This window comes from Eptesicus fuscus, chromosome 8 (genome assembly GCF_027574615.1).
Source record: "Eptesicus fuscus isolate TK198812 chromosome 8, DD_ASM_mEF_20220401, whole genome shotgun sequence".
Classification (NCBI taxonomy): Eukaryota; Metazoa; Chordata; class Mammalia; order Chiroptera; family Vespertilionidae; genus Eptesicus; species Eptesicus fuscus.
In genome coordinates this window covers 43,540,787-43,612,875 of record NC_072480.1, presented here as the reverse complement: position 1 = coordinate 43,612,875, position 72,089 = coordinate 43,540,787, and the positions used below count along the sequence as shown (strand labels likewise).

General features: G+C 39.9%; 1 pseudogene; it reads left to right on the top strand.

Annotated features, from left to right (window-relative positions):
* Positions 1-48,907: 48,907 nt before the first annotated feature.
* Positions 48,908-49,268, top strand: LOC114232439 (60S ribosomal protein L31-like; annotated as a pseudogene).
* The last annotated feature ends 22,821 nt before the right edge of the window (positions 49,269-72,089 follow it).

The following is a 72,089-nucleotide window of genomic DNA, read 5'->3' as shown; positions in this document are numbered from 1 at the left end:
AATGATTCTCTCTCATCAATGATGTTTCTATCTCTCCCTCTCCCTTCCACTCTGAAATCAATAAAAAATATTTAAAAAAAAATACAGCCCTAACTGGTTTGGCTCAGTGGATAGAGCGTCGGCCTGCGGACTCAAGGGTCCCAAGTTCGATTCTGGTCAAGGGCATGTACCTTGGTTGCGGGCACATACCCGGTGAGGTGTGTGCAGGAGGCAGCTGATCGATGTTTCTCTCTCATCAATGATGTTTCTAACTCTCTGTCCCTCTCCCTTCCTCTCTGTAAAAAAATCAATAAAAATATATTTTAAAAAAATACAAAAGGGTACAAAACTGTAAGATGACAAAAAAAAAAAAAAACAGTCAGAAGCAGGAAATTGAAACTCTTGTTCAGAATAGAGTATTAAACACTTAAATACAACATAAAAATTAAAGAAGGTAAAACTTTTTAAAGAAGGACAATAGCTACTGCAATGTGGAAATAAATGCACAGCACAAAAAGGAATAATTTGGGACAGCAAAAACATAAAAGGGGAGTGGGTAAAGGTCTGAATTTGCAAGGTAAATCAAAAGATAAAATGACTATAGGAAGTCCTTAGACATCAATATCACCCTAAATGTAAGTGGTCTGAATTCACCAATATAAAGTCACAGAATAATGGATTGGATCAAAAAACAAATTCAACTGTATGCTACCTTCTGGAGACACATCTCAGCTGCAAGGACAAACAGACTCAAAGAGAAGGAATGGAAGATGATATTCCAAGCAAAGAGCATCCAGAGAAAATCCAGTGTAGCCATATTATTATCAGAAAAAAATAGACTTCAAGATAAAAAAAATGTAACAAAAGACAAAAAGGGACAATACATCAACAAGACATATCACTTACCAATATCTATGCACTCAACCTGGGACCACCAAAATATATAAAGCTACTAACAGAATTAAAGAGAGAAACAGACAAAGATACAGTTTTATATTAGGGATCTTAAATATCCCATTGACACCAATGGAGAGATCATCTAAATAGAAAATCAATTTAAAAAGTAGCAGCTTTAAATGACACATTAGTCCAAATGGACATAATCTATATATACAGAGCTTTTTACCCAGAACACCAGAATATACATTTTTTTAGTGCACATGAAACATTCCTTTTATTTGTTTATTGATTTCAGAGAGGAAGGGAGAGGAGAGAGAGAGAGAAATATCAATGATGAGAGAGAATCATTGATCAGCTACCTCCTGCACACCCCCTACTGGAGATTGAACCCTTAACCTGGGCATGTGCCCTTGACCAGAATCAAACCCTGGACTATTCAGTCCACAGGTCAACTATCTACTGAGCCAAAGCAGCTAGGGCAGTGCACATGGAACATTCTTAAAAATAGACCATATATTGGGACACAAAACTAGTTTCAACAAATTTAAGAAGATTGAAATCATACCAAGCACATTCTCTGACCAGAACAATTTGAAACTTGAAATTAATTACAAAAAGAAAGCTGGAAAACACACAAATATGTGGGAGATTAAAGAACATGCTACTGAACAACTACTGGGGCAAAGAAGAAATGAAAGAAGAGATAAAAGATACATAGAGACAAAAATAATACAACAACATTTCAAAATGATGATTATGCAACGAAAGTACCACTAAGAGGAAAGTATATAGCCTTACGGGTATATCTCAAGAAACAAGAAAAATCTCTAATAGTCTAACATTTCACCTTAAGAAACTAGAAGAAGGAAAACAAATGAAGCCCAAAGTCATTAGAAGGAAATAAATAGTAAAAATTAGAGAATAATTAAATAAAATAGAGTACAAAACAAATTAGAAAAAATTTAATGCAACAAAGAGATGGTTCTTTGAAAAGATAAATAAAATTGACAAACCTCTGGCTAGATTCACTAAGGAAGAAAGAGAAAAAACTCAAAATTAGAAGTGAAAGAGGAGAAGTTACAATGGACACCACAGAAATACAAAGGTTTATATAAGAATACCATCAAAGGCTCTATGCCAACAAATATGACAACTTAGAAGACATGAACACATTTTTAGAAATATACAACCTTCCTAGAATGAATCATGAAGAGTTGGTGAAACTAAATAGACCCATTAACAGTAAAGAAATTGAAACAGTCATTAATAAACTCCTCAAAAATAGAAGTCTGGGACCAGGTGGCTTTACTGGTGAATTCTACATTACAAGAACATTTAATACCTAGCCTCCTCAAACTCTACGAAAAATTGAAGAAGAAGGAATACTTTGTAACTCATTTTATGAAACCAACATTACCCTGATAATTAAATATAGAAAATGTGATGCATGTATATAATGGAATACTCCTTAGTCATAAGAAAGGATGAAATACTGCATTTGCAACAATATGGATGAATCTTGAGAGTATCATGCTAGCCAAAATAAGTCAGACAGAAAAGGACAGGAACGATATGATTTTACTCATGTATGGGATATGAAACAGAAAACAAATGAACAAGCAAAACAAACAAACTGGTAGCACAGACAACAGTATGGTGGTTACCGGAGAGGAAGGAGGGTGGGGGAAGTTTGAAGAGAGTCAAATATATGGAGATGGAGAAGATTAGACTTTAGGTAGTGAGCACATAATGCAATATGCAGATGATGTATTATACAATTGTACACTTGAAACTTATATAATGTATCAACAAATGTCACCCCAATAAATTTTGAAAAATTCCCATTATAGCCACTATTTCTTACTTCATGTTCACAATCCCTTATCTTCAATTCTGAAATCAATCCCAAAGCTTTGAAAACCAGAAGAGTGTGTGTGTGTGTGTGTGTTTGTGTCTGTGTGTGTGTTTGTATAAAATTGAGCAAAAGTGCCCTGAACTATACAGTCTTTACTCACCTCTAGAACATTCATTTTGTTTTTTAAAAGAAATGTTCACATGTTTAGTTAAGGAGTGCCTCCTTGTACCTTACAAAGAGAAACAGTTTTATCACCTTTCTAAAATTTGAAAAATTCTGAGTTCCAAAACATGTCTGGTTTCAAGAGTTTTGGATGAGAAAATGTGGGCCTGTAGCATTCTCAAAGACCCACCCAATGCAAAGAAGATGAAAATAGGAGGCTATAATGATTGGGAAAGTGGAAACAGCATGATCACCATTTCCAAATGATGCCACATGTTAACAGAAAACTCATGAGAATCAACTGAAAAGCAATTAGACATAAGTAAGATGACTGAAGCCAAGCAAGGACACAATGATTCTGGAACTAATCTTGTAAGGAGCACCACCTAGTTCTTCAGTGTTAATGACTAAGATCGTGGCCTGATCTGGTACCCTAAATTTAGTGGCCGAGTTCCTGCCTGTACTTGTGCCCAATTTCCCACTTGGCCAGTTTCTCCAAGACTCCCAGAGATGGCAGATGTGACTCTGAACGGCAGCTCTAGGATGAAGGAGCCATAGCCTGCTCTGCAAGCTCTTTGGTCCAGCCTGCCTACCCACATCTCTGTTCCCTGGAGCTGCTGGGATCCCAAGTGGCCGCCTGGCTGGATTCTGTCCCTCAGTTGTCCTTGCTCTTGCCTCCAGGCCCTGTTTTCTGGTTGTCTCTGGAATGCTGTCCTCTGTGTCTTTATGAGTGCCAGCTTTGGAACTGTTTTGAAATGACATTCAGACAGCTTTGATGAAACTTCACCTGCACTGTGTGGCACATCGTATAAACCACCTCAGAAATGAGAGGAACAGAATGGCACAGCTGTGCCTGTGCTCCCAGCGAAGCTGTTGAGTTTGGGTGACATTTTAGATCTGACAGTGACTGATGATGCCTCTTGGGTATACCCTCTGAATCATACCAAACCATTCATGGCTTCTGTACCAGGGGTAGCTAAGGCAGTGGGAACTGTTTTGTATGGGACATGTTTGGGCTTCACACATGAGCAGGGGCATAGAAGGAATCTGTTCAGAGAGGAAACCTTCTGTCTTCTGAAATACTTTCCTCCTTCTTCCTCCTGCTCTCTCCCTCCCTTTGTTCTTCCATTTCAGTTTTATCATCTTAAAAATGGATATAATAATAGTATCTTCCTTACAGGGTTGATACAAGGATTAAACAAGTTGATATATTTATAGCCCTTTGAAGCCTGGCTCAAAGCAAACTTTTTTTTTTTTTAAGTGTCTAGTTATTGTTCATGCCAACTCTATGTCAGGACCTGTTCTAGGAGCTATGGATACAAATATGAAAACACCAGCCCTGCTCTTAACTAGCTCTGATATTTGTAGATACTTTGTATTCATAGGATGTGCTGCTCTGAAGCCTGGACTCCTGTGTGAGTGGCCTGGATTTGAGAGCCAGCTCCATCCCATCTCCTATGAGCTATCTGACAAGTTCCTTAATCTCCAAATCTTGGTTTCCCCCAAAGAGGATAATAAAAATTTCTAGCTCATCTGTTGTGAGTAATAAAGGACGTAAGACAAGCAAAAAACTTAGAATCCAGAGTAAGTAATAAACACGGAGTTCCTGAATTTTCAGGTCCTGAGATGGTCCTGAGATGGGCTTTCCACTGGGATCCCCATCCTTACGGATGGGACGGGAAGGGGAGAGTGTGGGGTCCATTGAGCAGCTCTGAATGTGGGAAGTTTCTCACTTCAGATACTTCTTCCCTAATGTGAAGGTTCAGTCCTTCAGTCCGGAGGGACCACATGGAAGAGACAGGGGCTCTGCAATGAGACGACCTGGTTAACCTCCCAATGGTTTTCCACTCTGTTTACATGAATCTAATAATATTAACCACTAACTCACAGTTATAGCAAAAGTCAACTAAGATAATCTAGGTAAGGAACCGAGTGCAGCAAACAAGCCTGATGTGCAGTAAGAGTTCATTTAGTTGGCAGCTGTATTGCTGTTGTAAATTTTTTGTTAGTATTTGATTCTTTGCTTGGAAAAAGAGCTTGTCTGCCACTGTCCTTATTTATTTCCATCGTGATTCCAACACTAAGCAACTGGGGATGCTGCCAATAGTTACCATTTATTAAGCATCAGGCATTTTCCCTGTATTACCTAATTTATTCCAAATGGCAACCCTGTGAAGTAGGTATTAGTTTCCCCCTTTTCCATGAAAAAATTAGACCCAGATTAAATAACTTGCCCAAGATCACATAGCTAGGATTACAACCAAACTCAATATGACTTTAAGTTTCTGTGCCCCTCAAATTAGAGTGGGTTTTTTTTTTTTAATGTTAAAAAGAAGCAGAAAGCTCCTAACAATAATATCTACCGAAGGGAAAACTTCATAAAAAATTCTAGGACCACACAAAAAAATCCTATATAATAAAAGGTAATATGCAAATCGACCAAATAGCTGAACGACTGGTCGCTATGACACTCACTGACCATCAGGGGGCAGACGCTCAACAGAGGAGCTGCCCCCTGGTGGTCAGTGCACTCCCATAGGGGGAACCCTGAAGCCCCAGCCAGAAACCCGAAGCCAGTCTCACGGCTGGTGAGCACAGTAGCAGTGGTGGGAGTCTAAGGATGTCCCACTGTGGGGGGGGGGAGGGGGGAGGGGGAAGGGAGGAGGGGGGAAGGGGGAGAGTGGGCCTAAGCTGGCAGTCAAACATCCCCCGAGGGCTCCCAGACTGCAAGAGGGCACAGGCTGGGCTATGGACCCCCGCCCCTGCCCCCCACCCCCCAGTGCATGAATAGTAATAATATAAAAATGCAAACATTAAACCATAGCCTAAGCATATTTTCCCTAACCTTCCTGCCGCATCCCCAATATACACATCAAATACTGATATTTAAAAATCTAATACAGTCAGTCAATGGAATTCGTAAAGTTTTGACCTCATTTAAGTTGTCAGATAGAAGAAACTTCTAATACACGAACAAGCAAGAGAATAATAAAAATTGCATACAAAGAGCTTTGGAAATACCTGAATACAAATCACTTTCTAAACACAGGCTTCTCTTATCAATGAGTGTCTATGAAACACAACCTTTGACCTTCATAGCACTATAATAATAATGAAGGAAAGATCTTATGCTCACAATGATTAAGGCATTTAACACACAAAGTGAGCACTGGGGAGAAAGTCTTATCTTCATTATACCAAGTGTTATGCAATACAATGAACAAAATCTCCCTTAGGTTTTACTAAACATCAAAGCTCTTTAATTTACATTTTATTCATTTGTATTCACCTTGGATTTACTAAAGAAAAAAAAAACACACACCTCACAGTCCTCACAATAAATGAGAAGGCATAGTTAACAAGATACTTTAATGGATCTTAATAAAAACCAGATGGGGTGAAGGTGAATATCAATTCACCCTGAAGTCACAACGACTAGTGGCCAAATAATTTATGAGGTGAGAGCAAGTGTATTCATAATTAGAAGATAATATTATTATTGTTTATATATGCCCCCCAGCTTAAGTTTTTATCATGTAATATCTCACAGTTTTTTGGTTCATATTCAAAACATTTTATAGAAAGGAAATTAGCCCATAGACTTGAGTATTTACCATGATGCTTTGCATATAAGCATTCAATGAAACGTATTGGACTGACTGAAGGGAGATGAAATCTTTTCTTGTTTTAATCACATTATACATCAGATCTTGTGGGCTATCTTGGCATCTACTTATTTAACATTTACAGTTTTAATATTCTCAAATGATACTGGTGGCGAAGACATGCAGACTTATAACATTTTGTTTGCTAAATTTTGTTTTTTAAAATGGTTTCTTTTTAGTAAAAATAAAACATCACTATTTTAGCAAATGCAGCAAAATGAAGAAAAAGTTTTTGCAGCTCTATCATCAGGGAATAAGCAATATGTTCTCCAGTGTTTTTATGTATGTGTATATATAAAATTTTAAAAAAGCACTGGATTTTGCCAAACATATGCCCATTTTTTGTTTGTTTTTACACTGTATTTTTTCCATTGTGTTTGTATTTCTCACTATTGAGGTTCCAGCTCCCAGCATAGTGTTTGGGATAAATTAAGAGCTCAAAAACCATTTGCTGAATAAATAAATGTATTGTTAATATTTTTTTATTCCATTACATATTATTCTCATCATTTTAAAATATGCCTTTACTGATTTTAGAGAAAGAGAAAGGGAGAAGGAGAGAGAGAGAGGTAAACATCCATGTGAGAGAAACATGGATCAGCTGCCTCCTGCAGGCCCCCTTGACATTTGCCTTGACCTAGAATTGAACTGGTGACCTTTGGATACACAGGAGGGCCCCCAACCATTTGAGCCACACCAGCCAGTATTCTACAGCATTTTTAAAATGACTGCATAATATTCTCTTCCATGGATATATTATAGTTTATTTAGCCCAAATTCCTCTGATGTTACTAATTTTTTACTAAATAAGCATTGTTGTAGCAAAATAATTTTTAGAAATTCACTTGGACTTCTTTGAAATTGTCATTGTACAACATAAGCAAAAATAAAAAGAATTTTGATAGCTATTATAAAAAAATCACCATATATTTTAAATATTTACTCTAGCATGTATAAAGTAACAGTGAACATGTCCAACACTCTGTGTTTTGCATGTCTCAGAGGGCAAGTCTGGGGGGAAACCTAGTTAAGCGAGTAAGCCTAATTAATTGACCAGCATCTATCCCTCTATTTTTCTCAAGTGTACATTCTATGAAATGAATTAAATCACCAATACTTGGAAATTTTAAAAGCTATTAGAATGAGCCCCATTTGAATGTCAATAGCAAATTGTATCCAGTGTCATTTAAAGGCCACTCTTTAGTCATTGAAAGCCCAACTCCAGTGACGGTTAGGGTGAATGAAATTTCAGTAGATGAAGGCATTTCATTGGATAGTGCTGAGCGGTAACTTATCCTACATCTCATTTTAGAAAGTAAATATAGCTGGGGCAATAATCTATATCTCCGAGGTGTCAGGTTAGAAAGGATTTAACATTTCACAATAAATTACAAAGAAACAGAAACATTATGAAGAGCCACTGCATTTATTTGTGTCAAAGAAGGAATCTAGAAGTAAAATAGCCATCAACCAGCAATTGTGGTAATAATAACATTTCAAAATTCTTCATTAACAGAGAAAGAGAAAAAGGAAACATGATTAAGAAATGGAAGTGAAGAGATTTTCCAATTTTCTTTTGACACTGAAAGGATGTAATTCATCATTTTGAATATGACCCTTTAAATGTGTGAAATAAGAGCATTCCTTGTACAGTCCCAGCATTTCAAAACGTCCAAGAACTCCTTAAAAGTAATTCACTTGAGCTGTCAAGTTGGATATAAAATGGTACTAAACAATTTAATTTTAAGAAGCATAAAGGAAACAAAGCCACAAAAACTGAATAAAAAGTGAATTTAAATGGTAGCCAAAAAAACCCACACAAAACAACCCTATAGACCTGAGAAGGCCAACTGTTATATATGTATAGAAACAGGAAGAACAAAGTCTGAGAACAGAGATCATATTCCTAACTCCTGAAAGTGATGTTCAATTATAAGAATGTACCTAAGAGATGATTTTTCATCTGAACATTGTGATGGTTAATTTTATGTATCAGCATAATTGGGTTATGTGATGCCCAAATAGCTAGTAAAACATTATTTCTGTGTGTGTCTGTGAGGTTCTTTCTTTGAATCAGTGGACTAAGTAAAGAAGATCAGCCTGCCCAATGCTCGTGGGCATCATTCAATCTGTTGAGGGACTGAATGGAACAATAAGGGCACATTTACTCACTCTGCTTAAGCTAAGACATCCATCTTCTGCTCCCTTCAGACATTGGTATTCCTGGTTCTCAGGCCTTTAGACTCAGTCTGGGAATTACACCACTGACTGTCTACCCCCCACCCCGCAACCTCAGTCCTTCAGAGTTGGACTGAATTAAACAACCAGCTCTCCTGGTTCTCCAGATTAAATAGGGTAGGTCGTGGGACTTATCAGTCTCTATAATAGCATGCATGAGCCAATTACTATAATAAATGCACACACACACACACACACACACACACACACACACACACCTTATTGATTTTGTTTCTCTGGGTAACCCTAACACAAACAAAAAAAGCTTTCCTTTTATGGTGTTTCTCCCAAGAACAGTGAAGGGGGATAGCAATCTTAGAAAAAGTCTGTCAATTTTCTGATATTGCCTAAGCTGTCTACATGTTAATTTACTGTTTAACTCAGCAGTTACCAAATAGGCCTATAGCTCTGATTCCATGAAGTAGACTCTTCATACATGGTGGTAAGTAGAACGTAAGAGTAGAATATGGGTTATCTTGCAAGTTGGTGTAAGGAACCAGAGTTTTGTTCTTCTAGAAGGGTACCTAGAGTCATATTCTCTCTGCCCACCTCCTCCCTTATTCTGATTTCTCTAAATTTACTTTGGATATTTGGTATATTTGTACTCCCCGCCCCCCACCATGTCTGTGAGGAAATTCCAAAAGTTGATTTTTCCTAAGGAACTTTGAGAAGGGATTCCATTTTGTACAACATTAAGGGCAGTGTGAAGGTCCAATAATTCTAGCTTTTATTTCTTTATTTTTTTCATTCAGCAGATATTTACTGAGTGCCCTGTATTGTGTTATATACCTTACATTCATGAAGCTTCTGTTTCAGTTGAAAAGCTTAAACACAAATAAATGAATGCAAGCAAGACTAAGTCAACTAATGAAATATTTGTATTTGTAACTTGTGATAATATAAAAGACAAGAGCAATGGCCCAAGATTGAGATAAGAAGGGAATATCTACTTTTTTTTTGGGGGGGGGGGTGGAGAGTCCTGGCCAGCATTTCTCAGTGGTTAGAGCATCAGCTTGCACACTGAAGGGTCACAAGTTTGATTTCCAGTGAAGAGCATGTATCTGGCCCCAGTTGTGGTGCCTCTGGGAGGCAACCAATCAATGTGATGTGTCTCTGTCACATTGATGTTCTCTCCTCCTCTCTTCTCTCTCTGTCCCGCCCCCTCCCTTCCACTCTCTCTAAAACTTAATGGGAAAAATATCCCATTAACCAAAAAAGAAAAAAAAGAAGGGAGTGAGATATCTACTTTTCACAGGGTGGTGAAGGAAGTGTTCTTCAAGGAAGTGAAATTTAAGTTGAGGGCTGAAAGATTGCAGGACTTAGTCATCTGAAGGAGAGTGGATGCAGAAAGAGAGTCTGTACAAAGACATGAAGCTGGCAAGTGCCTGTTGTGTTTGCAAACCAGTGTGGATGGGATAATGAGTGGGTAAGAGAAAGGGCTTGGATGAAGCTGGTGAAGTAGTTAAAGCCAAAACATAAAGAATCTATGAGCCATGAGAAATAAGTTTGGATATTATCCCAAATATAATCCCTTAACAGACCAAATCAGAAGTATGACATAATCCTGACAAAGCCTGACTTAGTTTTAAGAAAACGACTGGCCACTGAGTATAGAATATAGTGACAATGGGAAGAGCAGAGGCAGAAACATTTTTAAGAGTTGTAGATATTTTGGCTGGAGGATGATAGTGGCATTAGCAGAGAAGATGGAGAGAAGTAGATTTCATTTGAGACATAATTTGATAACAGCATCAAATTCATTATGGGTAATAAGTTGTATATAGGGGTTAAGAGAAAATGCAGACTTAAGAACTTAGATTTTGGCTTCTCCATCAGGATAAATAGGGGTGCTATTTTACTGAAATGTAGATGATTGTAGGGGCAGGTTGACATCTATGGATTAGACAATAGAACAAGGTTTTCCCAAACTGCTCTGGTGATGAGTCACTGGGGGTACTTATTAAAAAATATATAGGTCCCATCCTCAGCCTGTCACTGAGAGTGAAGTGGACACTCTCAGTGACAGGCTGAGAAAGGCTTTGTCTTGACAGGCGCTATGGATGATTTTCTATCATGAAGGAAGTTGGGAAAACATCCTACTAGTACAGTGGTTCTCAACCTTTTTAATGCCACGACCCTTTAATACTGTTCCTCATGTTGTGGTGACCCCCAACCATAAAATTATTTTTGTTGCTACTTCATAACTGTAATTTTGCTACTGTTAATGAATTGTAATGTAAATATCTGTGTTTTCCGATGGTTTTAGGCTCTACAGCAGCGGTTCTCAACCTGTGGGTCGTGACCCACAGGTTGAGAACCACCAGCAGGGTCGCCTAAGACCATCGGAAAACACAGATATTTACATTATGATTCATTAACAGTAGCAAAATTACAGTTATGAAGTAGCAACAAAAATAATTTTATGGTTGGGGGTCACCACAACATGAGGAACAGTATTAAAGGGTCACGGCATTAAAAAGGTTGAGAACCACTGTACTAGAGGAAGGCTCATCCATGGAAGAGGGTTCCCATGTGATACAGTGCAAATTCAGAGGATAGGGAAATAAGAAATTAAAAAAGGCCATTGGGCTTTCACTGATGAAGCCAAAGACCCTAATCTAAGTAGCTAGCATTGCTATATGCCATCGAAGAGTCCATCACAGCTTCATTCCAAGGATTGCATTTGAATAGAACTTCAACTTACTGTATTAATTTAATTCATTGTTTTAGTTAAGATAGCATGAACTGCTGTTACAGATCAATTTGGAAATAATATAGGTTTAGACAGGCTCCTTCTGTCTTGTGCCTCTGCCATCCTGCAGGGCAGTGGATTCCAAATTTTCTTACTGGTAGTTCTCATCCAATAACTGCTGGGTGCAGAGGAGAGGGGAGTGTGCTGGCTTGCCTCCTGCCTGCCCAACTGGGACCTCTCTGAGACTCCTGTTGAAACTGCATTGCATGCATTTCAACCTCTTGCTCTGCATGGTCTTATTCTTTCCTGACTGCTGTACAGGTGTTGCTCTCTGGAGCACTTCCAAAAAAAACTTCTTGCATCAAATCCTGTCTCAGAGTCTATTTCCAGAGAACCTGACCTACAGCGCACACCTTAAACCTTTATTGTAACTTAATACACATAATACCATTGTACCCCCATCTTTTGATGTTGGAAAAATGCCTTTTTCTTTTATTACAGTTCTGCTTAGCAGAGGTCTATCATTTTTATGCATTAACCCTAACCTAAGTCATCATCTTCAAATTCAAGTCTCAGTGTCTTTAAGTGTAGTGTACACCTAAAGACAGATGCAAGGCTGAGTGAACAATGTTTTCAGATTTTAAAGACTGTCTTGTAGTTGTGTTACCACACCTAATTCCAAAGCGATTTTTGTTGAGACTCACCAATTATCCCCAGATCATTCTACTTAGTCATGTGCATTATAGAAACAATAGAAACAATATTTTCTCTGTACACTCATATTATCTAATTAATTAAGTTACATACTTCCAGTTATATATAGAACTTGCATAAATAAGCTTGGGAAGAAGGAAAACTAAGGGTAAATTCACCTGGTGGGTAGAGGTCAGCAGGTCAGCCACTATAGGTCACAGCATCACTGTGTTTGAAGGCACAAAAGGCTAATCCACTGAGTTAGGTGGGTAGACGTGTCAGAGATTCTAAACCCACCCACTGAAATACGCAAGGGAAGCCACGACTTCATCTGATTAATCCTGACTAACTGACAAAATGTAATTATACTGCTTCAGGAGATCTGGTTCCTTCCAGGTCCTTAATTTACCTGTAAAGAAACGGCAGGTTAGAGGGAGAAATGTGTGTTGGTGATAGCCAATATTAGAAAATAGGCTTCTAACTATTGGGTTAGTACCTTTCTGCTACACTGCACCACAGACCTAGATTGCAAATATCAATTAGCAATTATAATTTATCCACAAATTGCAGACTTTTGGTTCCTTGAAAGTAGCATTAAAATATTTATGTTTGATGCTCACTGGGATAGGAAGGTAATGTGTTCTGGGATTAGTTTAGTATTCAGGACTGTGAACCAACTTTCCTGACACTCTACACAAGCTCAAATTAACTAACTACGAGGTAATGAGGATTTCAGTATTCTAGCCCATGAACGTAATTATGAAAAAAGCTCTTCCCATTAAATAGCGAGCATTTTGGTTTAGGCCACATTATTCTCCTACCTAATAATAGAGTAATATGCAAATTGACCACACCTTCGCTACACCTAAGCCACGCCCACCAGACAAGCCACGCCCTTCAGCCAATCAGGAGCAAATATGCAAATAAACCCAACCAAGATGGCTACAGCCACTGAGAGCGGGAGGGAGGCTTGGGTTTCTGTGGTAACAAAAGAAGCCATCCTGTTGCTGGCCTAAGCCTTCACTCAAGGCTACAAAGTTTCAATTATAGAAGGTGAATTAACTCCAACAGAAATTGCTGCTGGCCACAGAGTGAGCAGCAGTCTTGGCTTTGCTCCAGGCTACAAAGTTTTAATTGTAGAAGGTAAATTAATTCCAGATTACCAGGGCCTCCTCTTGGGTCACCAGGGGGTGTGGCCGGCCTGCAAACCACCACAGGCCCCTTGCTCAGGCTGCCCCACGCCCCAAGGGAACCCCCGCCCTTCAGGGCAAACCAGTCATCCCCCACCCATGCACCAGGCCTCTATCCTATCTAATAAAAGAGTAATATGCAGATTGACCATCACTGCAACACACAATATAGCTTCCCCCATGTGGTCAAAGATCCTGCCCCCATGTGGACACAAGATGGCCACCACAAGATAGCCAGCAGGGGAGGGCAGTTGGGAGGCATCAGGCCTGCAAGGGAGGGCAGTTGGAGGCGATCAACCCTGCAGGGGAGGGCAGTTAGGGGTGACCAGGCCGGCAGAGGAGGGAAGTTGGGGGCAAACAGGCTGGCTGGGAGCAGTTAGGCATCAATCAGGCTGGCAGTGGAGTGGTTAGGGGGTGATTAGGCTGGCAAGCAGAAGCGGTTAGGGGCAATCAGGAAGGCAGGCAGGCGAGCAGTTGGGAGCCAGCAGTCCTGGATTGTGAGAGGGATGTCCGACTGCCCATTTAGGTCCGATCCGGGCCTAAATGGGCAGTCGGACATCCCTTGAGGGGTCCCAGATTGGAGAGGGTGCAGGCTGGGCTGAGGGACAAGTCCCCCCCTCCATGCACGAATTTCGTGCACCAGGCCTCTAGTGGTATAATGAATGCCAGTTCTATGCACTATATCAAGAGTACAAAGTAAATAATCTGTTCTCTTCTTCTTTTTTTTTTTTAAGAAATTACAGAAAACATTTTCTTCCATCACTTAGTGGAACTGACAAGGAAAGGGATTTCTAAAACTATTTTTTGAGACTATATGTTAACTATAAAAACTCCCATCTGAAACAACTGCTCCTTTATTTTAAAGCTATTAAGTCAGTAGCCTCCTTGGTTTAAAAATACTGTGCTTATTTTTAAAAATACCTTTGTTATTAAAATGTTGCTTTGTGAATTATTTTGCCCCAAACTAAAAAATGTTTTTATTGTAATGAAAGAGTTGTGTGTATACATGAGTTGTGTGTATACATATGTTCATATATATACACATATATGTATATATGTACTATATATATACATATATGTATATATTATATATGCACACATGAATACTAAAACTTACCAGTAGAATAAGCCTCCATTTTAAAGAAGTGAATTTTATATCATCTGAGAATAAATTGGGGGCAGATTATTATTCAGGTAAATCAACTAAAGAAATGCTCTAGTTAATACATGCATAGATAATTATCAATAACTCTCACTTCTTATTACTATGGACCAAACTTTCTGAGCATTTAGACAAATTTCAATTTTTGGCTATTATAAATAACACTCTTTTGAATGTACTTGAAAATATATTTTGTACACATATGTACACATTTCTCTTGGTTCTATGCCTAGAATGTACTTAAAATATATTTTGTACACATATGTACACATTTCTCTTGATATAGTGCATAGAACTGGGTCATACAATAGATGGGTCATAAAACATACATGTTTATACAATTTACCATAGCTAAGATTTGGAAACAGCCTAAGTGCCCATCGACAGATGAGTGGATTAAAAAACTGTGGTACATCTATACAATGGAATACTACGCTGCTGTAAGAAAGAAGGAATTCTTACCATTTGCAACAGCATGGATGGAACTGGAGAGCATTATGCTAAGTGAAATAAGCCAGTCAGAGAAAGATAAATATCACATGATTTCACTCATTTGTGGAATATAATGAACAACATAATCTAATGAACAAAAACAGATCCAGAGACAGAGAAGCATCAATCAGACCATCAAACCTCAGAGGGAAGGTAGGGGAGGGTGGGGGTAAGGGGGAGAGATCAACCAAAGGACTTGTATGCATGCATATAAGCCTAACCAATGGACACAGACACCAGGTGGGTGAGGGCACGAGTGGGGGAAGGGGTAGGGGGGCAATGAGGTGATAAAGACACATATGTAATACTTTAATCAATAAATAAAAAAATACATGTTCACGTTAAGTAGTTACTACCAAATCGTTTTCCACCAGGATTGCACCATTTGGACTCCCATCAGCAATGCTGTACACTGCTATGTATCTTCACCCACATGTAGTCTTTCCTATCTTGGCTATTCTGGTGCATATAGGATGATATTTCATTGTAGTTTTAACTTGCATTTTCATGATGACTAATGAATGAATGCTTCTCCAGATGCTTATTAGTCACTTGGACATTACCTTTCATTCATTCTTTGATTGGCTTGTTTATTCTTCTTCATATTGATTTGTAGGAATTCTTTATATATTTGTGATTTGAGCCCTTTATTAGATATATTTATTGCACATATTTTGTTCTACTTTTTGCTTATTCAGTCCTTCTTGTATTAATCCTAGTGCTATTGGAATCTTTCATGGTCAATCAATTCTGAGAGAGAGAAATCAACACTAGCTTTCATAATAGGACACTTGAGTTGAAAGCTTGGACCATTACTGTGTGATTAGGGACAAGTCTCTTACTTAACTGTGAAGAATCTCTCTGTACTTCTTGCAAGCTGAAGCTAATAATACCATTCACACTGTGTTGTGATGGTTTAAAGCAGGCGTCCTCAAACTACGGCCCGTGGGCCACATGTGGGTGTTTTTGCCGTTTTGTTTTTTTACTTCAAAATAAGATATGTGCAGTGTGCATAAGAATTTGTTCATAGTTTTTTTTTAAACTATAGTCCGGCCATCCAACCATCTGAGGGACAGTGAACTGGCCCCCTGTTTAAAAAGTTTGAGGACCCCTGGTTTAAAGGATCCATTTTAAGTGACAAAGCCTAGTATAGAGTGTCTAATACATGTTAGCTGCTTAATACATTTTATTAGATAAAGGGCAATAAAATATACTTTAATTTCATCATGAGTGTCTGATACTGGCTATGGGCTTTTAGATATTCTCAACTAAAAGTTCAGTATTAATGCTGAACTTGCCTGAGGAATGCCTTCTATACCATTATGTCTTCCTTAACCCTTTCTGTAAACTCAAGGAAATAAAAAAGCCTGAAACAGCCATCTTCTTTTCTTGTTTCTTTTTTTGTATATAAATACCAGAGGCCCGGTGCACAAAATTTGTGCATGGAGGGGGGCGGGGCCCTCAGCCAAGTCTTCGCCCTTTCACAGTCTGGGAGACCTAAGGGGATGTCCAACTACACTTTAAAAAAGTCTCCCTGTACTTAATTTTCTTACTAACTCCTCCTTTTAAACTCCCCTCACTCTCACATTCTGTTTCTCCTTTTTATTTAACTATTTTCCTGGCCTCACCGGATTTTAGCATCCTTCGCTTTCCTGCTTTCTTTCTCTCCCTCCCTTTGAACCCCCCGCAGCCCTCTCCCTCCCTCCCTCCTCCCTTCTCTCCCTTTATTCCCAGTGTCTGTCTCCTTCTTACTCCTCCCCCTCCCCTCCCATTCGCCTTTCCCTTGTGAGCCTGAACCCTGCCTCCCTCCCTCCTTCCCTATTATTACCCCCTCCCCCCGCCCCCCGCCGTGTTCACTGGTTTCTCTTTTAAACTTTCCCCTTTCCTCTCTGGGACCTGCTTCCAGCCCCGCCTGAGTGCACTTTGATATTAAAGCTTCCGTTCGGGGGGCATTAACCCCCAGCCTAGGGCCCAGCCCTGGCCAGGCCTTCACTATCCCCCTCTTCCACAGCCTCCCCACTGCGGTCCTCCTCCCATTCCCTGCCCGGGACATCCCAACTTCTAGTCAACAAAATACAGTTAATGTGCCACCAACCTAACCCTGGCCAGTGTCTTTGGGGTCCAGCCCTCAGGGACAAAGGAGGTACCCTCTTTAGTGTCCAACTCCGCCCCAGCTAAGCTGCGCCTCCCCTCCCAGCACAGAGCACCCGGCCCAGCGAAGGTGGCCGAGGCCCGCACGGCCCGGGTGCTGCTACCGCGAAGCAGGAGTGCCTCCGCCCGGAAGGCCTTGGACCGTCCACCCCTCCCTCTGTCCCGGGACCCACAGGTGCCTCCCCGCCAACAGCCCACACCGGGGGCCATTGCCCTCCTCCCATGTCTGGGCGGGACTCCCCGCTTTGCACCGCCTGCGCCCCACTCCTCGCCGGGCACAACTTCTCCAACCCCCCCCCCCGCCCCCTGCCGCGGTCACCACCCCCTCCCGCATTCAGCCCTAGTTTCCTTCCCTTTTCCATTCCTGTGTCTTTTTCTTGTTCCCTTTCTGTATTTCTGTTTCTCCTCTCGGCTTGTCTGCATTCAGGCCTGCCTTCCTCTCCCTCTCCTTTCTTATCCCCTCCTATTGTATCCTATCTTACCTATCCTGGGCCTCACAGCTGCCTGAGCAGGGGGCGGGGACACAGCCTGCTGATCAGTCATTATGTGATGGTGTCCTGACTAATTGGCATATTATCCTATTATTAGATAGATATAAACTAGAGGCCTGGTGCATGAAACTTGTGCATAGTTGGGGGAGGGTCACTCAGCCCAGCATGTACTCTCCTGCAATCTGGGACCCCTTGGGGGATATCTGACTGTTGGTTTAGGCCCGATCCCAGTCTGATTAGGCGGGATTGGGCCTAAACCGGCAGTCAGACATCCCTCTCGCAATCCAGGACCACTGGCTCCTAAATGCTCACCTGCCTGCCTGCCTGACTGCCTTATCACCCCTAACCACTCTGCCTGCCTGCCTGATGCCCCTAACCGCTGGGATGCCTGCCTGATCGCCTCTAACCACTCTGCCTGCCTGATCACTCCTAACTGTTTGCCTGCCTGCCTGATCGCCCCTAACTATTCTCCCTGCCTGATCACTCCTAACTACTTGCCTGCCTGCCTGATCGCCCCTAACCATCTCTGCCTCAGTCCCTACCACCACGGCTTCATCCAGAAGGATTTTCGGAAGGTCGTTTGGCTGTCTAGTCTAATTAGCATATTACACTTATATTATTATAGATATATTTTTACTTATTTCAAAGAGAAAGGGAGAGGGAGAGAAAGATAGAAACATCAGTGATGAGAGGGAATCATTGATTGGCTGCCACCTGTACTCCTCACACTGGGTATCAAGCCTACAACTCATGCATGTGCCCTGACTGGGAATTGAACTGTGACTTCCAGGTTCATAGGTCGAAGCTCAATCAGTGACCCACACCAGCTGGGCTTCAGGTCAAGTTCAGAATGTATTTTTTTTTTCCCCTGTGGAGGTGAAATGTATTAGATTTCATAGAAAAATAAATATGTTGGAAATATTTAAAAAATATCAAATATATATATTTCAAGAGAAACAGTTTGTATGTTCAATAGGAACCAGTTAATTATTTCTCAAATCTCTTTCTCAGTAGAAGTTTTATGGCTAATTTATAAGCTAAACACATATTCTACATTATATTTGTTCTGTAAAAATGTTAATGACATTTCTAGTTATAAGGAAAGTGAAGTTTTGACCTGTTTAGTGTAGCAGGGACTAGTCCAGGAACAGCCAGGTGGCAGTGCAGGCTAGCTCTCTTACGTAATGGGACATCGTGATCTTGCCAAATATCCCAAAACAGACTTGAGGAACACCTGGGGAAAATACCATTTTAGGATTTAAGAGTTTTCTAATCAGATCAAAATGTGGAGCTACTGGTGTTAGTTTTAAACCTGAGGTACCCAGTACTCAATGTCTTGAAATTACAGGCAAAAGATGTTCATTTTGGTAGAAGCAAAACAGAAAAAGAATTGAGTAAAGTACATATTCTTCTTCTTATCAGAGGAGTTACATTAATTTCTCTATGTATTCTAGAAAGTTAGATTTGATCAGTGAGAAGACATATAGAATTCTGCCCTCTGCTTTCCAATAAATGCTTACTACAACTAAGTCCTTCAAGGGATTATTGGAGTTGGTATTCTCTCCCGTTACATAAATAATGCCCCAGTTCCATTCCACTTACAGGCCTTTGTTTTTCTCCCCTTAGGAATTCATTTAGGAGAAATGGAAAAGTGCTAGGGGTAGAACACTTGCTTTTACGACCTATTACTATACAACTAAACTAGTTCCAAGTGGCCTATTGACTCCCAAGATTTAATGGGTGAGTGGGTTAATGAACACTTGAGGGGAGAGTGGGGTGTAAAATCTGAGTTGTGACCCCATCCTGGTTTTTAACGATGTTAATTTTCAGAAATTGTCACTGAATTAATCCTACATTTTCAGTTTTCTGAAGTGCAGCATGTACTTTATAATGACTAGGGACCAGGCACACTGTTTGTAGCCAGTTATTTGAGATGATGTGTTATTAGTCAGCTGTGGAAACCCTACAGCGTAATCCTCCTCAGATCTGCTCTGGGTGTTTGCTGAATATCACTCACATACAAGCTTGTTTTATATTTATACTTGATGAGATTCTGAATTCTCAATATTGGATAGTACCTATTGGTTTAACACTAAAAATAATATAAATTTTAGACACTTGAATATTTAAAATTTAAATGTATACACTTTAAATTCATATCAATTGAACAAATAAAATTGGACAGAATCAAGGGGTTAGGGTAGAAGATGTGTTAAATATCTAGCTATGCTGGAAGGATTTTATAACGATTGTATCTGTTTTGAAAAATTCCTTGAAGACGTTGCTTTGAAGGGCAAAAGTCCAGGGAAATGGCTCTAACCAGCTTGGTAGGTCTTAAGAGACGCAAAGAAACACTGAGCCCAAGGGCATCAGGTTCTTTCAGGTCTCCCAGGTGCATGGGATATACAGAATCCCTGGCTTGGAAAATGGAAGGAAGAAGAAAGAACATGTTTGGTGAATTTTATTCTCAAGCATGGAAGCTGCAGGGAGAAATGCAATGGGGATCTTCTTCATATTAGCAATCAATAGGTGGACCGTGAAATAGCAAGATTCCCAATAGTTTATAATTTCTCCTGGTTGTTTTTCATCTTATATATATCCTATAATGATCAGCAGTAAAATCATTGTAATAGAATCTCTGAATGTGTTAGTATTTGGGAGCAGTAATGAAAGAAGTTATGTACATTAGAGCCACTCTTGCTAATAGAATAATTGATGTGACAGTCACCAAAAGGAACGGACACAGGGAAGAAACTGGGCCTAAGAAGTGGCCTGGACCTTCACTATTGAAATGCCCTTGAGCTTTGTCCCTATTCCTACAGATTTCATTTAAAGAGATTTGCAGAATGTCACATTGATATTTTAATCAGCTGAAATCTCTAAACACGCCCACAGAATTTCATTATTAAAACACCGTTCTTGTCATGTTAATGATGGCACATTTGGTGTTAAAAGTAATTTTCAAATTTGGGTTATTTTAGAAACAGACTAAAAGAGGACAACTGTGTCCTAGCCAGTTTGGCTCAGTGCATAGAGTGTCAGCCTGTGGACTGAAGGGCCCCGGATTGATTCTGGTCAAGGACACATGCCTGGGTTGTGGGCTCGATCCCCAGTAGTAGGTGTGCAGGAGGCATCCAATCAATGATTCTTTCTCATCATGAATGTTTCTATCTCTCCTTCGCCCTTCCTCTCTGAAATCAATAAAAATATATTTAAAAAATGAATAAATAAGAGGACAACTGTGATGTCATCCCCACACTCTAACAAGTGAAAGCCCAAATCATTGGACTGCAGGAAAAATACTCCACTTGTAACTGTAGCATTTGCTCCCTATCTTTATGAAGTAGTTCATATTTTGTATTATGCAAAATGTCTAACGGACACAAAAATACAGAAAACTACAATAAACTCTATATACCTATCATCTGGATAATCAAGATTTTCCATATTTGCTTCATCTGTCTCTTGAGTTAAAACTTTTAAAGAACAGCTAAGACCTCATCTAAGGATTTTAAAGTTTCCAGTGTGTTTTAATTTTACTTGTTTTTCACTTTACCAATAATACTGCAAGTAATTATAGTAGGTAATATCATCAATACTTGATAGGGAAGAAAGCCTAGGCACAGACATTTGACCTAAGGTCACATAAGTAGTTGGTAGCAGAACTGTGATCAACTCTGTCTTAGCTCCACTGCAGTTGTTGGGATAACTTACCAGTTCCCAATGCCCCCTGTTCCTGAGATCTGACCACATGGAAAGGCCATGTGCAGACATTTAGCCCCAGCTGAAGTTCTTGCTGACTCAGCATTTCCGGTCTGACCTGTGAGTGAGGAAGCCCTAGAGATGGCTCTAGCCTTAGCCACTGTCTGACTGCAATGATATAAGGGACCCTGGGCAAGAACCACCTGGCTAAGCCAGTCAACCTCAGAACTTAGAAGAACAAAATAAATGGTGGTGGTTGTTTTAAGCCCCTAGATTTTGGGGTAGTTTGTTACATAGCAATGAATAACTAATATAGTGACCATATGTTTTAGATTACCTAGGAAAGTTCTTTTTTTTTAATCCTCACCTGAGGATATGTTTATTGATTTTAGAGAGGAAGGGAAAGAGAGGAAGTGAGAAACATTGATTGGTTGCCTACCATTCGTGTCTTAACAAGGGACCTAACCACTATCTATGTAAGTGCCCTGACTGGGGATCAAACCACAATCTTTTTGTGTATGGGACAACACACTCCAACCAACTGAGCCACCTCAGCCAGGAACCTAGGAGAGTTCTGATTTAAATTATTTATTCCAATTGTCAGATAATAACAGCAAATAATTATGTAGTACTTGTAATATTCCAGGAAGTATTCTAAGTGCTTTATATTCTTTTAATTTTCACAAGGGGATCATAAATTAGCCACTATCATTTTACAAATGAGAAAATTCAGGCATAAAGAGGTCCAAGGTCACACAATTTGTAAATTTTCTGCCAACTTTCAAACCAGATGGATGATTCCAAAGTCCATGTACTTACACACTACCCTAAATTACCTCAGACCCTGTCGAGCTGTTTATCAGGCCATTTTGCTCAATTCTTTGTCCCTGATATCCAGTAGTTAAGACAGTACATAGAGAACAGCAGAATTAATGTATCCCAAATTAGCTCATACAAGAACTATTCATGTTTATCACCCTTTGGTTTTTCTGTTTGATGTTTTTAAACAAACACTCAACAGAAAACGAAACAAGCTGATGTTCCTAAATATATTTTTTATTAAAATAAAATGAAAATTTATGTCTTGAGCAACCCAGAGAATATAAAGGATCCCAAGTCAACCCACTTATGTGCAAATAATCATTAGGGGACATGCTTCTTATTGTACAGCAGCCACTATTTTTACTCTCTTATGAAAACAAGGACTTTAGAGAAATTTATGAAAATAAGTCCAAATATGCCCCTGGACATGACCGAAGGCAGTAGTGTAAGTAGGTCAAATGTTTTTCCTCTACCATTTCCTCTTTTGTGTTTGTTTTCTCTTTAGGTGACACAACTGGCTTGATACCATCCCATAAATTTAATCCAGCAAGTATTTATTGAGCTCAGAATTTCTTTATGGCATATATATATCATCAGACTGTATCACAGTGTGTTGCTCTCCTGATGTTAGTAGAGGAAGGTTGAGGGCCAAGAAGTGGGGCCTTGTAATAGGAAAAGCTAAATAAGGCTTGGATTTTTCAAGTAGGGACAGAGGGAGGGGAATTTCAGGTGGATGGACCAGCATGAACAAAGTCACAAGGTGTGTTAGTACAGAGTTTAGGTAATAGGGAGTTGGGCATGTATTAGAGAAGATTTTCAAGAGAGGAGTAGCAAGGGAGATTTTCGTGGAATGGAGGTAAAAGGTTGTAAACACTCATGGAGCATCTAATCATAGCATATAAGTCAGGCACTTTATATATCATTTCATTTAATCTTCACCCAAATCTGTGGTGGTATTGGAAGCCCACCAATACCCATCAGTCTCTAGAAGAGGTCAGAACTCAAACTGAATGAATAAATGAACTTCGGAGAGGTAATAGCTTCAGATGTTCTCCTCTAATTATGGAATGGAATACTTGGGCTACAGTTAAAGAGATTTCTGCATTAGGGGAAGTATTTTTAGAGAGGCAAGTTGAAAATTTATATATATAAAAGCCTAAGTGACCGTTCCACCATTCGACTGGTAGCTATGATTGATGACTGACCACCAGTGGGAAGACGCTCAATGCACAGGCATGGGAACATGGAACAGACTGATGAATCTCAGAGAGCAGGGGAAGAAAGGAGGGCAGGAAGAGATTAACCAAAGATTTTATATGCATACTAGAGGCCCGGTGCATGGATTCCTGCACTGGTGGATGGGGTCCCTCGGCCAGGCCTGTGGGGAATGGGCCAAAACCAGCCCAGGCAGAAACCGGTAGTCTGACATCCCCTGAGGAATCCTGGATTGTGAGAGGGCAGAGGCCAGGCTGAGGGACCCTGCCAGTGCACAAATCCATGCACTGGGCCTCTAATATCTAATCTAATAATGGACAAATATGCAAATTGACCGCACCTTCGCTACACCTAAGCCACGCCCACCAGCCAAGCCACGCCCACCAACCAATCAGGACGAGTATGCAAAGTGCCCCAACAAAGATGGCGGCTAATTTGCATATCAAGACAGCGTCCAAAGAAGTCAAGAGCTGCAGAAGGGAGTAAAGCTTTGAAGAAGCAAGCAAGCCAGGGGGGAGGATAAGGGCGGGGCGGAGGTGGGGCCGGGGGCGAAGGGAAATGTGGGTGGGCTGGAGGAGAAGGCGGGGTGGGTGACAAGGGCGGGGCGGAGGCGGGGCCGGGGGCGAAGGGAAACGCGGGCGGGCTGGATGAGAAGGTGAGGCAGGCGAACAAGGGAGGAACGGAGGCGGGGTAGAGTGCAGCAGGAAATCCTATTGCAGGATTTTTCCTGCAACGGGAAAGCTAGTATATATATATATATATATATATATATATATATATATATATATAGAGAGAGAGAGAGAGAGAGAGAGAGAGAGAGGTAATATGCAAATTGTCCGGGATGCCATAACGTCACGACCACTCAGGAGGAGGCTGCACGTGCAGTTGGGTGGGAGGGGCTACGTGGTGCACGGTGAGACAAGCCACGGATGGCGCAAGCCTTCAGAGAATGGCCTGGCAGCTGCGGCATGCTGGCAGTCCCGCCTCTGCATGTGAGCTTCAGAGGAAACACCTTTTCTGACTGCTCATTGGCTAAGCTCCCTGTACGCTACTCCCAGTGTTCTTGGTAACTTGGGTAATAAGAATCCAAGAAGGTGATCTAGGGCTTTTCCACCTCATTCCTGGAGGAAAAAATGAAGGTCTGCTGCTGGAGGGGCTAAGAAATGTCATATCCTGTCCTAGTCGATTTGCCTTAGTGGATAGAGCCTTGGCCTGCCAATCACAGGGTCCAGGTTCGTTTCTGGTCAAGGGCATGTACCTAGGTTGCAGACTCTTCCCTGGCCGGGGCCCAGGTCAGGTCTCATGTAGGAGGCAACCAATCCAAATGTCCCTATCACATTGATGTTTCTCTCTGTCTTTCCCTCTCTCTTCCATGCTCTCTAAAAATCAATGGAAAAATATCCTCAGGTGAGGATAAAAAAGAAAGAAAGAAAGAAATATCATATCCTATGAAAGAGACATCTTGAAAATATCTAAAGAAAGTTGTCATTTTTTTGTTGATGAAAACACCTTGGTGGCTGTGGTGGCTGGTAGTGTCAGCAGCAGCGGGGTGATGCGGGGGGGGGGGGGGGGGGGGACCTTCCCCTGACCAGCCTGGTCGCCTCCTGCAGAGGGAGCCAGACCATGGGGAGCGGGCCTAAGCCATCAGTAGGACATCCCCTGAGGGCTCCCTGATTGGAGAGGGTGCAGGTTGGGCTGAGGGATCCCCCTCCTGTGCACGAATTTTGTGCACCGCACCTCTAGTTGGTTTATAATTAAGCAGCACATGGCACTTTCAGAGTTACAATCTACACAACACAGTCCTATCATTTAATTTCTAGAGCAATCCATCCCAGCACTCTCTGGGATTTGCTCTATGGTAAAAGGCAGGATAGGGTGTCATCCTTGTCCTGAACTGGCAAGAAGAAGAGCAGAGTGACCTCGGGGTCAGCAAACCCTTGTAATGCTCCGCTAACTGGGCTATTTCTTCACCTGTCATGTGGGAGACACTTCTCACTCCACCTGTTTCAAAGGTTGTTAGTGACAATTAAAACTAATTAAACAACTATGTCTGTGGCAATGAAGCTTTCCTTTTTTTATCCTGGACAATTCCATTTAAGACATTCCATTTAATTTTAACACAATTTTAAAATTTTAATCACTTTTCAGAGCGTTGGCAGTGGACAGGAAGGGGCTGACCCCCCCGCCCCTTATTTTCTTTTTTAAATCAGAATAACAATAGAAATAAAACTAAATATACAGCCAACATATTCAAGTTTGGGATCCTGGCCTAGCTAACTCAGGGGTCTGGGGTGACCCTCTTTACCTTTTGAACCTCAGGTACCTGCAGTTCACTCATTGCCTACCTCATGGGCTGTTGCAAGGATTTGTGGTTTAAATAAAAAAGAAAGTAAATTCTAAAGAATTCTGGTAATGTTGGTGCAATATGTAGAGCCGTTCTTGTGTGATTCCAAGCTGGTACCACCGATCCATATGACCAAGACATTTTTGTCATCTCATCTGACTCATTTAACAGGAGCAGCAGTGCATAAGCCAGCACACAGGCCACACCGTGCCCTCCTGTGTGCCGCACTGCAAAACCCAGTGTGTCTGTCATGCACTGAGCCTAACACAACACTGTGTGATCCTTCATCCACTACTTGTTCAATATCTCATTTCCTGAGATCTCAGCATTTTGTATCATACATGTGTGTTCAGAGTTGGAGGTGTAAGAGAAGCAGTTGAAGTTTTATCAAGATTTGAATATTGAAGTTTTATTAAGATATGAAAAAAAATACACGTTCTTCCTCTGCCCCCTTACATCTGGGTACCAAGGTAAAACATGGCTTATGTTATTCATGTATGTAGATTTTCCATTTGCATAAATATAGCAATACTTAGAGCTCTGAGGATTTTTTAGATAATGCGAACTGGGCTAGTTAGCCACAACTCTATCTTCAATGAAAAAAAAAGTAATTGAAAGTATTGTTATTGAAGAATAGGTATCAGCACCAAAACAAACTTTAGTCCTAGTAAACTTTATTTCGTATCCACATTTTTTTTTTTTTTTTTTTTTTTTTACTTTCTTTGAAGCTGAAGTTGATCCTCCAAAGAGACTTTTTAGGGGGAAAATACTTTTATTTTCCACGGCATTGTGTCAGGTAGGTAAGCTGGTGGGCAGACTATTCCTTTTCTCTCTTTATTAGTAACATTGATATAAAGCATTTCACAGAGTAAGTGCTGCTTAGGAAAAGCTTTTCACTTTAATATGCAGAAATGACTTGTAATTCAGAATTTAAAGTCAGGTTACTTCATAGAGTCCAAAGGACAACAAAAGAGTTATTTTATCAGCTAATCACATGCTGCTGAACTTGATTTAAGCCTGCTCTACTGCTCCCATAACATCTTACAAATCACTGTCTGCACTTCAATAGGCTCCATGCAATGTGCTGGTGGAATCTATTTCTGTTCGTAAAGACCTTCCTATCACCGGAGTGACATTAATGATTATCTCTCCTTTTCACATGGGCGCCCACCAGCTGAATTGCCTAGGTGACTTCCTGCCTGCTTGGATGATTAGAGTTTTGCAATTGACACTGACTTGGGCAGCAGGATCAAATTCCCCTCCTCCATCTGGCTGCTTCCTGCTTTAGTCTCCTGCACCCTAAGGACTAAACAAGGGCAGAGACATTGCCCTTACCTACCTCTCTGTAAGGATTATAATTTCTCATTGAATGAATGTGAAGGCAGCAGGGCGTTGCTTCATTTTTAGGTGAACATTACCATTAAACAATAGATCTCCCTGGGAGTGGGCTGCTGATGCTTGAATGCTAAACTACTTAATTAAGACTGAAACTGGGGTGGGGGTGGGGGGCGTCCAAGATAGCAGCATCGGAGGAGCTTGCCCCCTCCCAAGAACACATGGCATGTACACTAATAGGTAGAACACTTCCTCCTGAGAGACAGCTGAGAGCCAATTGAACAGCTTCTGCACAACAAACAAAGGAGACATTGCAGAAAGAATGTTGGCAAACCACAAGAGTTCTCTGGGCGCTGAAGGAACTGTCCAGGACTGATGAACCAGGGAACAGCATTGTTTATGTTTCCCTGCACTTGGATAGTGGCAGGAACTCCATCCAGGTTATCTGGCCAACATACAGGGACTCTGTAGCATGTCCCCCGCCACCTCCTCGCTGAGCTAGGAAGGCACCGTAGCTACGTACAAGGATCCCTTCCACCCAGAGATTGATCCAGTGGGTAAGGCAGAGTGCTGCTGTGTGCACCCACTAGGCTGCTCATGCATATGAGGCTACTGGCCTGGAGAGACCAAGAGCTAGCAAAATGCTGAGATTACCCACATGCAGGGTTGCCCCATCCAGAGAAAGTGTGCAGATAGTGGGATGCTGCCACATGCACATGTGGGGACAGTGTAGAGCTGGCAAAGCACTGTGGTACCCCCATACAGGACTGCTCCATGTGGCGTGAGTAGGGTGCTGTTGCACACAGATGTGAGGCTGCCCTACCCAACGAGAGCACAGAACTAGCAAAGCACGGTGGTGTGCACACAGGGCTGCCCCATCCAGAGAAGTGGGTTTGATAATCCCATAAGGCTATCAGCTGTGTGGGGAACTATAAAAGCATTGCGGTACCTGCATGTGGGCTGCCTGTGTGGAGACAGTGGTGTGCTGCTGTAACTAGGACTATTCCACCTGGAGGAAGTAAAGAACTGGAAGGGCATTGAGACAAAGACAGTCAGAGCAGTCCCACACAGACCCAGCTCGGGCAACAGACAGTTAAAGCAAAGGGTATTCCATGCATGCATTGGTCAGCCCCATACATACCAGGCAGCTCTGCAGAATCAAAAGGGAAACTCACACACACTAGGCTGCCCTGCCTGGAACCCACTTTTTCTGGCCAGGCAACACGCCACACACCACATGTGCCCATGCTGCCAAAACTGTCCAGCACACAGTCTACATGGAGGCCACTTTGTCAAGAGTGGGAGAGATAGATACTGCATTAACTCCTAGGAACAAACACAGAAAGCCAAACAGAATGGGGAGAAACGAGAACATGCTGCAAATGAAGGAACAAGAAAAATGCCCACAGAAAAACTCTAATGAATGGAGATGAGTCATTTGCCTTATAAAGAATTAAAAGAAAAGGCCATAATGAGGCTCAACAAACTTGAGAGTAGAATAGAGGAACTCAGAGAACATGTCTACAAAGAGGAAATGAAATAAAAAATAATCAGAGATGAAGAATGAAATAACTGAAATGAAGAATACATTAGAAAGAATTGACCAGAAGATTAGTTAATGCAGAAGAATAGATTAGCAGCCTGGAAGATGAAATAGTGGAAATTACCCAATCACCTAAAATAAAAAAGAATTTAAAAACTGAAGATGGTATAAGCAAGAAGGAAACAAGTCACATACAAGGAAAATCCCATAAGGCTATCAATTTTTTCCTCAGAAGCAGCTATATAGGCCAGAGGAAGTGGCAGGAGATAAATGCTGAAAGAAAGGAACCTATAACTTAGAAGACTATATCTGACAAGGTTATCACTCAGAATTGGAGTTCATCACCAGGAACCAGGTTTACAAGAAATGCTAATTTTATGCAGAAAAGGCCATAACCAGAAATAAGAAAATATAGAAAAGAAAAGAACCTCACTGTTAAAGGCAACTATATAATAAACATAGTGAATCAATCACTTCAAATGCTAACAAGATGGTTAAAGGACAAAAGTAGCAAAGTTAATTACGAATAGTCATGGTATACACAAAACAAAAAGATATAAGACATGATGCCTAGAACAAAGAGTGAAGGGGGAATAAAAATGTTGCTTTTAGAATGCATTTGAAATTAAACCTTAGCAGCTTAAAATAGGTTGCTATAGATATAAGTGTATATAAGTGAACCTCATGGTAACCACAGCCAAGCACCTACAAAAATGCACAAAAAATAAAGAGAAAGGAACCCAATCAAACATCGAAGAAAACCAGCAAATCAAAAAAATAAAATAGTAAAAAGGGGGGATCAAGAGAAGAGAGGAACATAGAACAACAAAAGCCACTAAAAAATACCTATCAATAATTACCTTAAATGTAAACAGATTAAATACTGCAATCAAAAGATGTATGGTGGCAGAATGGATAAAAAAGCAAGACATATCTATATGCTGCCTAAAAGAGACTCATTTTAGATCAAAAGACACACACAGACTAAAAGTGAAGGGATGGAAAACGGTATTCCATGCACATAGAAACAAAAAGAAACATTGGGTAGCAAAACTCATATCAGACAAAATAGACTTTAAAACAAAGAATGTGGAAAGAGACAAAGAAGGACATTACAGAATGATAAAGGGGTCAATCCAAGAAGAACATTTAACAATTCTAAGTATCTATGCACTCCACATAGAAGTACCCAAGTACATAAAGCAAATATTAATGGACATAAAGGTAGAAATTAACAGTAATTAAAAAAAATAGTTGGGACTTTGATACTCATTGGTCTCAAAGGATAGATCATAAAGACAGAAAATTAATAGGAAAAAAATGGCCTTAAATGCCACCTTATACCAGATGGACTTAATAGACATTTTTAGAACATTTCATTCTCAAACTGCAGATTACATATTTTTCTTAAGTACACACAGAACATTTTCCAAAACAGAGCATATATAAGGACACAAAACAAGCCTCAAATTAAAAAGACTGAAATTATATCAAGCATCTTTTCTGACCACAATTGCCTAAAACTAGAAATCAACTACAGAAAGAAAACTGGAAAGACCACAAATTCATAGAGATTAAATAACATGTTACTAAACAACCACTGGGTCAAAGAGAAAATAAAACAGTAAGTTAAAAGCTACCCTGATATAAATAAAAATGAAAACAAAACTTACAAAATTTATGGGATGCTGCAAAAGCAGTTCTAAGAGAAATGTTTATAGCTATACAGGCCTACCCCCAAAAACAGGAAAATACCCAAATAAATTATCTAATTTTACACCTAAAGGAATTAGAAAGAGAAGGAAAACAAAACAAAACAAAAGCAAAGAAAAAACCCCTCAAAAGTAAGTAGAAAGAAGGAAATAATAAAAATCAGAGTGAAAATAAACAAAATTGAGAATAAAAAAAAAATAGAAAAGATCAATGAAACTGAGAGCTGTGTTTTTGAAAGGATAAAGAAAACAAAACTAACAAGCCTCTAGCAAGACTCATCAAGAAAAAAAAAGAGTCTTAATAAATAAAATTAGAAACAGAAATACAAAGTATCATTAAAGAATATTATGAACAATTAATGCCAACAATTGGACAATCTAGAAATAATGGATAAAGTTGTAGAAACAATACTACCTTTCAAAACTTAAACCAGGAAGAAACTTAGAATTGGAACAGACCAATTACTAACAATGAACATGAAGCAGTAATAAAAAATAAAAATAAAAACTCCCGACAAAGGAAAACCCAGGACAAGATGGCTGTGCAGGTGAATTCTGCCAAAAATTTAAAGAGGTAATATCTATCCTTCTCAAACTATTCCAAAAATTGAATAATTGAGAAGGAATGCTTCCAAACTCATTCTACTAGTATGAGGCCAGAATTACCTTGATACCAAAACCAGACAAAGACACTAAAAAACCCCCATAAACAAACAAAAAGAACAACAATGACAAACACACACACACACACACAACACAACAACACACACAAAACCAAAAAAAACAAAAACAAAACAAAAAAAAAAAGAGAGAGAGAGAGTACAGGCCAATATCCTAATAAAATATATACAAAAATTCACAACAAAATACTAGCAAAACAAATTCAACAGCACATTAAAAGGAATATAAACTACGATCAAGTGGTTTAATATCCACAAAACAATTAATACGATTCATAACATTAACAAAACCAAGGATAAGAATAATATAAGCATCTCAAAAAATACAGAAAAAGTACCTGACAAAATTCACATCTATATACTAGTATATAAAATCCCAGCGACCAGAATGACCAGAACGACTGGAATAACCAGTCACTATGATGCACACTGACCACCAGGGAGCAGATGCTCAGTGAAGGAGCTGCCCCCTGGTGGTCAGTGCACTCCTACAAGTGGGAGTGCCGCTCAGCCAGAAGCCGGCTCACTGCTGGTGAGTGCAGCTGTGGTGCATGCAATCTCCAGCAAACAGACTGCAGCCCCTACTCCCAGGGGTGTAGCCGAAATGACCACGGATCAGCCGCTGTGGCCCCTGGAACTCTCCCTTGGGACTCTGTGGCTGCACCACGCACCTTACCTATTACCTTCTGGGTCTCCAGATGTAGGCTTGGGAAAAACCCACAGAGGTGCTTCACACACATACTGCCTGGGCCGACCCCCATCTCAAGAGCGAGTGCTGGTGAAGTCCAGCCCAATGACCGACACCCACATGTATCTGTGGGCGAGCCCTTTGCAACTTCCACCTACCACCCGGGCCCAGCCCCATTTCCCAGAAAGGTCAGCATCCTGACACCGAATACCCGCTCCTGGATCTCTGCAGAGTGCTGGTTGGCTCCAGTGAGTGGAGGGGCATCAGCAGGTGCTGGCCTGACCTATTCGGTTCAGGCAGCCCCACACTTGGGCCGGGAGTTGCATGGAAAAATCACCCCCTATACCCTGCAGTTACAATCTACTGTAAGCAAATGCAGCATGGAACATTTGCACATGACCAGGATGACCTTGATACCTACCCCGGCTCCCTGGAACTCCCCCTTGGGCATCAGGGCCATGTTCCACCCCTTAGCTATTTCTGTGTTCCACTAATGGGTAATTCAAAGAGAATGAAAACACTAATCTGAAAATATATATGCATCGCTATGTTCATTTCAGCGCTATTTACAATAGCCAAGATATAGAAACAACCTAGGTGTCCATCAATACATGAACGCATAAAGAAGATGTGGTACGTACATGCAATGAAATATGCAGCAATAAGACCAAAATCTTGCCATTTGCAACAACATGGATGGACCTAGAGTACATTATGCAAAGTGAAGTAAGTCAGGTACAGAAAGACAAATACCATATGGTTTCACTTATCTGTACAACATAAAAACAACAACAACAACAAATGAACAAACATAATAACAGGCACATAGAAACAGACCAAGAGGCTGCCAGAGGATAGAGGTGTAGAGGGATGGGTTAAGAAGATGGAGAAAAATCCTATCTAATAATGGATTAATATGCAAATTAACCATCACTCTGCCACACCCACCAGCCACACCCACCAGCCAATCAGGAGCGAGTATGCAAATTAAACCCAACCAAGATGGCTGCAGCTACAGAGTGAGCAGGAGGGAGGCTTGGGTTTCCCTGGCGATGGAGGAAGCCAAGCTTTCCACACACCCTGGTGGGCCCAGGCCTCCACTCAAGGCTACAAAGTTTCAATTATACAAGATAAATAAATCCCAACAGAAATGGCGGCAGCCATGGAGCTGGAGAGAACAGGAGGCTAGGGTTGCCCCTGGCAATGGAGGAAGCCAAGCTTCTGCAGCCCTGGCCTGTCTTGGCCTCTGCTTAAGGCTACAAAGTTTCAATTATAGAAGATAAATAAATCTCAACAGAAATGGTTGCCGCCACGGAGCAAGCAGGAGGCTTGGCTCCGCTCAAGGCTACAAAGTTTCAATTGTAGAAGATAAATAAATCCCAGATACCGGGGCCTCCACTTGGGTCACCAGGGGACGTGGCCAGCCTGCAAACCACCACAGGGCCCTCGCCCAGGCTGCCCCACGACCCAAGGGAACCCCCACCCTGATCTGGGACACCCTTCAGGGCAAACCAGCTGGCCCCCACCCATGCACCAGGCCTCTATCCTATCTAATAAAAGAGTAATATGCAGATTGACCATCACTCCAACACACAAGATGGCTGCCCCCATGTGGTCAAAGATGACTACCCCCTTGTGGACACAAGATGGCCACCAAAAGATTGCCAGCAGGGGAGAGTTGGGAGGGACCAGGCCTGCAAGGGAGGGCAGTTGTGGGCTATCAGGCCAGCAGGGGAGGGCAGTTGAGAGGGACCAGGCCTGCAAGGGAGGGCAGTTGGGGGCAATCAAGCCTGCAGGGGAGCGCAGTTAGGGGTGACCAGGCTGGCAGAGGAGGGAAGTTGGGGGTGACCGAGCCTGCAGGGAAGGGCAGTTGGGGGGGACCCAGGCCTGCAGGGGAGAGCAGTTGGGGGGGTCTAGGCCTGCAGGAGAGGGCAGTTAGGGGTGACCAGGCCTGCAGGAGAGGGCAGTTAGGGGTGACCAGGCCTGCAGGGGAGAGCAGTTAGGGGCAAACAGGCTGGAAGGGGAGCATTTTGGCATCACTGGCAGGGGAGTGGTTAGGGGGTGATCAGGCTGGCAGGCAGGCAAGCAGTTGGGAGCCAGTAGTCCTGGATTGTGAGAAGGATGTTCGACTGCCCTAAACCCTTGAGGGGTCCCAGATTGGAGACGGTGCAGGCTGGGCTGAGGGACACCCCCGCCCCCGTGCATGAATTTCGTGCACTGGGCCTCTAGTATAGTCAATAACAGTGTGGTAACTTTGATGTTGGCAGATGGTTACTAGACTTAGTGAGGTGAGTATATTGTAAGATATATGAATGTCAAATCACTATGTTGTACTCCTGAAACTAATATAATATTGTATGCCAATTATGCTTTAACTTAAAAAAACAAAAGCTGGTTGACATCAGCATCTTACTTCTGACCCCCACAGTACCAAATGGTCTTGTCTGCTCTGCCTCCTGAGTAAGTGATGCAAATTTTTGAGGTTGACTTCTCAAGCTTTATTATGACTGCTCAGCTGGGTGTGTGACAATTAAAATTAAACAATAAAAAAAGAAAAGAACTACCAGCATCTACTCAAAAGCTAGTACCATTTAACACGTCCATCTAAAGACAATGACCATTTAACACGTCCATCTAAAGACAATGACTTAACACATACTGGCAGGAGTACTTGCGAAGTACTTGGTGAAGCATAACTTTTCAATTAGATCAAATAACTCGTTTTACATTAATTTAACTTCTAATTAGTTGCAAGTTTTCTTGTACATATATAAACAAAGCAGTAGTGGTTAATATATTAGTTCCTATACAATTTCCTATATTAACTGAAATAGAACTTTGAAATTAGTTAAATGAGGCCAGTTTTATGTTGCTCTCATTAAAGGCCTCAAAATAGATAATCAGTTAGGTTAGTATTTTATATTATGCCTATTGAAATAGAAGTTGTAGTTATCCAAATTTATAAATATTTATATATATATATATATATATACAAAGAATAATTAAACTAAAAAGTGTTTTGTTAGGAGGCTCATCTTAAATATAAAATAAATATTTTATCATGGCATAATGTGCTCTTTTTTTCTTTTCTGACCAATATGGATTTTAGTATATTTGAGAATCTGAAGAACTATGTTTTAAATTAATTGTCATTAAATGGCATGAACATTTGCAAATGAGTTCTCTAAAATTTCAGCAGCATTTTATTCAAAATCATTTTAAAATCCCAAAGCAAAATATTCAGTGAATGAAGTCCCAGAACACTTCAGCTTTTGAAGCTTTTATTAAATTGCTATTATTGGAAACAAAATTTGTAAACTGGAAGACATTACAATTTTTTGCTTAATAGCAAGGGAGTAATTAAACAAATTGAATAATAAGAGCATAAATGGTATAAAGTATTAAAATTTGAAATTCTATAATTATTCTATAGAATAATATTTTCAAACTATCTGTGATAAAAAACAATTTTTGTTTTGAACAATTCTTCACAAAATAATACTTTTGTGAAGCTCAGTAAAAGTTAACAAAAAAATAAAATGGACAAAAGAGACATGTAAATTCAAACCTACACTTTTAACATTAGCTTATGTGGACATAAAACATTTTATAAATATAATTAGAACAATCATAACAGAGAAAAAGAAAAGAATTATAATAATCATAAAAGTTGCTCATTGAAACTATCTTACCTTATAATAGAGAAACATGCAAATTGACCGCACCTCCGCTATGCCCATGATTGGGCCTGCCAGAGGCTGGGGGCGGGACTCCGGGTGGCCCATCCGGCCGTTGGGAAGAACAAGATGGCTGCGCCCAATCCTGTAAGTTCCGGGGATCCGCATGGCGATAGCCACCGGGGGGCGTGTCCGGGCCGAGCCCGGCGCTCCCCGGGTGTCAGCATGGCGATCGCCACCCGGGGGGCGGGTCCGGCCGAGCCCGGCGCTCCCTGGGTGTCCGCATGGCGATCGCCACCGGGGGGCGTGTCCGGGCCGAGCCCGGCGCTCCCCGGGTGTCCGCATGGCGATCGCCACGCGGGGGGCGGGTCCGGCCGAGCCCGGCGCTCCCCGGGTGTCAGCATGGCGATCGACACCCGGGGGGTGTGTCCGGGCCGAGCCCGGCGCTCCCTGGGTGTCCGCATGGCGATCGCCACCCGGGGGGCGTGTCCGGGCCGAGCCCAGCGCTCCGTGGGTGTCCCGGGGGCGATCGCCACCCGGGGGGCGTGTCCGGGCCGAGCCAGGCGCTCCCCGGGTGTCCGCATGGCGATCGCCACCCGGGGGGCTGTCCAGGCCGAGCCGGGCGCTCCCCGGGTGTCTGCCTTGACAAAAGCATTCCACATCTCTGTTTATTCTTTTGAATCCATAAAACGACCTTAAAAAAAGCATCGGGGCCAGCTAAGAAAGAATGCACTTTCTGGCCAGAGCACGCAGGATTCTTTTGCCCAACAGGTTAAAGGGAGCAGAGCTGGCACAGTGGGAATGGCCCTGGTGCCCTATGAGGAGACCGGGGGAATGGGGTTGCCGAAATTCCCTAAGCCTCTTGCCACCTTCTCCTTTGCAAACCACACCATCCAGATCCACCAGGACTGGAGGCAACTGGGAATCACAGCCGTGATTTGGGACATGGTAAGAAAATCTTGAGGGGCCTCTGAAAACACCTGCAACTGATTATAAGACTGGTCTTTATTTAAAAAGAAATAAAAGAACAGCTTTGTTGAGATATAACCCATATACTGTACATGTCACCTAAAGTGTACAATGAACTGGTTTTTTAAAGTAAATTCAGAGTGGTACAACCATCACCATGCTCAATTTTTAAATATCTTCATGACCCATCCCCTCCAAAAAAAACTTCTACCCACTGGAATCACTTTCCTGATCATCTTCCCCAAAATAGATTGCACTTTAAAGGTGGGTAAAGGAAAGTTGAGGGAAGTTAAAACACTGCACAAAGGATATTGTAAGATGACAAAGCCCAAAGTGAAGATCATGTGTTTTCTTTAAAATATATATATATTTTTAAAATTTCAGAAAGGGAGAGGGAGAGAGAGATAGAAACATCAATGATAAGAATCACTGATCAGCCGAAACTGGTTTGGCTCAGTGGATAAAGCGTCGGTCTGTGGACTGGAAGGTCCCAGGTTCGATTCCGGTTAAGGGCATATACATTGGTTGAGGGCACATACCCCGGTGGGGGGTGTGCAGGAAGCAGCTGGTAGATGTTTCTCTCTCATCGATGTTTCTAGCTCTCTATCCCTCTCCCTTCCTCTCTGTGAAAAATCAATAAAATATATTAAAAAAAAAAAAAAAGAATCACTGATCAGCTGCCGCCCACAGGCCCCTTACTGGGGATTGAGCCCGAAACCCAGGCATGTGTGCCCCTGATCAGAATCAAACCTGGACTCTTCAGTCCACAGGCCGATGCTCTCTCCATTAAGCCAAACTGACCAGGGCCATGTGTTTTCTTCAAGTTCTGCGTGGTTGTAATGGTCCCCAAATCTATACTAATAAAAGGGTAATATGCTAATTAGAGTGGTTGTCTTCTGGAGATCTTTCCAGACAAAGCCGCAGTGGCTACAGAGGCCAAGGCTCAGGCAGCCATAACCACCTGCAGTGGCAGCAGCATTGGGGTTATGGGGGGGGTGCCTCCAGAGGGAGGCCAGACTGGGGGCCAAGGCACAGGCAGTTTGGGGTGATCAGGCTGATAGGGGAGGGCAAGGTAGGGGCAATCAGGCTGGCAGGAGATCAAGGTAGGGGCGAGCAGGCAGGCAGGCAGTGGGGTTAGGGACAATCAGGCAGGCAGGCAGGTGAGTGGTTAGGAGCCAGCGGTTCCAGATTGTGAGAGGGATGTCCGACTGCTGGAAGTTTGACATCCCCTGAGGGGTTCCAGATTGAAGAGGGTGCAGATTGGGCTGAGGGGCACACCCCCCCTCCCCCCCCCTCCCACCAGTGCACGAATTTCGTGCACCGGGCCCCTAGTTGCATATAAATAAGAAACTATGCATATAGGCAACTATTATATAGAAATGCTACTAGATACCTAACTGTACTGCAGAACTGATCATTCTGCAATTATAATAAAAATTATGGTTTAAATACAATTTCCTATATTAAACATTCATATGCATACTTTCAATGAACAGCACTACATAAACATTTAAAACTTTTAATATGACAATTGAGCTTGTTTCATGATTATTTGTCTAACCTAGGTTGGATTGACAGCAATGTTACTTGCAAAAGATAATATATGTCTAAACCACTTTCCCTTTTTATTACTATAAAAACACAGATTGCAAAATAATCATGGGATGTAAAGTGCAGCATAGGAAATATAGTCCATAATATTGTAATAACTATGTATGGTATGAGTTGATATTTCTAGTACCTGATATTTCTTATTTCCTTTGTCTTAGATGAACTGATCATATAAGCGAGTGTTTATTTTGGACTTTTAATATATTTTGTAAAGTATATGATTGTCTAACCACTATGCAGTACACCTGAAACTAATATAAAATAATATTGAATGTAAACTATAATTGAAAAAAAATTGAGAAAAACAATTTTAAAAAATGCTAGAGTAACTAGAATCACAAATATGTCAATGGGAATGGAAAAATAAAATATGTATCTATACTAATAAAAGCCTAGGTGGCCCTCGCACCCTCACGTGGCACCCTCGTATGGCACCCTTGCGTCATCACAAGATGGCTGCCCCACGTCATTACAGGATGGCCACCACAAGATGGCCAGCAGGGGAGGGCAGTTGGAGGCAACCAGGCCTGCTGGGGAGGGCAGTTGGGGGTGACCAGGCCTGTAGAGGAGGGCAGTTGGGGGTGACCAGACCAGCAGGGGAGGGCAGTTGGGGGCAATTGGGCCAGCAGGGGAGGGCAGTTGGGGGTGATCAGGTCGGCAGGGGAGGGCAGTTGGGGGTGATCGGGCTGGCAGGGGAACAGTTAGGTGTCAATCAGGTCAGCAGGGGAGTGGTTAGGGGGCAATCAGGCTGGCAGGCAGAAGCTGTTAGGGGCAATCAGACAGGCAGGCAGGTGAGCGGTTAGGAGCCAGCAGTCCTGGATTGTGAGAGGGATGTCCGACTGGCAGTCAGACATCCCCCAAGGGGTCCCAGATTGGACAGGGTACAGGCCGGGCTGAGGGACACCCCCCACCTGTGCACAAATTTTGTGCACTGGGCCTCTAGTGTATCCTATCTAATAAAATGATATATGCAAATTGACCATCACTCCAACACACAAGATGCCTGCCCCCATGTGAACACAAGATGGCCACCACAAGATGGCCAGCAGGGGAGGTCAGTTGTGGGCGATCATGCCTGCAAGGGAGGGCAGTTTGGGGGGACCAGGCCTGCAATGGAGGGCAGTTGGGGGCAATCAGGCTTGCAGGGGATGGCAGTTGTGGGGGACCAGGCCAGCAGGGGAGGGCAGTTGGGGGGACCAGGCCTGCAGGGGAGGACAGTTGGGGGTGACCAACCAGCAGTGGAGGGCAGTTAGGGGCAATCGGGCCGGCAGGGCAGCAGTTAGGCATCGATCAGGCTGGCAGGAGAGTGGTGAGGGGGTGTTCAGGCTGGCAGACAGAAGCAGTTAGGGACAATCAGGCAGGTAGGCAGGCAAGAGGTTTGGAGCCAGCAGTCCTAGATTGTGAGAAGGATGTCCAACTGCTCATTTAGCCCCGATTTCACCAGGCAGTCGGGAATCCTTTGAGGGGTCGCAGATTGGAAACTGTGCAGGCTGGGCTGAGGGACACCTCTCCCCCCCCCTTGTGCACGAATTTCATGCACCGGGCCTCTAATATATATATAGAATTTGAACAAACTCAAGTTATTACTTTTTTAACTCTTACCTAAAATCAAGTAAATGATACTATATTTTCAAAATTCATACCTAATCATTCATGGATCAGTTTTCACAATTTGTTCTATAAAGTTATAAATTTATTATGAAAGGAATTTATTATGCAGGATCTTCTTGTGATAGTAAATAAAATTAAAAACATTTCATCAACTTTATGAGGTATTTGGTGATAAACTTTTGATGTTGTACACTAGTGTCAAGATGTACAGTATGCAGTGTTATCATTGTTTTTTTTTTAACTCAGTAATCACTTACATTTACCCATTTATTACTTTTGTTGCTTTACATTTCTCCTGAATGAGTTTCCTTTTGGAATCATTTTCCTATACTTGAAAAGAGCCTTTAATACTTGCTTTAAAATAAATTAACAAATGTCTTCAGTAGGTTTCCTTTGTTGGAGAATCTTTTTGCTGGGTAAAGAGATTTATTCTGTAAATGGAACTGCCGATTTATATGCCTTTTTAAAGACTTATTCCTTGAAATTCCAGAGGATTTTCCTCTGTATCATCACATTATAGATCATTTAGACAGTCTCAAAGGGAAGCATATGTTTAAAGCAGACATACTTTGAAGATTTCTGCAAGGCATCAGACTCCTCATGGTCCAAAAATGTTGTCAATATTGGCAAGATTTGGGGGACTGATCCCATCAAATTCAGACTGACCTAACCAATCCTTTACCCAAAAATGTACAATATTCTTTGAAACCAGCACCAAAGGAAGGATTAAAGCCCACAGAATAAACAACAATAAAAATCAAATGTAATATACTTTGCCCTATCCCTTGAATTACTCCAAACATGCCTTAGACAAGAGTTCAAAATGCTAAGGCTATTAATAGAATGATTATACCTCACTTTCCAGATTTATTTGATCCTCTGATAAACTTCTTATAGTCATCAACCAATACTAGTAAGAGAGTCATTTTCTTTTCATTGGCCACTTCTTGTACTTACTGGACCCCCACATTATTCACCCTAACTTCCAGTCATGAGAGAAAACAAAAGGATTCTTATCCTGCAAGATCAAAGTGGTTCTGCAAAGAGCATTACTTCAATGCCCATTAAGACCAGGAATGCAATAGAGTTAAGAATAAATCTTGGGGTTACTTTTTTCTGCACAGTTAACTTTTTCTCCTCAGAGACTCTTTAACTGCTTTATAGGAACTAGTCAACTTCAGGGAATCTTCCCTTCCTCAAACAGGTAATTGGCACACATGTCATATTAAATGACTCCTACAATGGCACATATTCTGTGCCCCTAGGACACAGACCATTTTATTTTATTTATTTATTTTTAAAAAATATATTTTATTGACTTTTTACAGAGAGGAAGGAAGAGGAATAGAGAGTTAGAAACATTGATGAGAGAGAAACATTGATCAGCTGCCTCCTGCACACCCCCTACCGGGGATGTGCCCACAACCAAGGTACATGCCCTTGACTGGAATTGAACCTGGGACCCTTCAGTCCGCAGGCCGACGCTCTATTCACTGAGCCAAACTGGTTTTCGGCGACACAGACCATTTTATTATATGGAACCTATCCTTTGCTTGTTCATCACAAGCAAACAACCCCTTGTAAAACAGGTCTCTTTGCAGTGTGTGCCCAGGAACTTAGAAAATGAAGACACATAGGCTACTCTGGAGAGTCACTCAGAGGAAATGTTAATTTACTTTTGTATGTACACCATCCAATCTACGGTTCTTACAGAGATGTTTATACAATTGGAAAAAGTGGTAAGAAATGTATACAATTGGACAGAGTGGTAAGAAGTCAAAGCGTAGCTAATATTATAAATAATACTTCCATAGCTCTTGAAGCTCATAGGAAAAATCTGAACTTTTTGGTCCAAGTAGTAATGATCAAATGATAGCTTTAGATTTTCTATTAGCTTCTCAGTGCAGTATCTGTGTCATTACTAATACTACTGTTACACTTGGGTACACAGTACTGGGCAAACAGAACAATTCATCTCTAAAAAGAAGTCCACCTGACTCCTTTTTTAAAAAGAAAATACACTTTTATTGATTTCAGAGAGAAAGGGAGAAGGAGAGAGAAATAGAAACATCAATGATGGAGAGAATCATTGATCTGCTGCCTCCTGCATGCTCCTCACCCCTACACGCCCCCTCGCCCCCACCCGGGAGATGGAGCCTGCAACCTGGGCATGAGCCCTGACTGGGAATCAAACCATGACCTCTCCTGGTTTCTAGGTCCACGCTCAACCAACGAGCCACACCGGCTGGACAAAGTCCACCTGACTCTTAAAAGTAGATCCAAATAGACTCTGGGATGAGTTTCCTTGCCCTGTATTTTAATCATCATTCTGCCCTCAGTCCTTGTGAGTTTTATAATTGCTAGTTGTAGACTTTCCAGAGGCTTAAATGCTTCTTCATAGCCATGTCACATCACATGATCCAACAATTTCTCATTTGATAAAAGGAGAAAAAGGAAAGACCCTGGCCCAACCCAGACTGTTGTTTGTTGTTTCCAAAATAATGTACTATCTAGAGATTATGAAGATAATGTAAATATGGAATGAAAGACTTTTCTACCTGCCTCTCTAGCCTGGCTATTGGTTGGTCAGAGGAGGGGGGTTCAGGAGAGACTAATATTAGAAATAATCACCCCTATGAGATATGCAAGATTGAGAACAACCACCTTTATTAGTTACATACAATTATAACCGCACAATGTCATATGTCTTGCATAATACTTCTTATCTCAGAATATCATCTAGTTTGTACTGATCACCACCTCAAAAAACCAATCAATCCAGAGGCTCACTTTGCTTCTGATATCATACCCTAAGAACTTCTGAGTCAATTCATAAGCAATAAAAACCCATGCTCTCTTTGTTCATTAAGATGCCTTTTCAGAATTTTCCTTGTTTTGTTGTCCCTTACTATAACATGTCATTGAGATTGTAGTTACTTATATCATAGCAGGTTTCTTTGAATAAGGTATTTTTTACACATAAAATACAGAAACATAATGTTGATACGAAATATATCCAATTATGTTACAGCTTAATGCAAATGTGTATGGCTAGAAAAAGAAGCAAATGATCAAGCAGACCCTAAGAGTCTATAACCAGCAAATTGATTTCCTACTATAAATCATCAAAATGCTATGTTGTTTGGTAACTGTGTAGCACTCTTCCTCTAAAGAACTCAAGAGCCTTGAAAATGGCATTTTGAACTATTCTAGTAATTATTAGTAGTACTGAGTTATTATTAGTGTGGAAATTTAAAAGAACATCCCAGAATAAAATAATGACATTTGGAAGTAATGAGCACTAGAGAAGCAACATTGAATTGAAAATAGCACTGACAATCCGTAACAGTGACACTCAAGGCAAGTCACTTAACTTTACACCTCAATCTTCTCATGTACAATAGAATAATAATGTCTGTCATGCTTAACTGCAGGTGTTACTCAAAGAGCACAATTAAATAATGAATGTGAAAAGAATTGTAAAATGACAAAGTACTATACAAAGTTAAATGATTGTGACTGTGTATATGCTTTAGGCTTTATATAACTTGTTTCATCACACCTGCCTACTGTGCTATACCCATGTTCACTCATCCAATTTTTCCACACCAAAAAAATAAAAATTTTAAAGAATTTAGAAAAATTGAATCTACATATCGTGAATTGTAGATCCCATTCAAATGACTTATTTACTTTAATTTGAACCAGTGGTAGGAAGTAGGGTTGAGGGATCAGAGGCGCAGCATAGCAAATCAACTTCAATAAATGCCAACACTGAGAAATCAACTTCTCTAAATGCTTTGGGTAGCTGTATGAATAAAAAACAATTCATTTAAAATGTAATTTTGCATGTGATTAATTTATCATCTGGTCTGATTGCCTGTGGTACATTTTTATAATTATAAATCGAATGGAGAATAAAAATAATTCAAATAATCTTATTGGCTAAGGCTCAAGGCATTAATTCAGTTTATAATAGCAATAATGACCTCAGCCCAGGACATTTCCAGGCAATTAATGACTGGTTGGAGTTAATGGCCCGAGTTTCAGCCAAGGACCATCAACTCCTCTTAGCTGGTCATCAATCCTCAGAAAATGCCCAGTGCTCAGAGCACAGTCAGACCTGTTCAGAGTTTGACATCATCCCAACTTTTTATTTTCAAGTAAATTTGTTGCTCTACTCTTTTTTCTAAAAATTCATTTTTTCTTGTAAACTAAGTAAAAATAATTGATTTTTTTCAAGAATTAGTAAAGGTAGATTTAATTAGAAAAAAATTCATGAACAAAGTAGGAATTAAAATTCTCAGTCATGTTTAATTACAGAGTAATCTTAGGACAGAGTGTCAGAGAACACTAATTCAAATCTCTGTTCTTTCCATTATTAATTGTATAACTTTGAACAATTTCCCCTAAATCTCTGATACTCATTTTACTCCTCAAAAAAAGGAATAATATCTATCCAATAAATTTGGTCTCTTCTTGAATTGTGCCCCTATGATTTATTCATTTTTATTTTTTTTAATTAAATGAATTGGGGTTATATTGGTTAATATTATATAGGTTTTAAGTGTACATTTCTATGATACATGATCTGTATATTTCACTATGTTTGAATAATAAATTGTCATGGAATATAACAACACACAGCCATAATACATTAAGTAGTATGGTAATATTGAAAAACTGGGTACAGACTCACAATACTAGACATCCATTTCCCAACTTTACAAATGCTTCAAAATCAGTCCTATTAGGGACAGTTGGGGTGGTAAGCTAAGCCCCCATTTTTGTGCATTTGTTTTCTCTCTCCCAGAGGAAACATCAGAATTTATGTGTACTCTACAGATTTCTGATTTTTACCTAATAACTACCTTGTTTGACTTTGCATCCTTTTCCAGGATGAGTAGGAGACACAGCAGAGAGAAACATGACTTTTAATATGCAGAGCTACCACATGGCAATATCATCAGTCATTTCAAGCTCCTCTAGTGTACTTCACATATTTTTTTCCATCTCGCAGGAGGCATATGAAACAGATGACCTGGATCAGCAGCATGGCACATGCAGGCTCTTTGTGAGCCATTCAAGCAGAGAGAGGGATTCGCCAGCCAGCCTATCTCTACGGGGGGCCACCAGGATGCTGCTCACCCCTCGGGTCAGAGCCTACAGGAAAAGCACTGTAATGTCTCATTGAGTTTGCCTCCCACCAGGCTCACTCCTCCCTTCCTCTTTTTTCTTCTTCTTTATTTCTTTTTTTTTCTTCTTCCTCTTCTTCTTCTTCTTCTTCTTCTTTTTTTTTTTTTTTTTTTTACAGATTCCTTTGTTGTTTTAATCCATCATGGAAAGACAGAAGTCATGAAATAACAGTGTATAAGTGGCCTGTACAGTCTGGGTCACTGGCCCAGAAGGCATGAACTCAGACCACCTGTGACTGTTAGTGAAAGAGACGATGCCTTCATTCTGAGATCACACACGTCCATAGTCCTGTCCTGGCTGAACTTGTTGCCTTCTAGTCATTATCTATTTGAAAAGGCAAACCTTTAAAAATATGCATATTATTGTCAAGTGGACAATTCACTATCATTATTACCCCCATTAAAAGCTAATGTCCACAACAGGCCTCATGCAGGCTCTGAAAAATCACTGTCTGTGCAAGGAGAGAGAAAGCCTCTTAGTAGCTGGACGCATACCTCCCAGAGGGGATTTCTCAGTAGGATTGGGAGGTATGTTGCCTGGTCATCAAAGATGACTGATGACAGGAATAGTCAAAATAATATTAATAACAGTGCACTTGTATAAAGTAAAAGAAAACATTGTATTTCCATGTTTTCTTACTGGGATGGTATCTATCATTAAAATCATTATTCTCCTGTCAAAAAGTAGACATGGAATAACAAAAACTCTCACAAAGAACACATGTCTTGATGGTTTGGTGTTTGGTAGAGGAAATAAAAGTCCAGAATATGGCCCTTCTGGTTTGGCTCAGGGGATAGAGCATTAGTTAGCCCAAGGATTGAAGGGTTCCAGGTTCAATTCTGATCAAGGGCACCTATCTTGGTTGCAGGCCCACATGTGGGATGCAACCAATCAATGCGTCTCTCTCACATCTCTCTGTCTCTCTCTGTCTCTGTCTCTGTCTCTGTCTCTCTCTCTCTCTCTCTCTCTCTTTCTCCTCCTCCTTTCCATTCTCTCTAAAATTCAGTGGAAAAATATCCTTGGGTGAGGATTAACAACAACAAAAGTCCAGAATAGGGGATGCTGCCCAGGCTTTAATGCACCTCCAACCAGGGGCCACATGCAAGTATGAGACAATCAAAGTATTAAGAATTGTTAACCAGGAGCAGGAAAATACTAAAAATATGATTCATCAAGTTTAGCTAAGGTAAATTTGAAGTGCTGGAATAATACACCTTTTAATTTAATCAGAAACTTTATTTATACAAATTAATATTAAAGTTGTAGGCAAACGAGTAAGTTTTACAGAATAAAAATAATTTTAATTTGAGAAAAAAGCAGTAATATTTAGGTCACTTTTATAGGAAGCAGCTGACGATCTATGTTGAGTCCTACAGAATGTAACTAGATAATTGGCTTAGGACCAGGTTTTCTATGCTGGAGCTCATCGGATTCAGGAATCTTGGGCCCCATTTAGCAGAGCTAAGAAATGAACTCATGTCAGTCTTGACACAAAGTCTATGTGCTTCTGTCTCACTGTGGCCCATATGCTAAAATCCCTTCCTATGATTCCATGCAATGTGCTATTTCACATAGATTTCTCAAACCAATTAAATGTGCAAACAGGAGAAAAGCTAATTTACAGTTTTCCCCATTACTAAAATTTATCTAACCTGTTCAACTATAAAAGAAGACAGCACACACCTTCCAAAAACTCTGATTTGAATCTAATCCGAGATTAGAATTTGGAATATCTTTTCATCTAAGGAAGTCTGCAGTTTCAATCAGAAAATGGCAAAGAAGTAACATCAATACCCAAATTGCAAAGCATGTTTTAAAAACACTCCCCAAAGAACATTTAAACACTAAAAATCAAGATCATGACTTTTTTGCACGTAGCATAAAAGTTGTATAAATGTGATTTAAACTATGCATGTAAAAAGAAAAGTCATGCAGCTAAACACTACTCCCAATTGAATCTAGGAAGAGGAAGAAGGAATTAATGGCATGTATACTGTTCTGGGTACCACTTTGATAGTCTCTTCTTCTCAGATCTTTGAATTAAAGGCTCTGTAAGATATGTTTATCTTGTGAACTCCTCTATTTAAGTCCCATTAAAATTATACAGTGAGTGTTAATTAACTGTCTTCCCTCCATTCACTGGGAATATGTTATACTATTATTTCTACAGATGCTTATAAGCATGTATGTTGGGGTTGTTTTACATTTAGAAATCAGAGTTAGGAAACTGATGAATTGCAAAGTCACCTGTCAAATGAGATGCCTTTTTATTCTCTTTTAAAATAAGTGTTTCAGGATGTTATGATGGGACGTGCCTCAGTCTATTCCCACTTTATGAAACAGATTGACACAGATGCTCCTTCTAAGGTCAGTTGATCATTTTAAGATGTTGTCCACACACTTTAGAGATTTAACCATAAACCAACCCTGAAACAGAAGTAGGGGATTCTCAGATTTAAAAGGGGGCTTTATTCCCAAAAACTGTAAAGCAGTTGTTCAAGCTGCTTGCTCTTACCCCACAAATACTTGTATCTGTAGTGATCATGTTGTTAAAACATAACGTACAACTGACCCAACTATTAATATAGCTAAAATAGGGACCAAGATCTATATTCTGACATCAGACCGAACTATGCAGAGGATGGGAGAAGGGTGACAAATAAATGTTTCTTCCTTCAAGCTAGTAGCAGGCTGAACCTCAACAGGGTTTCAAAATAGACATCATTAACACTTTAGAACAGGTCATTTGTAAGTGCTAAGGTATATAAGTGGTAATCTCATCCAAGTGGCCACTCTGACCATAGCTTCCTGACTTCAAAAATGTCAGTTGCAGAAAATGATTCAAGTCTATAGTTTCTCCTATCTGGGAAAAAAGGGCACCCATTTTCTTCCTAGTAAGTGGCACATAACTTATGTCTTTATCCTAAGAAGCATGAGGAGTGCTGTTGCAGAACTTGCATTAGAACATGTTTCAGATTTTTAAAAAGTGGAAAGGCTATGAAAAATGATATAGAAGGGAGCCCCCTGCAAGAAGGTCAAAGAGACAAGAACTTCCACTGGGTTGAGAATGGACTAAATAACTTCACGATCATGGTTTATCATTGTAGCTCTTCACAGTAAGATATTGGTAAGGATAATTTGATACTATGCTTTAGGATAAAAATATTTCTCCTTACCACATTATCTTCAATAACAAAGTCTTGTAATTTGACAGGGCACTTAAGTAAAAGACTTAAGGCATTATATTGTAGGCCTTTAACCCACAGTAACCCTGGTTTCAACATCAGCCTCCTACTACAATGTCTGAAATTTTCTCGGAGCAGTTGTGATGTAGGCAAGAAGGCATCAGGAAAACTGAATGTTATCTGACCAGGGAAGTCTATCATGGTCCAAAAGTGGAAATACTGGGCATCTGAAGAGCATCACGTTGTCTATATCAGACATCACTAGATAAAAATCCATTCCAAATGCAGCGCCTGAAAACCACAATCATTTATTTGCTCACACTTCTGCCTTTGTGCAGGCTGCGTAGAAATCTCTTGTTTCCATGTGGTGTCTGCTGGGGTTGCTCTAAAGATTATAGCCAGTGGAAGTTCAACTGAGTGCTAGAGTATCCACGATGGTGTCACACTCATGTCTGATGATTGGATAGCTGGAGTGTTCAGGGGTTCTTAGGACATCTCTCTGTCCATATAGTCTTTCCAGCAGGGTAGCTGGAACTTTTTACATGATGGCTCAGAGCTCCATGAGCATGAAAGCAGAAGTTCCAGATCCCTTAAGGCTTAGGCCTGACACTGGTACAGTGTCCCTTCTGTTGCATTCCCATAGGGCAGAACAACTCACTAAGCCAGCTCAGATTCAAAGGGAGGATAAATAGACTCTGCATATAAAATTCAATAGTCACTCAAACATGATAGAAAGTAGTTCAGAAAGGAGGCTTAAGAATGATCTGAAGATAATTATCTCCTCCCCCCCCCCCCCCACAGTGTTTCAGATTTCTGGCCAAGCTTAAATATGGCCATCTACAACCTCTTTAGCACCCATTTATGAGAGCAACAAAGTATAGAACAACAGTAGCAAACTACAGCCCATGTCAACTGTCTTTGTAAATAAAGTTCTGAGGCCCAGTACAATGACTCATGCAAAGAAGGGTTGTGAGAAGAAGGAGGGCCATTCTGCCATCAACGAGGTGGTGACCAGAGAATACACCATCAACATTCACACGCATATCCATGGAGTGGGTTTCAAGGAGTATGCCCCTCAGGCACTCAAAAAGATCCAGAAATATGCCATGAAGGGGATGGAACTCTAGATGTGTACATTGACACCAGGCTCAACAAAGTTGTCTGGACCAGAGGAATAAGGAATGTCCCACACTGTATCAGTGTGCAGTTGTCTAGGATAAAGATTGAGGATGAAGATTCACCAAACAACTCTATGCATTAGTTACCTACATACCTGTCACCACTTTCAAAAATCTACAGTTAATATGAATAAGAACTGCTGATCATCTAATAAACTGAAGGAAAAAAAAAAGTTTTATTGGAACACATCTCTCCTCAGGCATTTATATGCTGTTTATGGCTGCTTTTGTGTTACCACAGCAGAGTTGAGAAGTTGAGACAAAGACCATGGTGGCCCACTAATCCAAAGATGTTTATTTTATGGCCTTATTAGTTTACTAGGGCTACCACAACAAAGTAGCACAAGCTGGGTGGCTTAAGAAACAGAAATTTATTTTCTCAACAGTTCTGGAGGCTAGAAGTCTGAGATCAAGGTGTCATAGGATTGATTCCTTCTGGATGGCTGTGAGAGCAGAGTGTGTTGCAGTCTGCTCTCTGTGGCTTGTAGGTGGCCATCTCCCTGTGTCTTCACTTTGTCTTTCCTGTGCACGTCTGTGTCCAAATCTCCTTGCCTTAGAAGGAAATTTAACTAGGGACTACCCTAATGACTTCATTTTAACTTGATGTCCTCAGAATGTATTGGGGTTGGGGGAAAAGACAGTTTAAGCCATAACAAGGGCTTTCACAGAAACAGTTGGCTGACCCCTGGAAAAAGAAGAATGGGGCAAATCTAGCGTTTAGAAACCTTGGACTCTAACTTCAAATCTGTTTCATACTAGCCGGGTTACTTTGAATAAGTCACCAAAACTCTATTATTCTCTTTCTACATTAGTAAATTACATCCAATAGTTCTCTGACTGTATGATCAAATTGGGATGCTATGTAAGAAAGTAGCATGAAAAATGAAAGGTGTTTCATGAGTTTCATTATTTACTATATATACTTTGAACCATTTATTATTTTTTCCTCAAATCTTTATTGTTAAAAATATTACGCATGTCCCCCCTTTATTCCCCATTGAGCCCTTCTACCCTGCCCCTGCCTCTACCCCAGGCCTTCACCACACTATTGTCTATGGGTTATGCATATATGAATACAAGTTCTTTGGTTTAATCTTTATTATTTTTATATTTAAATATATATATTTGAATTAATTTATTCTAAAATAAATTTGAGGCCAAAAAAGAAGAAGGCCTTAAGAGGAAAACCTGTTCTCTGACTCATGCCTCATACCTGAAAGAGTTTCTAGAACTAAACTCCTGAGGCTTTGAGTACATGCCTGATGTAATTAGTCAGAATAAGCAAAATGTTTAAAATATTGATTTCTTGAGGGATTAAAAATGGCAGCAGAATAAGTGGATGCTGCATGGACATGCTCCCAGGAACAAAATGGTATTACAACTAAAATACAGAAAAACTTCCTGAATAATCAATGGAAAACTCGCAGGAGAGAATGCTGATACCTGAGGACCGAAAATTGAGACCGAATAGAGATTGGTAGGAGGTGCAGAGGCGTGAAAGGGCTGGCTGGGTGCCCACAGACAGAAACTGAAGTTTCAAAGAGATATTTCAGCTCTGGGGTTTTGCCACTGAGAACTCTGAGATCTAACCCCCAAGCTGGGCCTCCTCCAAAACTGAGGAGGGTACCCACATAACATCTGGCTGTGAAAAGCATCAGGGTGCTGTCTGGCAGGGAGTAACAGCTGAAAATTCAGGCACCCTCTTAAAGGGCCAACACAAAAAATTCCCTGTGGAGCCACCAACCTTATACTCTGGCAGAGGGAGGGTGAAGTGGACTGGAGCTGTGAGAACAGAAGCCAGGAATGGTGACTTGGGGATAGAGCTCAGAAGGCAGATATCCCAAGTTTTCTGGGTTGAGTCATTCCCTCACAAAGCAGAGGACATTTTTCCCACATACACATTTGCCATTTCTGGAGGGAAGACAGTTGGCACACCCTATTAGAAAACACCTTGCCCTGAGGCCACTTAAGAGATTAAAAATAACAATTAGCCTCCAGACAGAAGCAACTGCCCCACCCTGTTGAAAAACTCTCGCCACAACTGAGGACGCTTGCCTGGGGCACCAGGTGCACAATTCAAGTAGGAATCCTATCAGTCTATAGGTAGAGGTGGTCTCCTGAGGCTTCGAGTACATGCCTGATGTAATTAGTCAGAATAAGCCTTGAACATTGTCCTGCACTAGAGATTGAGAGGTGTAGACAATCTATCTAATACATAGTCACAAACCCAAACAGAAAGCCAAAATGAGGAGACAAAGAAACAACCCCCAAATAAAAAATAAATTTGAATAATTTATATGGGTTTTGTTTATTTGAACTTGAGCTTGGCCTTTATTTAGTAGGAAATAAAGTAGTGACTTCCTCCTGGTTGAAGAAGAAAGTGGCTCCTGTGCTCAAATTTCTACAATGTTTCAGAATCATGCTGCTCAGCATATACTGACCTGTAGTTTTCTTGATTTGTGAAGACTTCTTCAGGAGCTTTTGATTCATAATTTCTTCTCCTCTGTCCCCCTGGTCCTTACATGCCTACCTGGTTTAACTATTGCCTTGCATCACTCTTTGGTAACTTTAGCTTGGGAACTTGAGGCTCTAGTTTGATTGAGTTCTAGGACTTTATTTTCATTTCCTCTGTGTGTTCTTCCACTGAATAGCACAGCAGGAGTCTCTGACTCATGCCTCATACCTGAAAGAGTTTCTAGAACTAAACTTGTTCTAAGGTCTGACCCATCCTAGATCTCTTTAGTTCTACAGCCCTAATATCTACCTGTATTTCTGTGTTCTACCTCTACATCTCAAATAAGAAGCTAGAAAACTATCATACTTTTTCCTTTGATATGTACTTATATGTACTTACAAGTGTCATATTATTCCTATTTAAGGTAGAAATTCCTAATTCTCCTATTTGTGTTTAGACCTTGTAATGTTGTTAGGTAAGAGAGCAAGCATTATGCCATAGATTTCATAAGATGAACATTATTGGTAGTTTGTCCACATATTTGTGGTTAATTTCCTTTTAGTTTGTGTTTTTTAATTAAAATTATTTTCAAAAAGTTCAGGAAAAGGGTACCTATATAATAAAGAGGTAATATGCAAATTGACTGTCACACCCTTGTACAAGATGGCTGCCCCCATTAGGTCACAAGATGGTCACCACAAGATGGCCAGCAGGGGAGGGCAGTTGGGGGCAACCAGGCTGGCAGGGGAGGGCAGTTGGGGGTGACCAGGCTGGCAGGGGAGGGCAGTTTGGGGTGACCCGGATGGCAGGGGAGGGCAGTTGGGGGTGACCAGGCTGGCAGGGGAGGGCAGTTTGGGGTGACCCGGATGGCAGGGGAGGGCAGTTGGGGGTGACCAGGCCTGCAGAGGAGAGCAGTTGGGGGTGATCAGGTTGGCAGGGGAGGGCAGTTGGGGGCAATTGGGCCGGCAGGGAAGCAGTTAGGCATCAATCAGGCTGGCAGGGGAGTGGTTAGGGGGTGATCAGGCTGGCAGGCAGAAGTGGTTAGGGGCAGTCAGGCAGGCAGGCAGGTAAGAGGTTGGGAGCCAGCAGTCCTAGATTGTGAGAGGAATGTCCCAGATTGGAGAGGGTGCAGGCTGGGCTGAGGGACATCCCCTCTCCCCCCAGTGCACAAATTTCATGCACCGGGCCCCTAGTACATTGTTATAAAAGGGAGATAAATGATTCTAAATTAAATGCCAATCTCCTTGCCCATGCAAGGAAAAGCTTAAAGAGTTCATCACCACTAAATCAGTATTTTACAAGAAATGTTAAAGGGACTTCTTTAAGAAATAAAAATAAAAAATATGAATAAGAAAATTTAGGAAAGAAAAAAATTCTCTTTGACAAAGGCAAACAGTAAAATCATGGATTCAACAACTATAAAGTTAGTACAAAGATTAAAAGGCAAAGTAAAAAGAGCATATGTAATTACACCAATAAATTAAGGAATATACAAAAATAATCATATACAAAAGAAGTAAAAGTTAATGACAAAAAACATGGAGGGGATGAGTAAACATTGTAGGGATCTTAAAATGTTTTCAAACTTAAGCAACCATCAACTTAAAATAGACTGCTTTAAATATATGAAGCCCATGGTAACCAAAAACCAGAATCCTGTAAGACATACAAAAAACAAAAACAAATCCAAACATAGCACTATAGAAAGTCAACATTCAAGAAAGCACTAAAACAAACAAACAAAAAATCAGAAAACAGTTAATAAAATGACAATAACTATATACCTCTCAATAATTACTTTAAATGCCAATGTACTAAATGCTCCAATAAAAAGACATAGAGTGGCTGAATGGATTACAAATCAAGATATACATATGCTGCTTACAAGAAACCCACTTCCGATAGAAAGACACACAGACAAAATAAAGGGATAAAAAAGGATATTTTTATGCAAATGGAAAAATTTAAAAGGCTGAGGTAGTGATACTTATGTGAAATGAAATAGACTTTAAAACAAAGGCTGTAATGAAAAAGAATGAAAGGAATTTCATAATGATAAGGGGGTCAATCCAACAGGAGGACATAACTCTTATAAATATATATGCACAAAAAGTAGGAGCACCTAAATATATAAAACAAATATTGATGGACATAAAAGGAAAGATCAACAGTAAGACAATAATAACAGGAGAATTTAACACCATATTGACATCAATTGGTAGATCATCCGAACAGGAAATCAACAAGGAAACAGTGCCCTTCAATGACACATTAGATCAGGTGGTTAAATTAATATTTTCAGAGCATTTCACCCAAAAGTGGCAGAATATACATTTCTTTCAAATGCACTTGAAACATTTTCGAGGACAGACCACAAAACAAGTCTCAGTAAGTTTATGAAGATTGAAATCATGTAGGAAGCGGTTATAGGGTTAAGCCTCTGACTGACCTGTGGCAGGGTCACAAACAAGTTCGTTTGGAGGGCAGAGCCCTCCCAGCATAATTAAGCCTAATCCTGTAACTGCTCCCTAGATCCTTCCTGGGTAGCTAGTGGGCTGTGGGAGGGGCAGCAAGTGCTGCCAAAACAAGTGAAACTTACAAGAACATTGTTAATTGCCTTGTTTGTCCCTGATTATAAATAAAGCCTCAGCTTTGCAGTCTGGATCTGTTCTGTGGCCTCAGCCAGGCAAAGAAAGATCCACCCAGCTCCCAGCTTCATGAATCTACTTCTGCGTCTTGTTTTCTTTATTTCTAGTATTTCTCAATCCCTGGCTGCCTCCATTTAGAACCGGTTCGTTCATCTCTCTTTCTGTGCGGGACGTGGAAAAGGGAGATCCCCGCCATGTCTGGCCCCCGCCGCATCAGGCCCCTGCAAAATCATATCAAGCAAATTTTCTGATCACAATAGTATGAAACCAGAATTGATTAAAAGAAGGAAACTTAAAAACACACAAACACATAGAGGCTAAATAGCATACTACTAAACAATGAATGGGTTCAAAATGAGATCTAGGAATAAATCAATAATACTTCGAAACAAATGAAAATGAAAACACCATGACCCCAAACCGATGGGGCACAGCCAAAGCAGTTCTAAGAGGGAAATTCATAGCAATATAGGCCTCCCTCAAGAAACAAGAAAAAGCTGATATAAACTATTAAACCTTATACCCAAAGGAACTAGGAAAAGAAGAGTAATGAAGCTCAAAGTGAGTAGAAGGAAAGAAATAGTAAAAATCAGAGTGAACCTAAACAAAATAGAGTCTAAAATTAAAAAAAAAAAATGAATGAAACCAAGAGTTGGTTCTTTGAGAAGAAAAAAATTGATAAAAATTAGCCAGAGTCATCAAGAACAAAAGAGAGAGGGCCCAACTGCATAAAATCAGAAATGATATCTCAGTAAAGTTGAAAAACAGAAAAAAAGAAAAGGAAAATACAGATGCATGACAAAAATATACAACAAATAAATGCCATTGTGTTTAAGGAGTGAAGAAAATTATTCCTATGCATGATTTATTCATGACCATACTAATTATGAATATAGACTGAATAATAGAGAATAGTATTGTATCAGTGTTAAATATCCTGAATTGTGTACTACACTATGACTATGTAAGGGGATCTACTTGTTCTTATCAAATACATGCTGAATATTTGAAGTGAAAAATAAATGACAGAGAAGTAGCAACCAACATTACAGAAATATAAAGGATTATAAAAAATACTACAAAAATTATGTGACAACAAATTTGATAACCTCCAGTGATGGGCAACCTTTTAAGCTTGGTGTGTCAAACTTCGCCAAAAAACTAAGCATAACTCGGGTAGTGTGTCACTTTGAGGAAAAAACATTATTTTGCAAATGTTTCATCCTCAAGAGCAGCAAATGTTTCATCCTTGGCATGCGGCCGCCTCAGCGGCCACGTGTCATCAGAAATGGCTACGCGTGTCATAGGTTCGCCATCACTGAGACTAACTAAGCATAGTCTCCGAAGACTTAGAAACATAGTCTCCCAAGACTGAATCAGAAAGACAGAGAAAATCTGAACAGACTGATAACTATTAACAACACCAAATTAGTAATAAAAAATCTCCCAATAAACACAATTCTTGTATCAAATGATTTCACAGGCAAGTTTGGCCAAACATTGAAAGAAGAATGAATACCAATTGTTCTTAAACTATTCTAAAAAAATGGAAAAGAAGGCTCCCAAACTCATTTTACAATGCTAGCATTATCTTGATATCAAAACCCGACAAAGGCAATAAAAAAAAAAAGAGAGAGAGAATTGTAGCCCAACCAATAGCTCTGATAAATATAGATGTAAAAATTTTCAACAATATGTTAGCAAACTGAATTCAGCAATACATTAAAAGATCATTCACCATGATCAAGTGAGATTTATTTCACAGATGCAAGGTTAGTTCAATATCCACGAACAATTAATGTGATTCACTATATAACAAGGATAAAAATTATGATCATATCAATAGATGCAGAAAAAGCATTTGAGGTTATCCAAATGTCACTTATGATAAAAACTCTCAGTAAACTGTGAACAGTGGGAACATACTTCAATATAATAAAGGCCATATATGACAAACCCATAGCTAACATCATACTCAATGGTGAAAAGCTGAAAGCTTGTCTTTAGATCATGAATAAGACAAGGATGTCTACTTTTCTGCTTTTTTTTTCAATATTGTATTGGCAGTCTTAGCAAGAAAATCAGACGAGAAAAAGAAACAAAAGGCATTTATCCCGTAACCGGTTTGGCTCAGTGGATAGAGCATCGGCCTGCAGACTGAAGGGTCCCAGGTTCGATTCTGGTCAAGGGCATGTACCTTGGTTGCAGGCACATCCCCAGTAGAGGGTGTGCAGGAGGCAGCTGATCGATGTTTCTCTCTCATCAATGTTTCTAACTCTCTATCCCTCTCCCTTTCTCTCTGTAAAAAAAAAATCAATAAAATATATTTTTAAAAAAAGAAACGAAAGGCATTTATATTGGAAAGAAAGATTAAAACTGTCTTACTTGCAGATAACATACCATATACATAGAACCCTAAATATTCCATAAAAACTATTAGAACTAATAAATGAATTCAGTAAATTAGCAGGATGAAATTAATATTCAGAAATAATGAACTATCAGAAAGAGATATTAGGAAAACAATCCCATTTACAATTGCATCAAAAGTAATAAAATACTTAGGTATAAGTTTTACTAAAGAGGTAAAATACCTATAGTTACAAAAGTATAAGACATTGAGGAAAAAACTGGAGAAGATAAAAGCAAATGGTATATCCTTAATATCATTAAAATGTGTATACTGCCCAAAGCAAGCTACAGATTCAATGTAATCTCTATCAATATACCAAAGACATTTTTCACAGAAGTAGAAAAAGTATCCTAAAGTTTATATGGAACCACAGAAGACCTTTAATAGACAAAAGCAATAATGAGAAAGAAAAACAAAGTTGGAGGTTACCTGATATCAAACTATACTCCAAGCTATAGTTACCATAACAGCATGGTACTGGCATAAAAAGACACATAAATCAATGGAACAGAATAGAGAGCCCATGCTTATACGGTCAATGAATCTATGGCAAAGTAGGGTATACTTTGGGATATAGTCTTTTTAATAAATGATGTTGGAAAAGTTGGACAGATACATGAAAAAAATGAAACTAGACCACTTTCTTATACCATATATAAAAATAAACTCAAAATGGATTAAAGACTTAAATGTAAAACTTGAAAACGTAAAACTCCTAGAAAAAAACAACACATAGGTAATAAACTCTTTGACATCATTCTTGCCTTATATTTTTGGATGTGTCTTCTTGGGCAAGGAAAACAAACAAACAAAAAACAATGGAACAATATCAAACTAAAAATTGTTGCATAGCAAAGGAAATTATTGACAAAACAAAAATATGACATTCATGGGAGAGGATATTTGCCAATGATACATCTGATAAAAGGTTAATATCATTTATATATAGAACTAATACAACTTAACACCAACAATCCAATTTAAAAAACGGGTGAGGACCTGAATAGACATTTCTCTAAAGAAGACATACCGATGGGCAACAGACATATGAAAAGATCCTCACCATCACTAATCAGGGAAATGCAAATCAAAACCATGAGCTGTCACCTCATACTGTCAAATGGCTATCATTAATAAATCAATAAACAAGTGTTGGCAAGGATGTGTAGAAAACAGAACCCTCATGCACTGTTGGTGGGATTTCAAATTGGTGCATCCACTCTGGAAAATAGATAGAGGTTCTTAACAAAATTAAAAATAGAACTACCATATGTTCCAGCAATTCTACTTCTAGTCATTTATCTGAAGAAATCCAAAACACTAGCAAAGATATGGAAGCATCTTGAATGTCCATCAATAGATGATTGGATAAAGAAGAGTTGGTAGGTACATATATAAAATGGAATATTACTTAGCCATAAAAAATGAAGTCTTGCCATTTGCAAAAACATGGATGAACCTACAGGATATTAGGCTAAGTGAAATAAGTCAGACAAAGAAAGACAAGTACCATATAATTTCACTTATTTGTGGAATCCAAGAAACAAATGAACAAACAAAACAGAAACACCTTGTAGATACCAAAAACAAACTGGTGATGGCTAGATGAGAGGTAGTTGGGGTGATGGATGAAAATAGTGAAAGGGAATATGAAGTACAAATCAGAAAAAAAGTACAAATTACCAATTATTTAAAATTATTTAAAAAGTCACAGGGATGTAAAGTACAGCATAGGGAATATTCAGTAGCACTGTGATAATTATATATGGTGTTTATATGAATACTAGACTTATTGGGTGATCACTGTAAAGTATATAAATGTCTGATCTCTATGTTGTACATATGAAACTAATATAATATTGTATGTCTACTGTAATTTAAAAACAAAAAGTCTTAAAATAATGTCATTCTAAAGTGGTGAACTCAACTAAACAAAAAAATGTCCCAACAGAACAATGAAACCATCTGACTATAGCAAACTTAAATATTAATCTTCAGTGACCATGTGTTTAGGCATATAGTGCCACTCAGTGATATCAAGCTAGGTTTCATATTGAATTGCATTTAATGAAGAACAATAAGGTGCTGTTAATCTTTAGATAAATTACAACATGCCATGGCAATCCCTCCCATATTGATGTTACCCTGCCTTTTTATTTCTATTTGCTGTGCTTGAACTTTCCAAACAAATTGAATCATACAGATTGGCAAAGTCAATTTACTGAAATGAATATGTGTCACTGTCTGGAAAAAGAGATGACAGTGCTATATACCACTAGAGGTCCAGTGCACGAATTCATGCACAGGTGGGGTCGGGCTGGCCTGGCCCCAATCAGGGTGGATTGGGGCCAGACCTGTTGGGAGGAGGTGACGGCGGAAGGTTATCCACCCTGCCATGTATATGCTGGAGATTGCATGCCAAAAAGTCCTAAAATCTTCAGATCAGATTTTAACATTGTTTCTTACTCCAAAGCTATCTCTATTTGCCCTGACATATTAACATTAAACATACTATACATACTCAATGTTATTAGTGATATGAGCGATTCAGGCATGATTCTCTTCCACTATACTTTCCATCAATTGAGTGGAAATATTTGAGTTTAAAAATATACGTTCTTTGACTTCTGGATGAATTCTAACCAATTCATTAAGCTTTAACTTGGTGCCACATCTATATTTTGTTGAATTGATATTTATGGAAAAGATTTAGCTGAAGACAAGCATGAAATTAAAAAATGTAAAACGAGCTGAGGTCTCTACTCTGTCATTTAGAAAAACATGGGAGGCACCCAATTATCCAATATAATAGAATTAATAAAAGTAATATATAATGTCATAATGTAGTTTATCCAATAGAAAAACATTATTACACCTGATTGTACAACACACAAATACTTTCTGGCAACCAAAAGGAAAACATTCGCACTGTTGATAATTGTTTAGTTTCTCATATACCCAAATGTATGAGGGGTATATGTTATTTGTATCATTAAATTCATATTATATTGTAATGTGGTAATCTAATTTCTCTAAGTGCCTCATTATTTTTCATTTCAACTGCCAAATGCACATATATTTCATGTTGTTAGTGAATTAAACGGAGGCATGCTAAACAGATTGATAGTTTGAATTTACTCCGATTTGAATATACTGATTATAGTGTAAAATAAGACAAGGAAGAAATGTGCTGTTTTCTGTAGGTCACATCCAATGGTTTATAACACAGGCAATCTGTATTGTGCCCAGAAACATATTGTATGTAAACAAATGGCATGATAAATAATATAATGTCAAATGAGTGTAGTTGCTTATTTGAATCAGAATCTCTGAGATATCAACAAAATTCAAGCTACTAAAAATGTCTGTGGGTAATTTGTACTTACAATGTCCAGGATGTAATGAAATTCTAGCCACTTAATAACTTCCTACTGTCCCCAGCAATGACATCTCTTGAGTAATGAAAGATAGATATGATTAGCATAAAGGGATAAAACAGAATGGTACATCAGCTAACTAATACTTTGTAACAAACCATACCAAAGCCAAGTCACTGAAAAATAATTATTTATTTAGCTCATAATCCTGGGAGTTGGCAATTTGGGCCGTGCTCAGTTGTGGTGTTCCAATTATGGAAGCTTCATGTCTTGTGGTCAGATACAAATTAGGTATATAAGGTGCCATCTCTGGAACCTCAGTTGGGACAGTGGGCTTACACAGCTCCAGTGATTGGTCTAATTCTCCAGCAGACTAGGCTGGGCTTGTTCACATGCCATGGTAGGGGCCCTAAGAAAGTAACTAGAAGCACTCAAGACCTCATCAGGCCTGGGCGTGGAGATGCCATACCATCACTTCACTGAATTATATTGTACTAGAGGCCCGGTGCACAAAATCATGCACCAGTGCGGTCCCTTGGCCTAGCCTGTGGGATTGGGCCGAAACCAGCTCTCTGACATCCCCTGAGAGGTTTCAGATTGCGAGAGGTCACAGGCCAGGCCAAGGGACCCCACCAGTGCACAATCAGGGTTGGAGAGGGACGCAGGAGGTTGGCCAGCCGGGGAGGGACCACAGGAGGGCTTCAGGGCATGTCTGGCCCATCTTGTTCAGTCCTGATTGGCCGGACCTCAGCAGCAAGCTAACCTACCAGTCAGAGCATCTGCCCCTTGGTGGTCAGTGCACGTCATAGAGAGTGGTTGAACGGCCTTTGCATATCATTAGTATATTATGCTTTGATTGGTTGAATGGACACTTAGCATATTAGGCTTTTATTATATAGGATAAGCAAGTCTTGATTTAAGAGAGGGGAGAAACTTACTCCATGATGGAGGAAGCCATAATGTCATATGACAAAGGACATAGATAAAAGTAAGGGTAGAGCCCAGCTGGCATGGCTCAGTGGTTGAGTGTTGACCTATAGACCAGGAGGTCATGGTTCAATTCCTGGTTAGGACACAGGCCTGGGTTTGGGGCTCAATCCCCAGTGTGGGGCATATAGAAGGCAGCTGATTAATGATTCTCTCTCATCACTGATGTTTCTCTCTCTCTCTCCCTCTTCCTTCCTCTCTAAAATCATTAAAAATTTATACTTTCAAAAAGGTAAGGATAGAGAAGAGATTTGTAGCAATTTTTGCAAACAATCTCCCACAAATGATCATTTATTAAACGTGATATTTTGGATGCCACTTTTATTTTCACTAGGACTTATTGAGGAACCACATTTATTATTGCCAGAGACGGTGCAAGTCCAAATCCTGTACTATAAATCATCTATAACCCTTTTTGTGCCCTGCCATTGGATTTCAGAGAATGATCACTCAAAGAGCCAATAGCCAAATGGAATTCAATTATTTTTTTTATTAATAGCTGCTACCAAGACCTGATAATTCATGTCAGCTGTATGGAGGAAGGACACTGGTAAGAGCTGCTAAGTATGGCCCTCTCACATCTCAAGATCAACTTTCATGGAGAAAAAAGCTGTTGAGAAGAAACTGGCTACATGTCTTCAATATGGAAACCTTTACTCACATGGAAATTCAAAGAATATTCTTGAACTCTGACTATTAAAATTAGTAATTGCTTCTCTTGTAGGACATCAGTAGCTAGGAGGAGGTGCTAGAAGTAGGCCTGGCCTGTCTCCACCACTTCAAATCCCAACACTATACCAATATGATGGCCCTGGCTGAGTAGCTCAGTTGGTTATAGTCATCCCAATACGCCAAGATTGCAGGTTTGATTCTAATCAGGGCACATAAAAGAATCAACCAATGAACGTATAAGTAAGTCAATCGCTCTCTCTCTCTCTCTCTCTCTCTCTCCCTCTCCCCCCCATCCCCCCTCTCTTTCCTTCTCTCTCCCACTGTCCCACTTCTTCGCTCTCTCTCAAATCAATTAATAAATAAAAATCGATGGCAACAATAAAAATAATAATACCAAAAATAGTTTGAAACTAAGTCTCTTGTCAAAATTTCACCTAGACCCGTGGTCGGCAAACTGCGGTTCGTGAGCCACATGCGGCTCTTTGGCCCCTTGAGTGTGGCTCTTCCACAAAATACCACGGCCTGGGCGAGTCTATTTTGAAGAAGTGGCATTAGAAGAAGTTTAAGTTTAAAAAATTTGGCTCTCAAAAGAAATTTCAATCGCTGTACTGTTGATATTTGGCTCTGTTGACTAATGAGTTTGCCGACAACTGACCTAGACTAATGCAGGTGCTCTGTGCAAATCATCAGCTCCATCCATCCCTCCTCATAGAGCTATAACCCAACAATTTGCTCATGATTCTACCCTTTGGGACAACCTGACACACTTATAATTTCATAATAAGTTTACAACTGTAAAATTGATCTGGCAACTCTTGTGATAGCTTCTCTCTATTCCATAATTCAATATGTGTAAAAAGACTACCTAATGCTCTAAAATTATATTTTCCTCTGTTTAATCCAAGTTCATAATTTAACTCTAAAACAGGAAAGTAACCAGAATCCAAGACTAAAATTGTGTAATCTTAAGAAGACTGAGGTAACAACACCTTCTTTTCTATTTATTTATCCTTATCAGAACTTAAGACTCTTTCAATCTATCAAAAAATAAAATAAAACATAGTTTAAAGCCTCTTCTAATTTCTCAGTCTTACATAGTAGTTACTCTAAATGCTCTTTTCCATAGTCAAATTTCTACTTTAATTCCCTCTATTTCTTTATGTTCCACTCATCTGTGAGCTAACTCCAGTATGATTGCAGCTGCCACAGCTCCACCAAAATTCTCCTGTTCAGACCACCAGTGGCCTCCATATTATTAAACCCAGTAGAAACATTTTTCTTTATTTTTTTTCCATCACCATTAATTCTCATATTCTTTTTTACTTCTTAGAAATATCTGATATAACCAACCCTTTTGTTCCTTCTTGGAATACACTGTTTAATTTTTCATGTTTCTATTTCCCAACTCAACATCCTCCACCTAATCAGAGTTCTCCCTCTCTTCTTCTCTTTTCTCAATCTATACTATCTTTAGTCTATTCCCATATTTTCAATTATAGCTATTTGCTGATAAATCCCAAATTGAGCTCCACACCCATATTTTCAACAGTCTACTTTATTGCTCCATTTTTATGTTTTAGAGGGAGTTCAAGTCAAATAACCCAAATTAACATCATATTTCCCCATTAAATGTGCCCCCTGACCAGCATTCTTTTTTTTAAATTTATTTTTATTGATATTAGAGAGGAAGGGAGAGGGAGAGAGAGACAGAAACATCCATAATGAGAATCATTGATTGGCTGCCTCCTGCACACCCCATACTGAGGATCAAGTCCTAGTTCACATTTAGATCAAAAAAGTAATCAGAGAGATGCAAAGTAAAACAACAATGAGGTATCACCTCACACCTATCAGAATGGCTACAATAAAAAAATCAACAAATGACAAATGCTGACAAGGATGTGGAGAAAGGGAACCCTAGTAGACTGCTGGTGGGAATGCAGACTGGTGCAGCTACTATGGAAACAGTATGGAGTTTCCTTAAAAAATTTAAAAATGGAACTGCCATTTGACTCGTTGAGCCTACTTCTAGGATATATCATAAGAATCCTAAAATACCAATCAGAAAGAATATATGCACCTCTACATTCAAAGCAGTGTAATTTACTATAGCTAAGATCTGGAAACCGCTCAAGCGCCCATCAGTAGATGAATGGATAAAAAAGCTGTGGTACATTTACACAATGAAATATTATGCTTCTGTAAAAAAGAAGGATCTCTTACCCTTTTGAGACAGCATGGAGGGATCTGTAGAGTATTAAGCTAAGTGAAATAAGTCAGTCAGAGAAAGACAAGTATCACATGATCTTTCTTATATGTGTAATTTAATGAACATTATAAACTGACAAACAAAATAGATCCAGAGACATGGAAGCATGGAACAGACTGACAAATCTCAGAGGGAAGGAGCAGTTGAGAAGAGATAACCAAAGACCTTATATGCATATATGCATAATCTATGGACACAGACAATAGTACTGTAGACCTGGGGGATGCAGGTGGAGGGGGTCAATGTGGGGAAAAAGGGGGACATCTGTAATACTTTCAATAATAAATATATATTTTTAAAGAAATCAAGTAGGAATTAAAAACTACCTAGAAAATTAAAAAAATTATTACTTGATATCAATAACTATGAAAGACCACCATAGCTATTCTCAAAAAAAAAAAAAAATTGCTAGCTTTCATTATCAACTAAAAAAGGCAGGAGGGAGGAATGAGGGAAGGGAGGGAGAAATGGAGGAGAGATAGGGAAAAAGAGGAAAGATGAAGAAAAGGACAAAAAAACACACAAAACAAAACAAAAGAAAGGACAAAAGAACGATCACTAGAAAGAAAGAAAAAATGTTATACGAAGTAAGAGAGAAAGCAGTTAGGATTACCGAGATTGGATCTCTCTAATAAGCATACTAGAGGCTTGATGCACAAAATCATGCAAGGGTAGGGCTTGGCAGCCCCAGCTGCTTGGGCCCTCGCAGCCCCAGCTGCCTCCTGGCCCTGGCTGCCTCACGGCCCTGCCCCTGGCCCACACCCACCTTGGCCTGGCCCTGCCTGCTTCCACTACCACACACCCCAGGTTCCCCGATTCCACGGAGCCCCCAATCAATCGCCCCATAGAGCATGGCCTGGGCCTCCCTCTTTGGGTCAATTGTGGAGCCCCTCGCCTCAATGATTGCCCCCAGGTCAGTGGTCTGGGACTCCCTCTGTGGGGCGATCAATTGTGAAGCAATCCCCACCCCACTGATTGCCCCGCAGAGGGTGGCCTGGGCCTCCCTCTGCAGTGTGATCATGGGGTGATGGCGGGCACCCTGACCAATTGCATCACACCCTCCTTGGTTGGCCTGGCGCCACTGCATGTCCTAGCATGGTCATCCAGAAGGTTGTCCAGATGGTCATTCTGCTGTTCAGTCGTTCAGTCGATTTGCATATTATGCTTTTATTATTACAGACACATAGCATGTATAATGGATCAGAACCTTTATTGTATATATAACCAACAGTATTTTCCTTGTTAAAAAAAAGTTGGGAAAAGATTCGGTTCTTAGTAGCAACTGGTTAGTTCAGGCAGAATTAATATGGAGACCTATTTAACCATCAAATCTAAGTATAAATTTGATAAATTACTGGGCACTGGTAAAAACAACAAAACACCCAAAGAACTATCCAGTACAGTCTGATGATGTCTGAAAGAATCTTTTGTTTAATCCTCTACATAGTAAAGGATTGAACTTCGTTTTCAGGGTGCACATATATGACCTAAGAAGTTCCAGACCAAAGGTGCTTGATGATGCTAAGCCTTACAAATATATCCCCAAGGAACCAGAACCAGATGAGTCCTCTATTTTTTCAGGATGTAACATTTCTTTAATGAAGAAAACCCCATCCCTGAAGGCACACACAGATAACTCAAGAATATAAAAAGACCCACTACTGGATGAGTAATGTGCATTCACAAATATCTAGCTCCCTTGCCCTCCCCTAAAAATATTATTAAATGTCCAAAATTGATAAAAAAACAGGAATACAATAAGAGCACAGAAAACTGGGGTTAGATGCTATACACATGAAAACCCTAAAGGTTTCAAAGAACACTACCAACCAAATTGGGCAACAAATCATAGACTGCAAAATTAACTATGCAATGAGTGATCATAAATGCACAAGAATAAAGAAATAAGTCTTTTATATTTAAATAGAAATAATACTGATTTCACACAAACATACGTATATAAGAAGTAACATAGTTGAGAAATATAAAAATCCAACCACAGTTGGATTTTAAGTACATTAAGTACATTAATTTGCCTTTCAAATGAGTAAAAAATAATTACAATTATTTAGTGCATAAGAGGGTACATTAAGATGGTCACAATCATAACATTCTGGTGAGACTATCTACCAAAACACATTTCTGGAAAATCATTGTGCAAACTGTGTCCAAAAACTAAAGTATTTTTATCCTTTGACTGTAATTACTTTTCCAGAAATCTATCATAATGAAACCTTTTCACCACAGCCTTATCATAGGAAAAAATTTCAAAGTACATAAATGTGTAACAACAGATGATTAATTAAGTACATTTGTGGGTCATCCATAATATTATGCAACCATCAAAATGTCATTTATTACAAACTCTAATGATACAGAATCATGCTTGTTATATAACGTTAATAATACATGCAGTCTAAGATTCATATCTACCATTAAATCACAATGTAAAAAGTGTAAGAAAATGCTGGAATAAAATGCAGCAAAATATTAACAATAAATATATCAGAGGAAAAATTAAAATTTTGTTTTAAAGACTGTGCTCTCCTTTGAAAGAATAATATTTATAGGATTTAAGTCAGCTGAATTTCCTGTTTGTAGCTTGGCTCCATGGAAGTTTCATGATCTGTATCAGAAGTCATTTATCCATATTCTCTTTCATAGGAGACATACACCCACTGCTTATCAAAATACGTTGTACAACCATGGTTTCTCCTTCCTTAGAGCAGTAGGCAGCACCATAAGCAGTGTTGACTCATCTTTCCCCATTCATTTCTGTGTTCCTCCTGCACCCATGTACCTGGGTCGCAGACATCATTTATTGCATTGCTGATGGATAAGCAGCTTTCAATACCCACATTTTCATGGTCAATTATGTCATCTAACTAGCAGTTATTTCTGATTTCCTGAATACATTTACATCAGGAAAGCTCCATTTTATTAATTTTAATGTCTGCTCGTGTAATGCATCATACTCGGCTTCTCTTTCTCTGGCCTCTTTTCATCCCTTCTGTATTTTTTTCTATTTGCTGATTTAATTATCAAACCTGCCTAAATTTCTGGTGCATTCACAGGTCCTTTTCATTGTTTACTGTTAACACCCAAAGAATAGAATGGTGCCTGTTAATATTTAGGACTTTTTCAATCATGGTTTGGGTTTCATTCTGTAATCAAGGCAGAGCAGAGCAATAAATTATATTTTTCCTTCAGTAAAATATCTCACTTGGAACAAAAGGTCTACACCCAATAAAAGTAAATGCTATTTTTACTTATAGGGCAGTGTTTACATATTAGAAACCTTAATTTATAAAATAGCCGTTTTTCTTTCATTCTCAAGTCAGGTGACTCGTGGTTTGCAAAGAAGGAATAGTTAACTGGTTAGGAAGAGGATGATCAACAAGCTTAGACCTTCATAGAGACCACACGTATACATCTACTTCTCACAAATGCATGTTAAGTACCTTTGAACATATTTTTGAAATATGCATACTATCAGCTCACCAATATCAACCCTTAAACTAATACACTCAGACATTCTTGGGAGAAAAATGACTTCTATAATGAATTTTAAATGAAGTAACAAAAATATATTATACTTTCCAAGTGAATGACATTGTATTTAAATGCATACCCACTTTAAAATATTATAAATATTTAGAGACTATAAATATGATGAATATAAAACAAGTTAGACCCAGCTGGTGTGGCTCAGTGGTTGAGTGTTGACCCATGAACCAGGAGGTTACCATTTGATTCCTGGTCAGGGCACATGCCTAAGTTTCTGGCTCAATCCCCCAGTTGGCGGCATGCAGGAGGCAGTCGATTGATGATTCTCTCTCATCATTGATGTTTAAATTATTTCTCTCTACCTCTCCCTTCCTCTCTCTGAAATCAATAAAACACATATTTTTAAAAAGTGGAAATTGTTTTCCTTTACAATACAACTTAGAACTCAATAATTTTCAACCAACTCTTACTACCTGGGAACTATTTCTGATGTCCCATGTAACAGGGTCTAAGCAAGAAGTCTCTCCAATTTAATGGTCTGGATTCAAATCCCCCTTTGAATTGTAAATTATTTCATCTATCTGTTTCCATATCTGTACAATGAAGATTAATAAATTTCCTATATCATAGTCATTGGGAGGATTAGACATGAAAGTAAATGTAGTATATTCTATATGTATGCATTTTTATGTAGTATATATTTATATATGTATATTTTGCACATATGTATACAATATATGAAAAATTAATATAAAGAAAATAAGTATTAAAAAAGTACTTGTCCATAATGAAAACTCACTAAATGTACACTACTATTATTATATACAGTTTTGGAGCACTGAAATTTCCTAAGGTGATTAAATTGGGGTATCTTAATTTATTATCAGACTGGTTTCTTGTGAAAACAGATATTTCCCAATAGTACTCTATAGTCAAAGATAAAAAGCAAGCAGGATTTTAAGGCAAAGTACTTTCAGAAAAGTAGTCTACAAATTTTAGGCATTATTATTATTGATGACAATGTTCAAATCTTAATGGCATCCAGATGGTCCCATTTTCTACAACTTTGGGAGTCACTCCCTTTTATCACAAGTAACAGTAGTTTAAGTCACCATCCTTTGTTCCCCAGTTTCTCCTACATTAAGGACTCACTGAAGAACACGTGTATATGACACCACTCCACTCTCTGGGTTGTCTCATGTCAAGTATGTACATAGCCTGCACTCAGATGCTCAAAGCACAGCTAAGACCAAATGGAAGCCACAGGCAAATGGAAGATAATTGTACTGTAGGAAAAGACAACACAACTCTCCTTTAGTCCCTTCACAGGTACCTGCTTATTCTCCTAGCCCACTGGTCGGCAAACTGCAGCTCACAAGCCACATGTGGCTCTTTGGCCCCTTGAGTTTTTAGCAAAGGCCAGCTTAGGAGTACTCTAATTAAGTTAATAACAATGTACCTACCTATATAGTTTAAGTTTAAAAAATTTGGCTCTCAAAAGAAATTTCAATTGTACTGTTGATATTTGGCTCTGTTGACTAATGGGTTTGCCAACCACTGTCCTAGCCTTTCAAATAATCCTCTGTAGCACTGTACCTGCCAACACATTATAGAAGCTGCCTAACTCTTCCCAACTGAAGTTCTTTCAGACCATGTCCTTTCTACTGAGAATCTAGATGCATATGTCCCTGGCTATAGAAAGAACAGTAGCATTCTCTGCTCCCCTCAATCTAAAACCTCAGCCCAAGACCTGACCCTTGCTTGCTCAGGTGGTAGTCCCAAGTGGGAGCATTTTGAAAAACTACCATAATAGTCACATTTTCCAAAGTTTAAAAAAAATCACAACCAGTTCCTTTTCAAAACTCTTTCTATGTTGTAAAGAGGAGATTATGTTTGCATATCCTTCCAGTCTTCTGATCATCAGTGAACAAATATGTGGAGGCGGGAAAAGGAGGGATGGGGGAAAAAGAATATCTATCTATATAAAAAACCCTAATATGCAAATAGACTGAAAAACAGAACAAACAACCAAACAACCGAACAACCGGTTGCTATGATGTGCACTGACCACCAGGGGGCACGTGTGGAACATGGTGGGTGTTGGCTGTGGCAGGATGGTGGAGCAGGTGAGCAGGGGTGTCAGACCAAGGGGGGGCACCAGTTGCTGTCATCTGGGTGAGCCTCTGGTGATTACTGAAAATTCTTTGCTCCTGTGCGCCATGGTCTTGCTGGAGCCGCTGCTTGTACCCACTGGTGTTGCTGACCCTAATTGCTCTGTGCCATAAGCGTGTGCGAGTGGGGCCAGCACCATCAGCGTGTGGAAGTGGCGGTGGCAAGAGTGAGGTTTCCAGCAGATAGGGGACCAGGGGCCACGGGGGAGGGGCCAGGCAAGGGCACAGAGGATGGGCTGAGACCTGCCCCTGTACCCACTGCAGCCTCATGGCCCACAGTTCCTTTCAAGGTTCACAAATTCATGTACTGGGCCCCGTGTGTGTGTGTGTGTGTGTGTGTGTGTGTGTGTGTGTGTGTGTGTATCTGTATATCCTATATAATAAAGAGATAATATGAAAATTGACCATCACTCCAACACACAAGATGGCCGCCCCCTTGTGGTCAAAGATGGCTACCCCCATGTGGACACAAGATGGCCACCACAAGATGGCCAGGAGGGGAGGGCAGTTGGGGGTGATCAGGCCTGCAGGGGAGGGCAGTTAGGGGTGACCAGGCCTGCAGGGGAGGGCAGTTAGGGGTGACCAGGCCTGCAGGGGAGGGCAGTTAGGGGTGACCAGGCTGGTAAGAGAGGAAGTTAGGGGTGACCAGGCCAGCAGGGGAGGGCAGTTGGGGTCTACTAGGCCTGCAGGAGAGGGCAGTTAGGGGCAACCAGGCTGGCAAGGGAGGGAAGTAGGGCAGGGCAGTTAGGGGCAATCAGGCTGGCAGGGGAATAGTTAGGTGGCAATCAGGCTGGCAGGGGAGTGGTTAGGGGGTGATCAGGCTGGCAGGCAGAAGCGGTTAGGGGCAATCAGGCAGGAGGCAGGTGAGCGGTTGGGAGCCAGTAGTCCTGGATTGTGAGAGGGATGTCCGACTGCCCGTTGTAGGATCGGGCCTAAACAGTCGGACATCCCTTGAGGGGTTCCAGATTGGAGAGGGTGCAGGCTGAGCTGAGGGATACACCCCCACCCCCGGGCACAAATTTTGTGCACCAGGCCTCTAGTATTATATATACCTGTCTATATCTATCTATATGTATCTGTCTATATTATATCTATCTGTACATATAGACAGATATATAGATATATAGAGAGAGTCATTTATCAATGACAGACATTAATTTTCAGGGACAGTATAGCAAAAACCCTATTTTGAAGAAAATATATCTGCTCTTAATAAGTATACACCCAATTTAACATTTCAGTATGAGGTATCTGTATTTAAATTACATCTTCAGTTCTGGGTTTCCTGAGCACCATAAATTAGATACTTGCTTTATATCTAGTTGATTAAAATTGGCCCATCCAATAACAAAATAAGTTTAATAATCCCTAGTCTAAATTTCTTCATCTGCTCTGATATTTAAAATCCATTTACCATTTCCCAAATGTATTTTTCCATCTTCAATTATTTTAAGATCAACTTTGTAAATATAAATATGAAGTACAAAAAGAAACTCTAAGAACTATTATTTGGTAAAGGATATAGGAAACATATACATATAATTCATAAGAGGCTTGATTTAATAGTTCATGAATTCTAATAAATACCACATTATTGATCTGGGATTTGAAGTTGAGGAAGAAAAATTCCAAATAACTCTTTCTCATACCCCAAACAGAACCAAGTCAAATAAAGAATTAGAAGTTGATTTCCAAATAGCTTTCTAGAACAAGGATATATTTGTTCTACTCTTCAGTGAAAAAAAAAACACACAAACATTTTCTATTATTAGACAGCTCAGCCTAATTATTAATTAAATATATCAATGCATGTTTAGAATTAGCTGCATAGTAATTTCAAATGTAAAACATCAAGAAGAGGAGAAAAAAAAGAAACAATCATCATGAAAACAAGTAGATATATCCAGACACTATCATAATATAAATAATACCATAGAGCAAAAGATAATACTTGGAATTATTTTAATAATACTACAGAGCATAATATAAATAATACTAGAGTACAAAAGATAATCTAGGAGTCAGTTTAACTTACGTTTTGAAGCAAGCTTCCTATGGCCTGTGAGAGTCTTACCTCCATGAGGATTTTTCTAACTGTGGCTTGGAGAGTGATGAAGTCCAATAAAGCATAAGCGAGTCATGCAGACACGGAGGGTTCAGCATGACCCTGCTGGGACCTGTGGAAGGTCAAATAAAAGTTACCATCATAAAAACTCTGGGTGAGCAGTAGAAACTTGTTCTTATTGGATCAATTATTGATAAGTAAAAGTTTAAAGAAAGGGGATGAAGCTGCCATAAACTCATTACCTTTGTTGAATAATAAAAAGGAACAGCTTTAGTCCAAAGGGAGCTAATTATACTACTATAACTAAAACATTACCACAACTGTTTGAACCTCTGGAATCTTAATATTGTTTGAACCTATCTAAGCAAACATTTTCCAAAATTATAG